At 46.9% G+C, this 71,678-nt stretch overlaps 2 protein-coding genes, 1 long non-coding RNA gene and 1 pseudogene across 13 annotated transcripts in view; 2 read left to right on the top strand and 2 right to left on the bottom strand.

The window, feature by feature from the left end:
* Positions 1-22,775: 22,775 nt before the first annotated feature.
* Positions 22,776-28,658, bottom strand: LOC109736482 (uncharacterized). Of its 8 annotated transcripts, none has more exons than XR_012205832.1 (10): positions 28,170-28,633; positions 27,661-27,753; positions 27,463-27,566; positions 26,815-27,245; positions 25,897-25,968; positions 25,505-25,806; positions 25,232-25,326; positions 24,235-24,316; positions 23,858-23,942; positions 22,776-23,208 (listed from the first exon to the last, which is right to left on the bottom strand). XR_012205832.1 is itself a non-coding variant. In XM_073511660.1 (10 exons), exons 6-10 carry the CDS (start codon positions 25,532-25,534, stop codon positions 23,204-23,206), a joined length of 342 nt encoding a protein of 113 aa, XP_073367761.1. In that variant the 5' UTR covers positions 25,535-25,806; positions 25,897-25,968; positions 26,815-27,245; positions 27,463-27,566; positions 27,661-27,753; positions 28,170-28,658; the 3' UTR covers positions 22,776-23,203. The 8 variants fall into 8 exon arrangements, 4 of the variants coding, with proteins under 4 accessions (XP_073367761.1, XP_073367769.1, XP_073367764.1 ...); XR_012205830.1 differs by having other exon boundaries at positions 24,247-24,361; positions 25,901-25,968; positions 28,170-28,632; XM_073511660.1 differs by having other exon boundaries at positions 24,235-24,361; positions 28,170-28,658.
* A 203-nt stretch (positions 28,659-28,861) lies between these two features.
* On the top strand, positions 28,862-30,640 carry LOC120975793 (uncharacterized). The gene is made up of 2 exons (XR_005771289.3): positions 28,862-29,699; positions 30,315-30,640. It is a non-coding gene; the product is annotated as an uncharacterized lncRNA (long non-coding RNA).
* A 5,533-nt stretch (positions 30,641-36,173) lies between these two features.
* Positions 36,174-40,163, bottom strand: LOC109736492 (uncharacterized; annotated as a pseudogene).
* A 28,722-nt stretch (positions 40,164-68,885) lies between these two features.
* LOC120975795 (uncharacterized) overlaps positions 68,886-71,678 on the top strand; it is an 8,293-nt gene continuing 5,500 nt past the window's right edge. The window contains exons 1-5 of one of the 4 annotated variants that reach the window (XR_012205826.1): positions 69,003-69,553; positions 69,680-69,811; positions 70,323-70,431; positions 70,848-70,916; positions 70,997-71,255. The gene's annotated coding sequence lies outside the window, so the exon portion shown is untranslated. Of the gene's footprint in view, positions 69,554-69,679; positions 69,812-70,322; positions 70,432-70,847; positions 70,917-70,996; positions 71,256-71,678 lie in introns of those variants that run through there. The other 3 variants (XR_012205828.1, XR_012205827.1, XR_012205829.1) reach the window with 3 other exon arrangements.

Raw genomic sequence — 71,678 nt, 5'->3', positions numbered from 1 at the left:
GGCGGAGATCTCCGCCTATACGGAGCACTGTGGCCACGCCCGGCCCTGGATACGGTGGGATGGGCTATACTGCAGCCTCACCCTGTCTTGTCTTCTTAATGGGGGCGCAGACTTTGAGGGCGCCATGGGCCGACTGCTCGGAGCCGGCCTCTCTGGAGGCCTCCTGCTAGGAGTCGGCCCGTCTTGGAGCCGCCTTCCTGAGCATGGCCGTCTTCTGGCAGTCGGTCGTTCGGCCAGCCGGCCACCAGAAGGCGGCGCTCCAACTTGACGTCTTGAGGGGCGCAGCTGGCCCCGATGTTTTGAAAGGTTCTGGGACTCAGGTTAGGCTACCCGTGGCCCATTACTCCGACAGTAGTACCCGAAGCTGGTGAGGCGCCGCGGCTGAGGAGCCGAGAAGCCTCAACAGTTTCCCCCTCCAGGTGCTATGGGTGGAAGCTTCATCCGACTCTTGGCAAGCTGCCTGAGAGGAGTCGGCCACGTCCAGTCGGATCTATCTGGAACTTTGAATGTAATGGTGGGAACTAGGTGGCGTGCTAGCTAAGCTTCTAGGCCCGCCGCCTGTCGTGGGCGTGCCACGTGGCGCCAGCCAGCCGGGCCAGCCTGCCAGCCCACGCGCGTGATGGGACGCGACTATGGGCTGGGCCGCCACCACCGGGCCTCGGCGCGCGAGCGGATCCGCTTTGGCCGAGGCGGGCGGTTGAGTTTCCCCGCGGAGTTACCACGCGCAGTAACTCACGCGGTAAAGGTGGGAGCGTGGGGTCGTGGGCACAGTTAATCCCACGATCCCACGCCCGCCCCCTCGGCTTCATAGCCCGCAGGCTATAACTAGGGGCAGGAGAGGGAGCGGCGGAGCACGCGCGCCCCTCCACCCCATTCTTGCCTCTTTCTTCTTCCTCTCGCCGCAGCGCCCCCAAGCCATGCCAGAGCGCTGCCTCAGCTTGTCTCCATCGAGTTCATCCGCCCCGAGCCCTCTTTGCCCCGCACCATTCTCATCTCCCCCGCCACGCCATTTCCTCCGTCGAGCTCTTCATGGCGCGCGAGCGGGGAGGAGACTGGGACGGATTGAACGTCAACGAAGACCATACCACCTTCCTCCGCGAGATGCGGCGTCTTCCCGGCGCGGGCTACGTGAAGGCGCGCGTGCCGCCGGAGGGGGAGATCTCGCCGGCGCCGGGGGAGGGCGAGCGGGTCGTCTTCCGCTCGCACTTCATCCGCGGCTTCGGCCTGACGGCGAGCGGCTTCCTCCGTTCGTTTCTCGAATTCTATCACCTCCAGCCTCATCACCTCACGCCCAACACCGTGATGCTCCTAGCCGCCTTCGTCACATTGTGCGAAGGCTATCTCGGCATCCTCCCCACCATCGAGCTGTGGGGAGCATTCTTCTACACCAAGCTGGGCACCTCCGTCCGGGAGGTGGCTGCCTAGTGTGGTGCCTTCATCGCGGTTCGCCGGCCGTCACCGAAGAACACCTTCCCCACCATCAAGCTGCCACAATCGGTCAAGATGTGGCAGCAATCTTACTTCTACGTGGAGAACATGGACCCGGCCATCGACTTCATCAACCTGCCGGCTTATGTAGCCAGTCCGCCGGCTGAGCCTCGGGCCAGCTAGGGCTACAAGCCGAAGCCAGTATCGGCAGACGGCGCCGCCGCCATCCAACGACTCCGGGAGCTGACCAACACCGAGGGCCTCAAGGCGTCCGATTTGTTGGTCGCCTTCGTCGCGCGCCGGGTTCTCCCGCTCCAAGGCCGGCCGCACCTGATCAGCCGGATGAGCGGGCATCGCGACCCGTGCCGGCTGAGCACCAAGGAGATGCCGGCTGCCGAGGTCGCGAACTTGGTAAACGAGATCTCCGGCCTCAAGCTGGAGGGGTCTTGGAGCTTCGGCAAGCGGCCATATTCCCCGCTAACCCGCCGCCTGCGGTAAGTTTTCCAATTCTTTCTTTCTTTGATACTCGTCTTAGTCTTGATCTTGGTCTTGATCAGCCGGCCTCTCATCATTTGAAATAGATCTACATGTCGGAAGCGACGGCCGCCATCGTAGGGGCGGGTGGCGATTACCAGCCGGACCGGGCGGTGAGCAACGTGGACGACCCCGACTTGGGGGCGGCTGCCTTGGAGGACACCGCGACAGGCGACGTCTATGAAGAAGGCAGCTCCAAAGAAGGCGGCATCGAGACCTGGCCCGATGATGATGAGGAGGAAGAAGAGCCGCGCCCTGCGCGGGGCGTCGGCAGGGCGGACGCGGGCCTCTCCATCGAGACGTCTGCTCGAGGTGGCACGCGCAAGCGTAAACAAGGAATCGTCTTGTTCGGCAGCGCGCCAAAGAAGACCAAGAATCCGACCGCCACGACCAGGCGGAAGGAGGCCGCAGCGAAGGCGGCCAAGTACCAGAAGCTCCCAAAGGCGCCTCCTATGGTGTCGGCGTAAGTATCTTTTCCTTGTGCTCTTCTTTCTCGTTGATTCTTTCTGAACTTCCTTTGTTTTATTTTCTTGATTCAGGGCTCCGCTCTCTCTCGAGAAGTCGGCCGTCGCCTCCATCGTTGGGTCGGCGGAGACCTACAGCACCACCCGGCGAATCGATCCGGACGCCGACCTCCGGGAGGCGACGGAGCGAAACGCGCGGGAGGCGCGCGAGGAGCAGGAAGCCGCCCGCCTGGAGAAGGCGGAGGCGGACAAGGTGGAGGCCGCCGCCTTGAAGAAGCTGGCGGAGGCCGAGGCCGCTACCGCGACGAAGGAGCAGGCCGAAGAGGCCGCGCGCCGCCAGTCGGCGATATTCGTCACCCCCCTGAACTCCGCGCCGCCACCACCAGAGTTCGTGGCGCCGACTGGGGAAGCTGGTGATGAGCACCCGATCATGGAGAGGGACGGCGGCGATGTTGTCATGCCGGATGTAATCGTGCCCCCGCCACCACCTTCTGAGGAGGCGCGACACAAGCAGCCAGCTGATCCGCCGGCGCCACCAGCCGGAGACCAGATGGTGACGGGCCCGACTCCCGAGGTCTGCACACCATCGCGTCACCGGTTTGCAAAGGCGGCCTCGGTGCCACGCCCGTTGGAGACCGGTGCCGCGAGCTCTTCGATCCTGGACACCGAGGCGACCAGCGCCGCGCCCACTGGGTGGGTGCGGGGAGGCGGGACGGGCCCTTTGAACAAGGCGATCCTGGACGTCCAGGCCAAGCTCCGCGCTGAAGCCGATGCACTCAAGCGCTGCAACAATGTGTTCCTGGAGTCGCGAGCAGCCGTCCAGGTATGCTTCTTGCTTCTTTGTTTTTAATTCTTGTATTGCTCCGTGGGGGCGCGCCAGCGCACCCACTGGGTGTAGTCCCCGAGTTTCGGGCCGGCTGCTGAGCAGGTGGCTCGGAACTTTAATTGGCAAGCTCCGAGTACTAATATTGTCTGATATCTTTTCTGCAGGATTATCACAACCTCCGTGCAGCCGCCTTCAACTCCAAAGTCCAGGAGTTGGATCAACGGACCGTCGACTTGTCAGAGAGCTGGAGTAAGTCTTTTTCTTTCACTGCGAGGGCGCGCTGGCGCACCCACAGGCTGTAGTCCCTGAGATTCGGGCCAACTGCTGAGCAGTCGGGCAGGATCTTCCTGGCAACTGTTCTTCTTCTCTGTTCATATTTGATAACTTCTTTCTCCGCGAGGGCACGCCGGCGCACCCGCGGGCGGTAGTCCCCGAGATTCGGGCCGACTACTGAGCAGTCGGGCCAGATCTTCCCAGCAACTATATCTCTCTTTGTTGATTGTTGATGTCCTTTTCTTCTTCTACTTTTGCAGAGGCCAACGCCGCCCTGCAGCAGCAACTGGGCGAAGCCAACACCGCGCTGCGTGCCAAGGAGGCGGACTGCGGCAAGTTGGCCGAAGAGCGTGACCGGCTGGTTACGCAACTGGCGAAGCAGGCGGAGCTTCTCAAGAAGGCCCAGAAGGAGGCGGAGGACAAGGAGGCCGGCCGGCCGGCCTCCTTGCTGAGTTCGAGACCGAACGCTCCGCCTGGACCGACAAGGAGGCAATGCTGACTGCCGGCTTCGGCGAGATTGAAGATATGGTTGACGGTGAGCTTCCTTTTTCACTCTTTCATCGAGCCGCCGGCTTCTGATCAGGCCGGCTTCTTGTTTCTAATTTGGCTCTTTTGTTGTTTTGTCCGAGCAGACTTCTTCCCAGGTCACTCTGGTGATGCCAACCAGGCTATCGAGGCCGATCGTGAAGGACAGAGAGCAGAAGGCGAGCAGATTGCTGCCGACGCCCCCGCACTCTTAGCGAGCAGCTTCTTAGCATTCAGGCTCGTCTTCGGCCGGCTCATCGGATGCTGCACCGCCTTCAGCGTGTCGGCGCCCAGGCGATCACTGCCCTGTGGCCGGACATGCCGGCTCCACGCACGCCCAGCTGGACCGCCGACTGGCTTGAGGTGGCGGCCGGCCGCCTTGAGGCCTGGAAGGGTTCCTCGGCCCGGGCCGGGGCACGCCGGGCCTTGGAGTTCATCAAGGCGTGGTACCCTAGGCTAAATCTAGCCCAGTTGACCATGTTTCGACAGGAAGCCCAGGAGGAGCTGGTGGCGGTGGAGGGTGATCTTGTCAAGCGGGCGGTGGCAATCGCCGAGTACACCAACACCAGCATCTTCATCCCGGAGCTGGCCGAGAACGGTGCCGAGGCGCCACCAGGGTGGTTCGGGATGAACCCGGAGGATGGCGAGGACTCGGCCGAGGTGATTGACTCCAGTTACGAGGGAGAAGACGAGGAGGAGGAAGGTGAAGAGGAGGCGCCAGAGGTCGGAGCGGACGGCCAGCCTCAGCTCGACCGCGCCTCCAGCAATGAGCCACGCCCGAGCGAGCCGGCTGCTGCTGAAGGCGACCAAGCGGAGACCTACCAACCGGCTTCTCCACCAGCCGGCACCACCGACTCCACCATTCCGCCGAACCCGTCCACTGCTTCCTAGGCTGCCATTTTACCTTTGTTTCTTCCTGCTTATCAGTCTCGACAAACTTCGTTAACTTCGCACAATTCCACCCGCGGGGTGTATTTCAAACTCTTGTTGAATGTCGGCCAAGGGCCTTTTGATATGTAAATATTTTTGCCGAGTTCTATCTTTCCTTGCTTTCTGCTCTTTGGCCTTTTTCCTTTGCCGCCTTCCCTTGGTTGGTGTCTTGCCAGCCGAACAGCCGCTCTGCGGACTGTGGCTGGGTCAAGTACTTAGCCACTTCCGGGAAGGCAAGTACTTAGCCGATTAGAGTTTTTTAGCAAGTTAAGTAGAAACCGGCCGGCCGGCTGCTCAGCAGCCGGTCGGCGAAACAGGAAGCCGGCTTGAGCTATGTGTATGCCTTGGGTCCTTAGCCATTTTTCATGCGAACACCCTTTCTACCTTGACTCCTGCCCGCCGGACAGTCGCTCTGCGAGCTGCGGCTTCTGGCAGGAGAAGGCTTAAGTGCCAACTCATTACTTGTCCGGCTGCAGGAGGCATTACATAGCACAAGGCGGCGAGTCCCTGGGTCGACTTAGTCGAACCCGGTGCCAGGCGGACTAAATGAAATAACACGCTGATAGGCATAATACTTATCATATAGATAAAAGAGGGCAGTCCCCGAGCTCTTCTCGGGGGACCCGGAGTCTTCGTACTTAATACAAAAGTTGGTGTGGTACATACTGCATCAACTGTAAAACCTTCGAAGGAGGCTTGCATTCCATGGTCGCTCCGTCTCCTTGCCGGAGTCGTCTCTTTTGCGTGCTCGAGGCTTCTGAGCATCGATCAGGTAGTAGGAGTCGTTGCCCAACACCTTGCTGATGATGAAAGGGCCTTCCCATGGTGCCGAGAGCTTGTGCTGGCCGGCTATTCGCTGGATCAGCCGGAGCACAAGGTCTCCCTCTTGGAAGGATCTTGGCTTGACCTTGCGGTTGTAGTATTGACACAGGCTCTGCTGGTAGATGGTGGACCGGCTGAGTGCCAACAGCCGGCCCTCTTCCAGCAGATCGACGCCGTCTTCTCGTGCTTCTTTTGCCTCCTCTTCGGTGTACATGGTGACTCGAGGGGAGTCGAATTCTATGTCCGTCGGGATGACGGCTTCGGCACCGTAGACGAGGAAGAAAGGCGTGAAGCCGGTTGACTTGTTCGGAGTTGTGCGCAGGCTCCAAAGGATGGCCGGCAACTCATCGAGCCAACAGCCGGCCGAACGCTCCAGAGGCTCGACCAGTCGGGGCTTGATGCCGGACAAAATGAGGCCGTTTTCTCGCTCCACCTGGCCGTTTGACTGCGGATGGGCAACGGACGCTAGGTCCAGTTGGATGCCCTGCGTCGCGCAGAAACGGGCCAAGGCGCCTTTGGCAAAGTTTGTGCCATTGTAAATGATGATGTTGTGTGGTATGCCATACCGGATGGTGATGTCAGAGATGAAAGTCACAGCAGTCGGACCATTCAATTTTTTAATTGGCTTTGCTTCTATCCACTTGGCGAACTTGTCCACCGCAACAAGCAGATGAGTCATGCCGCCGCGTGTTGTCTTGAATGGTCCCACCATATCCAGCCCCCAGACAATGAAGGGCCAGGCAATGGGGATGGTCTTGAGTGCAGAAGCTGGGTGATGCGGCTTGGAACGGAACTTCTGGCACCCTTTGCATTTCTGGAACAAGTCTTTGGCGTCTTCTAGAGCAGTCGGCCAGAAAAAACCATGGCGGAAAGCTTTGGCCACGAGTGCTCTTGAAGCTGCGTGGTGACCACACTCGCCTTGATGGATATCTTTGAGGAATGCTTGGCCTTGCTCCGGCTCTACGCAGCGCTGGTAGACACCAGTGACATTGCGCCTCACAAGCTCTCTGTTGACTATGGTGTACATTGCTGCCCGGCGTTGCACTTGCCGGGCCGAGATCTCATCAGTCAGCAGCTCTTTGTTCACCAGGAAGTTGAGGATGGGCTGGGCCCATGAAGGTGCTGCAATTTCTTCGATTGCTAGGACTGCTACTTGCACGAGGGCGGTTGGGCCAGGAGGCGGCGGGTTGGAGTCGGCTGCCGCTTGCTGAGTCGATGAAGTCCCCGGGCCGACTGCTGCAGTCCCCAGGCCGGGTTCTGAAGTCCCCGGGCCGGGTGCGGCTGCTGCAGTCCCCGGGTTTCCTGCCGAATTCCCCGTGCCGGCTGCTGGGGTCCTCAAGTCGGATCCGACTGCTTCAGGAGGATCTGGCACAAAGATGGAGTCTGATTCAGGTGACGGCTTGACAGGCGGCTTGAGGAGGCGTTGCAGGGCTACGCCGGCTGGTATTGCTTGCCGGGTGGAGCCGATTCGTGCCAAGGTGTCAGCTTGCTCATTGTCATTTCTTGGCACATGGAGGAACTCGCAACCTTCAAAGTATTCGCTGAGTTGCTGGACGAGGAAGCGATAGCTGGCCATATTTGCATCCTTGCCGTCCCAGTCACCCGACGACTGCTGGACCACCAAGTCGGAATCTCCATAGCACAGGATCCTGCGAATGCCGAGTACCTTGGCAAGCCGGAGCCCGTGAATGAGTGCTTCGTATTCAGCAACGTTGTTAGAGGCGGCAAAATGGACTTGCAGCACATATCTGAGCTTGTCGCCTTTGGGAGAGGTGAGGACGATGCCGGCTCCCAAACCGGTGCGCATCTTGGAACCATCAAAGTGCATTCGCCAATGAGTGGAATCTGGCGCTGGCGGCAGGTACTGGGTCTCGGCCCAGTCGACGAGGAAGTCGGCCAGTGCTTGTGACTTGATGGCGGTGCGAGGCTGGTAGTAGATGGTGTAGGGGGCCAAATCTATGGCCCATTTGGCCACTCGGCCTGAGGCATCTCGGCTTCCAATGATCTCGGCAAGTGGAGCTGTGCAGACCACAGTGATTGGGTGCTCTTGGAAGTATGGCTTCAGTTTCTTGGCGGCAAAGTGCACGCCGTAGCACATCTTCTGGTAGTGGGGTAGTTTTGCTTGGAGGCGGACAACACTTCACTTAAGTAATACACCGGCCTCTGTACTGGTAGTGCTTTGCCTTCTTCCTTGCGTTCCACCACTATGACTGTGCTGACCACCCGGCTGGTGGTGGCTGTCGGTGTCAAAACCGGCGGATCTCGGGTAGGGGGTCCCGAACTGTGCATCTAAGGCGGATGGTAACAGGAGGCGGGGGACACAATATTTACCCAGGTTCGGGCCCTCTCGATGGAGGTAATACCCTACTTCATGCTTGATTGATCTTGATGATATGAGTATTACAAGAGTTGATCTACCACGAGATCGTAGAGGCTAAACCCTAGAAGCTAGCCAATGGTACGATTGTTGTTGTCCTATGGACTAAACCCTCTGGTTTATATAGACACCGGAGGGGGCTAGGGTTACACGGAGTCGGTTACAAGGGAGGAGATCTACATATCCGTATTGCCAAGCTTGCCTTCCACGCCAAGGAGAGTCCCATCCGGACATGGGACGAAGTCTTCAATCTTGTATCTTCATAGTCCAACAGTCCGACCAAAGGATATAGTCCGGATGTCTGAGGACCCCCTAAATCAGGACTCCCTCAGTAGCCCCTGAACCAGGCTTCAATGATGATGAGTCCGGCACGTAGATTGTCTTCGGCATTGCAAGGCGGGTTCCTCCTCCGAATACTCCATAGAAGATTTTGAACACAAGGATAGTGTCCGGCTCTGCAAAAAAAATTCCACATACCACCGTAGAGAGAATAACATTTCCACAAATCTAATCTGCTGACGCATTTTGCAGCATGACATCACACCACGGCCCGGTCATTATTCGAACCGTTTTTCACAACCAGCCACTGCACATATTGCGAGGCGGTTTCCTTGGCATGTCTTGTCGAAGAAGAGATCGTGTCCCCTTATCATGGGATTCTCATCAATACGGGTGTGGGTAACCCAACCGCGCCATCAATTACGGCGCTTCGGGAATAAGCGATTTTACCAAGTAGGTGGGGAGGCACATAGCTTCTTCCGCCCTTATAAAGGGACAAGGATTCACCCTTTTCACCCACGCCTTCTTCCTCCTTGCTCATCCATTCTTGCGCACTCGAGCTCCAGCGCCCAAGTTCGTGTTTTTCTCCTCAAACCACTCCAAGCATGTCCGGAGCGGGAGGCAAGTGGATGGTCTCCTCCGTTACGGAGGAGAACATCACAAAGCTGCGGGGAGCCGGATACTTGGCCGTGGATATCGCACACCGGCTGCCAGATGCGGGGCAGATCATCCCTACTCCAGAACCCCATGAGAGGGTGGTTTTCCTTACCCACTTCGTCCGCGGACTGGGATTTCCCCTCCACCCGTTTGTCCGCGGGCTCATGTTCTACTACGGGCTGGACTTTCACGACCTAGCCCCAAATTTCATCCTCAACATCTCGGCCTTTATCGTCGTGTGCGAGGCCTTCCTCCGCATCAAGCCACACTTCGGCCTGTGGCTGAATACCTTCAATGTTAAACCGAAGGTGGTGGTCGGCCAACAAGCGGAGTGCGGAGGCGCCATGGTGGGAAAAATGCCCAACGTCACCTGGCTCGAAGGCTCCTATGTGGAGACCATAAAGGGGTGGCAATCGGGGTGGTTCTACATCACCGAGCCGCGCGACACCAACTGGGTGGCGGCCCCCAAATTTTGATCCGGAATCCCCATGCGGCTCACCTCCTGGAAAGAGAAGGGCCTGTCCTAGGGGTTCCCTGGTAGAGCTGACCGGACTCCAGACATGCATCAAAAACATGATGAGCAAGAAAATCAAGCTCGTCAACATGGTCCAAGTCATGCTCTTCCGCCGGATCCTCCCGTGTCAAAGACGGGCATTCACCTTGTGGGAGTTTGACCCGGCCGAGCACCAGACGCTGCGAGAGCTCTTCGACACGACGCACTAGGACGTCTGGAAGGTGCTGTTCAAGGGCGCCGAGGTACCTCCTCCCCTTACCGAGGATCGCGGACTCAGCGCAAAGCGCCCTGCGAATCCGGTAAGTCTTTTATCTCTTATAAGATGTTCATTTCCCCAGTATAACTACACGCGGGATCTAAGCCTCCACGCCGTTTAACAGGACTGGGTAGCGACATCGGAGCGGATCGATTGTCCGGCTCCCCTGCCCAAAGATCCAGCAGATGCTCTCCTAACGGAGATGCTGGTTCCGGCACCTTATGAGGTGCCGGAGAAGAAGGCCAAGAAGAAGGCCACGGGGACCAGGAAGGGTCTCCGGCACAAGGTTATATCGGACTCATCGTCCGAAAGCACCGAGGTGCACTCCTCCCGCGAAAACGAGGAGGAGGAAGAGGAAAGTTCTCCCCCCCCCCCAGCCGGGGGAAACAAGAAAAGGAAGGCCGCCCCGTCCAGGGCGGCCGAAGGGTCCAAGAAGGGAAGAACCCTCCTTCCGGACAACTCCACCGCCGCCGCCTTCAGCGAAGAGGAGTGGTTGCCTAGGGACAAGCCCCTGGCGAAGTCGTAAGTATCCGGATACCATAATAGTTTTGGTATGTTTCATTTTATTGCTCCTTATCATGCCGAACATGATCATGCAGTCCCTCCAAGGCCCATATTGACGTATCCTCTTCGGATGGGTCTTTGTATCCGTTGGCGATGAACAGCGATTCACTCCCGACCGCCACCTCCCCCCGCCCTATGGACGACGCCGAGGTGTTGTCTCGAAGGGTAGTAGCTCAAGGGGAGATAGTCTTGGAGGCGCCCCAAGGCGACATCCCGGACACTGGGCGCATGGCGAACAAGACTCCCAAGGGCTCTAATGGCGGGGGCAACAAATTTGGCCCCCAGCCGAATACTGTGCCGGAACCTCCAGTGGTTCCGGACTCCGTCGGGCGACCCCTCGCTAAGGGGGGCGAGCCATCTGTGCCGATGACCTCTGTCCATCCAGAGGCATCGGACAACTTGCTGGAAGCGCTTCGCGGCGCTTCCATTGATGAAGAGCACCGTACTATCATGAGTGCGGTGGTCAAGAAGGTTCAATCCGCCAAAAGCGGACTGACTGAAGCCTGTGCCAGCCTCCTAACAGGCTTTGAGGTAAGTAACCAAATTATAAGAAAATATTATGTCATAGACAGTAGCCCCTGATGCTCTGTTTGACGTTCGCGAAGAAAAGCCGAATAGAGGATCAAATAATAATCGCAGGAGTCTAATCAAAATATGCCTATGTGCATATGCAGGCTTCACTGCTGGCCGCTGCCGCACGTACTGCAGAGGTCGCCGCACTGAAGAGGGACCTTGAGCGGTCCAAGGAAGAGCTCAGCCTTACCAAGAGGCAGCTCGAAGAGAACAAAGGTAAGTGATACCCCGTCTGTATAATGATAAGAAAAAACAAGGGTGGTTGCTTAGATCATAGGATCGTCATGAATTTTGCTAGGGGCCGCGACCGAAGTGGCGACCCTGAAGAAGGCGCTGTCCGAGGCCGAGGACAAGGCGGCCAAGGAGCGCATCGAGCGAGAGAAACAAGAGGCCCGAGTAGGTGAGGTGCAGCAAGAGCTCTAGGCCCTCGTCCAAAAGCATGAGTCCTTGGAGCGTGACTCTAAGACGCAAGGGTCCGAGCTTGCGAAGGCCCTCGAAAGTGCACAGCATGCCAAGGCCAAAGCCCAAAAGGCCCTCCAGGAAATTGAGGCGGTTAAGAAGATAGCGGCGGGTAAGGCATTCATTATGCAAAGCAAGCATGTGAAAGAAAATTTCCTTTTACTTACCCGAGTTCGGAGCTCTCCAGGAGCGTTCGCAGATCAACCCCGCAGTGTGTCAGATGCCGCGGAGTTCCACCGGGCCGAGGAGGGGAGCTCGACGGAGAAGTTGTTCTGGTCTCAGTATACTGGGCCCGAACACCCCATGCCCTTGAGCGACCAGCTAAAGCAACTGGTCGAGCTCCACAAGGCGTCCGAACAGGCCATGAAGGGTCTTATAGTCCGGATGTGGCCTGGCGATCCCTTGCCTGATAGCTACTTCGTCGTAGTGAGACGGCTTGTGAATGCCTGCCCACGGCTTGAAGTCATAAAGCGGTCCGTCTGCATCGAGGGTGCGCGCAGGGCTTTTACCTAGGCAAAGGTGCACTGGGCGAAGCTGGACGCCGAGAAGCTGGTGAAGGAGGGGCTGCCGGAAGGCGAGGAGCATCGCCACCCCGAAATGTATTATAACAGTGTCCTGAAGGGTTCTCGCCTTGTGGCGGAGGAATGTGCTAAGGATGTAATATTCGAATGAATATACTTATGTGATCCTGTAATATGAAACGAGTTCATTTGCGCTATGCAACGCTTGTGAATTTAAAATATTACCTTTTGTGCGGCCGTTTATAAAATCTGAGAGTTGGCCAGTTGTCGGCTTCTGCCCCCATGTAACTAGTACTGGGGTGTTCGGGATAAACCTGAGCACTCTTTATCCCAATTTTGGGTCCTTCGAGGGAGGTGTTCAGCACAACGAACCAGGCAATCGGACTATAAGGCTTTATCACTCTCACTTAGCCATAGAAGTCTACAATTTTAAATTTTGGCGAAGCCCCTAGTATTCGGAAGGCCGAATTTGGGGCGCTATATACGCCTAAGTCGGGCAAGGTCGACTCCTCGCCCGAAGCGGAAAAAGTCTTTAAGGACTTGAGACCTCTCGAACAGCGACCAGCTCTCGCCTTATCATGACAGTCAGTTTTCGGCTTTCTCTACTGAGGTACTCGTCCGGAAGAACCGGGACACAATCGCAGTAGTTCTCCCAGCGCTACCTTAGCCGATATTGCGGAACGTAAGGTACTAAAACATGGGAGCCGGGCAAACCCAACTATTGACCCAAGACATGATTCGGAGCTGATGCATATAATGATATAAGTTCAGGGTGCCGCACTATCGAAAGTGTTCGGACTTCTCACGCCGTATTATGGGGTATACTGAAGCCCCTGGCGTACTCGTCGTACCAGAATGTACGGGTGCAATTTGTTGTAAATAAACAGACAAGGAAAAAAAAGGAAGGGTAATGCAATAATAGACTAATGCTATGCATTGTTATTTAAATAATACGTCGAAGCGTACTGATACAAGTAGTGCAATAAGCAAAAAATAGGACTATTTGACATGTCCTATCCAAGGGCAAGCTGAGTATGGGTATTTAAAACGGGTACTTCAATTGTTATCAGAGACCACCTGGGGATTCCCTTGTACGTCTTAGCTTCTTGCCTCCTTGGTTGTTCCTTCCTGTAATGTGTCCAGCAATCAGACTGCCGAAAAGGGCTTCTAGAGAGTAATGTCCTGAAAGAGAGAAAATGATAAAGGTATACAGCCCCTGGGGCGGTTGAGCCGCATTGTGGGACGTGCCCTGGTCGTGCCCCCGCCTATGCCCATGGTATTTTTAGTGCGTAATTATGTACGCGCGGCACAGATTTCGTCGCTTGACTGGGACTAGGATGGGGGCTGAATAGCTAGGCGAGCTCTGAATGTGCCAGGCGATCCTGCTGCAGGTTACTCCGGACTCGCTTGAAGGTATTTGGGGGCTTTATCGCCGAATTGGCGGTTTGCCTTAAAAAGCTACTTTGTGCCTCTGCTGCGAGGGCCGCAGTGTGCTCCTCCGTGCGGAGCGAGCGTTCTGTGTTCCATTGACTGTTATAACCCCATGAGGTCCTGGCATTTTGAGCTTGAGGTATGCATAGTGCGGTACCGCATTGAATCTGGCAAATGCAGTTCGCCCGAGCAGTGCGTGATAGCCACTGCGGAACGGGACGATATCGAAGATTAACTCCTCGCTTCGGAAGTTGTCTGGAGATCCGAAGACCACTTCTAGTGTGATTGAGCCCGTGCAATGGGCCTCTACACCTGGGATGACACCTTTAAAGGTGGTTTTAGTGGGTTTGATCCTCGAGGGGTCTATACCCATTTTGCGCACTGTATCCTGATAGAGCAGGTTCAGGCTGCTGCCGCCGTCCATAAGGACTCTAGTGAGGTGAAATCCGTCGATGATGGGGTCAAGGACCAATGCAGCAGATCTGCCATGACGGATAGTAGTGGGGTGGTCCCTGCGATCGAAGGTGATCGGACAAGAGGACCATGGGTTGAACTTTGGGGCGACTGGCTCCATCACATAGACGTCCCTTAGTGCACGCTTCCGTTCCCTCTTGGGAATGTGGGTTGCGTATATCATGTTCACCGTTTCCTGTGCCTGGAAGTGGGATGAGGCGTAGACACAAACGCTGGCGCACTTTACCCAGGTTCGGGGCTCTCCTAGGAGATAACACCCCTAGTCCTGCTCTGCGGGGTCTCCGCATGATCACTAAGGCACTAGTGAGTACAATGGTGCTCCTCGAGCTGTATGCTAGAGGTAGAAGAAGGCAAGGCTTGCTCTCCTCTCCCCCTAGGTGTGAGTCTAATTCTAACAGGTTGGAACCATTTGCATGGGTGCCCTGGGGGTTTATATAAGCCTACCCCCTAGGGGTACAATGGTAATCTGGCCGGGTGCGGGACCTGGCTATTAGTCTCTCTGGTCGGCGGCTTCTCCGCCGACTGCCGGGGCCCGCCGCCTGGTGCGCCACGCCGACTGGTCTGGTACGGAGCCGACAGGCCGCCCCCGCCGCGCGGGGGTCTTGCCGACTGCTGATTACTGTAGCCGTGATGCTAATGACGCAGGCTTGGTCAGGGGGGCGTGACTACAGTTTCGCCGCCTGGTGGGAGATCACTGTAGCCACTCCGCGTCTTATCTGGTTGATGGCGCGTGGGGCCCCGAGGAAGGAACGGGCCGTCTGCTGGGAGCCGGCCTCCCTCGAGTCCGACTGGTGAGGCTCCCGCCGTCTTCCGGGCTCTCGCTAACCGGTAGGGCCCGCCGTCTTCGGGCCGTACCGACAGGCGGTCGTGGGAACAGGGCTTCGCCTGACAGGACTGATGTCAGGGGCGGAGTGGCAATAGTGCCGCGCCAGGCAGAGATCTCCGCTTGTAGGAGCACTATGGCCACGCCCGGCCCTGGATACGAGGGAACGAGCTATACTGCAGCCTCACCCTGTCTTGTCTTCTTAATGGGGGCGCAGACTTTGAGGGCGCCATGGGCCGACTGCTCGGAGCCGGCCACTCTTGAGGCCGCCTGCTAGGAGTCAGCCCGTCTTAGAGCCGCCTTCCTGAGCATGGTCGTCTTCTGGCAGTCGGCCGTTCGGCCAGCCGGCGACCTGAAGGCGGCGCTCCAACTTCACGTCTTGAGGGGCGCAGCCGGCCCCGATGTTTTGAAAGGTTCTGGGACTCGGGTTAGGCTACCCATGGCCCATTACTCCGACAAGCATGCTATTTTTAAAAACAACATATTCAAAACAACATGAAAATCAGCATGCTATTTTTGAAATCAGCATGCTATTTTAAAAGTAGCATATTGAAAAGAGCATTATATTTTTAAAAGTAGCATGCTATTTTTAAAATCAGCATCATTATTTTGAAATTAGCATGCTATTTTTGAAGCATTATATTTTTAAAATTAGCATGCTATTTTAAAAGTAGCATATTGAAAAGAGCATTATATTTTCAAAAGTAGCATGCTATTTTTTAAATCAGCATGCTTGTTTTAAAAAACAGCATATTGAAAACAGCATAATATTTTTAAAATCAACATGCTATTTGTAAAATCAGCATTATATTTTTAAAATCAGCATGCTATTTTAAAAACAACATATTGAAAACAACATTATATTTTAAAAATCAGGATGTTATTTTGAAATCAGCATGCTATTTTTAAAAACAACATATTCAAAACAACATGAAAATCAGCATGCTATTTTTGAAATCAGCATGCTATTTTAAAAGTAGCATATTGAAAAGAGCATTATATTTTTAAAAGTAGCATGCTGTTTTTAAAATCAGCATCATTATTTTGAAATTAGCATGCTATTTTTGAAGCATTATATTTTTAAAATTAGCATGCTATTTTAAAAGTAGCATATTGAAAAGAGCATTATATTTTCAAAAGTAGCATGCTATTTTTGAAATCAGCATGCTTGTTTTAAAAAACAGCATAATATTTTTAAAATCAACATGCCATTTTTAAAATCAGCATTATATTTTTAAAATTAGCATGCTATTTTTAAAATAGCATGGTATTTTAAAAACAGCATATTCAAAGCAGCATGCTACTTTTAAATCTGCATATTCATTCTATCTTCAAATGAACATGCTTTTTTTCAAATGAGAATGCTATTTTTTTAAATATCAGTATCCTTATTTACTATTTCAAAATATACGATTTTCAAGGTTATTTGAAAACGAGGTTTCTATTTTGATTTCAAGTAGGTTTCTAAGGAATCGGTTTGTATTTTATATTTCAAGTATGAAATTTACCTACACTTTTAACAAATTTCAGCAATATATTATAGGGACAATTGCATTTTTACCCCTAGTTGGTTCCGACCCACGGGTTTTGCCCTTACTTTTCGAGCTTGCTCAGTTTTGCCCTTACTTTTTCCGTCGAGGTCCCTCGAATGCCCTTTGACCGTTTGACCAAAACTTTGAAAATTCATAACTAATTCATATGAACACAGAAAAATGCAAATAAGATATCAAAATGTTCAGATAAACATTACCTTTATGTGCATATCATTTTCATTCAGGACAAAAGCATCGTTTAAACTACCTGAGGTAGTTAATGTTATTAACATTATTAAAAATAAAAAGGTATAAACAATATTTTTTTCATGAATAAAAATTACATGCAAATGTAGGTGATGTTTTCTGAACATCCTGATATCTTATTTGCATTTTTCTGAGTTCGTATCAACTTGTTATGAAGTTTCCAAATAATGGTCAAAGTCGTTAGAACATTCATAACAAGATGATATGAACTCAAAAAAATGAAAATAAGATATCTGGATGTTCAGAAAACATCACTTACATTTGCATGTAATTTTTATTCATGAAAAAATATTGTTTATACCTTTTTATTTTTAATAATGTTAATAACATTAATTACCTTAGGTAGTTTAAAGGGTGCTTTTGTCCTGAATGCAAATGATATGCACATAAAGGTAATGTTTATCTGAACATTTTGATATCTTATTTGCATTTTTCTGAGTTCATATGAATTAGTTATGAATTTTCAAAGTTCTGGTCAAACGGTCAAAGGGCATTCGAGGGACCACGACGGAAAAAGTAAGGGCAAAACTGAGCAAGCTCGAAAAGTAAGGGCAAAACCCGTGGGTAGGAACCAACTAGGGGCAAAAATGCAATTGTCCCTATATTATATAGAAAATGAAAAAAATACAGAAAACCAACTTCACTAAAAATGCATTGTTTGATAGATGTTGATAAATCATAACTAGCCGACCATGTCAACCTGTCCATAATAAAATGAGGGTGTACCAATCAAACGAGGTATTCAGAAAAATAGTGGCAGTCCATCAAATAGGTCTAATACATCATAAACAAGGTGGATCATGGCACGGAAACAATTCAGTTTGTTCTAATTTTTTTGACCCCAGAAATCCTTTTGTTTCATCTGCCTGACCCTATGCATCTAAACATCCTCTCTCGACTTCACTTTAGCTTTCCTGCATGAAACAACGTTTGTTAATAGGATAGCAAAGAAGATTTGAGCATGTACAGTACACTTGAACACAAAAAACACTAACTTCACTGATTTTCTCTTCATAGCTGCAGAAGCTTACTTGACAGCTCTTATTCACTCAGCCTTTGGTACATTCCTAGCAGGCCTTTTTGTCTTCATCACCCCTTTCACCTGTTCTTTACCGCCCTTCCTAGAGTATTTCCTGGAAAAGTGAAGAAACGTCAACACAGTACTAGCAAAGACCTGAGTTGTAGAGCGGACATGTAAGTACAGACATTAACTTCACTGGTTTTCCTCGCGCACCCTTGTCATTGTTATTTTTATTCCTCCCAGCTTTGACATTTGGAGCGCCCTTGCGTTTCCTAAAAAATGAAATAGATGAATCTGCAGCCAGCATCCGAAAACATGTTGAAGTACGCACAATTGTGGTAATGCCCACTTGTTTGGTTTTGCATAATCGTCTTCTGCAACCTCCAATGGTCTCTTCCTAGCCCTCCTCAGCCCACCATCTTCTGCATCTGAATCTTCCTCTTCTTCTGCATCTGAATCTTCCTCTTCTTGTGCAGCTGAATCTTCCTCTTCTTCTGCAGCTGAATCTCCCTCTTCTTCTACATCTGAATCTTCCTCTTCTTCTGTACCTGAATCTTCCTCTTCTTTTGTATTTGCGTCTGTCTCTTCTTCTGTATCTGACTCTGTCGCTTCTTTTTGCTTCCTCCTCCTTGTGACCATTGATTTCCCCGCTTTTTTCCTGCGTAAATGGAAGAAAAACATGTGAACACTCTTCGGGAGAACATATTAGCACTGTAAGCATGTATGGAAATGAACAATGAGATTAACATGTGCACTAACTTCGTTGCTTTTTTTCGAGCTTCCTCTTCTTCTGTATCTGACTCTGTGTCTTCTTCTGTCTCCGAGTCTTTCTCTTTTCGCTTCTTCCTCCTTGTGACCTTTGATTTCCCTGATTTTTTCCTGCGTAAATTGAAGGAAAACATGTGAACACTCTCCCGGAGAACACATTAACACTTTAAGCATGTATGGAAATGAACAATGAGATTAACATGTGCGCTAACTTTGTTGCTTTTTTAGAAGCTTCCTCTTCTTCTGTATCTGACTCTGTGTCTTCTTCTGTCTTTGAGTCTTTCTCTTTTCGCTTCTTCCTCCTTGTGACCTTTGATTTCCCCGATTTTTTCCTGCTTAAATTGAAGGAAAATATGTGAACACTCTCCCGGAGAACATATTAACTCTGTAAGCATGTATGGAAATGAACAATGAGATTAACATGTGCACTAACTTCGTTGCTATTTTTCCCTCTCATCCGCTCGCGCCTGGATTTAATCCTCTTGTTCGATTCTTCGGTAGTTGATCTCCCTTTTGGAATTATTTTGATTGGATTTTCCACGTCATCAGTGCAGCATTCGCGAGCAGTAGAGAAGTATGTTGGCAAAGGAACAAACGATTTCTGGCCTTCATCCAAATCAGTTTTTTCTCCATCAACCAATATACTCCGGAGGAGCTCCATCACCTGTTCTGACTGTGAATCGCTAGCTGCGGCTGTGAATAAAGCGTCACTAGACATGTTGCGTAGTTGATGATACTTATTCATGTGATCAGACCATACATGAGTATTCGCAGTCCTCGAGGAAGGGAATGCTGGCTTGGCATGCATTGTCCATCTTTTCTTCACATTTTTTTTTGGAAATGTGCGTACACCAAGATGATCCAGAACACAGAATATATGTGCACATGGGTAATCCTGACTTTCCAACTTTTTACATTTACAAGCTGCAGCGTCCAGTCTTGCTCCTATAAATAGACAAGTCACGTGATATATAAAATCCACAGGCTTAGCATCCACGCCTTGTGCATCCAACTTTTTTGCATCCAACTCCTCACTGTCCTTACCTTCCAAGTCATTGGGATCCTTAGCATCCAGGTTTTTTGCATGCAAGTCCACACCATCCTTACCTTCCAAGTCATTGGGATCCTCAACATCCAAGTTTTTTGCATGCAAGTCCTCGGCATCCTTACCTTCCAATTCTGTAGGAACCTTAGCATCCGAGTCATTACCGTCCTTACCTTGCAATTCTCTAGCATCCCTCCCATATGGGACTTTGCGCAAAACTCCAAACACGACCAAACCATCACACGCTACCCGGTCTGTGACCTGCTAATTTGTTCCTTCGACAATCTGACGCTTTGCCCGTGGAAACATCACAGTTGTATAAATATAAGAGGAAGCAATCTCTAGAGGGTGTGCATTCAGCTTAGTGAAGGGTATCGTATGTGTCGCCACTGCGTCTAATGCTGCTTCATTCTTACGCATTATGGATACACAGTGCTCAACATGCTACAACAAATCAACAAGCTGCATCTTCCTGTTCATGTGCACATGACGCCTTGAGTTGAGAGACTCACTCCTCTGATTACTCATCATGCCTAGGAAATATCTACCCTTTGTGTATGCAGCAGCCCATTTGTGTCGCAGCTCGTACATCCTGTTAACCCATGATGACATCTTGCCTGTTGGTTTTATTTTGAACCTAACCTTATAAGCCTCCCATCTTTTCTCAAACTCATCAACATCCCAACGACGGTAAATGAATTCCCTAAATTCCTCAAGCTTTTTCTTGCGGAGGTGGATCACCATATTCTCCTCGATATGCCACGTGCACAAACGATGATCTGTTTCGGTCCAGACAGTAGTTATTGCTTTAGCCATTGAACCATCCCCATCGGTGATTGCTGAAATGGGTGTCGTCTGGGACATTGCCTCCAAAAATACATGAAGAAGCCACTGGTATGATGCAACTGTCTCGCCTGACACTAGACCGACCCCAAACAAAACCATGCTGCGGTGATGGTTCAGACCAACAAATGGAACAAACGGAAGCATGTACTTGTTAGACCGATATGTACCGTCGAACACCACGACACCACCAAAGGCAACATAGTCAATCCTGGATTGTGAATCAGCCCAGAATATGTTCCTCAAATAGCCTTCGCTGTCTTTTGTGTATTTGAAAAAGAATTCCGGGTCTGCTTTTTTCTGTGCAATCATATAGGTGAGCAAATATCTAGTGTCACTGCCTTCTATCTTGCGCTTCTTCTTGATTGAAACATGGTTGTATAGATCTCGATCTATAAATCCAAGCTTGTCGGGACCTCCGGCATTCTTCTCCATTACATTCATAATCTGATGTGTTCGAAGTCCACCGACAGCATACTCGATGACATCAGCCTTTTGTGCGTCAGTCTTTCTACGATGAGCCGATAAGTACGGAGTCAGGTCAGCAGGGACAAACAGATGGTTAAGCTTGTCCATAAAATTCTTGACGAACCAGAGGCCACTGCTATCTTGTGGCTCAACCTGAAAAAGAGCGGGACACCCACACCGAGAAAGACCCCTCGGTGTTCTTTTTCTTTCAGCTCTGTTAAAGTGCTTAAGGGCCCGCCATCCTTGTTTGAAGCACTTGTATGTCCTTCTGTATGCATTTTGTTTCGGACCCGGACCCCTGTACTTCAGATCATCCTTTCTAACACCAAACCCTTTTTTCTCGCATAGCCTACGTAGAACATGTAGGCTTCTTCCTCAGTCCTGAAAATCTTCTTCACAATCTCTAAGTATTCCACACACTCATTCAGGTCTGAACCAGCCATGCCTTTATTATCAATTCCTTTACCTTGCATGTGTACATCATCCATGTCTATGCCATCCTTGCTTGCATCCTCATTGTCCTTATCATCCATGCACATACCATCCATTCCTTTGGGGTCCATGGCTACGAAATCATTGTCCTTATCATCCATGCCTTTGCCTTCGTTGCCTCTATGACAAATGTCCTTGTCATCCTTGCCTGTATCACCCAAGTTTTTGCCATCGTTGCCTTTATCATCCATGTCGTTATGCTGCCAGCGAAAACAGATAGTCAATGTTACGGATGGATAGCATACGTTACCGAAATTATGCACTACTCTGCTTAAATAATTGATTTAATTTTTCATATCGGATTCATGTACCTAACTCAGCCCTTCAAAAGCTGTAAGTAAATATGCCCTGACTAAATCTAGAAATTTGTAATTGATTGTACTAGCTCTAAGTGATGATCTCCTAACTAAATCCAAAGTCCACGAGTCCTTCAAATGCCTTGATAGATCCACCCTGATAGATCAATTATCTCCAAACTCCATTCAAAATTGTCTCCTAACTAAATCCAAATTATCTCGTAACAAAATCCAAAAGTATCTCCTAACTAAATCCAAATTATCTCCTAACTAAATCCAAAATAAGTCCAAACTCCATAGAAAATAATTATCTCCTAACTAAATCCAAAATATCTCAAAACTCAATTCAAAAGTATCTCCTAACTAAATCCAAAATAACTTTCTTTGAATCCAAATCTGCTGACAACTTTCTCATGCCACATAACCCTAACTAAGTCCTTCAATATGTCCTAGCTACATCCAACTTACACTTCCTTTCAATCGTAATCTCGTCACAACTTTCTGAAAACATAAGCCCTAATCCTCACATGACATATCCTAAACCCTAACCAAATCCGATCGAAATCTCGTCACAACTTTCTGAAACGATAAACCCTAAACCTCACATGACATATCCTAAACCAGAATCAAATCCGACCCCTATTGGTGCTATATGCAGAAGGGACCAGAAAAGATTTGAGATGGCTAGGCACTTACAGCAAAGATCCGGCATGAAAAAGTTGATGCACGTCGATGAGGATGATGTGGCCTCTCGGGTCGGGGAAGGTGGCGTCCGCTCGGCAAAGGAGTGGATTAGCGGCTCGTCGGAAGATCTGGCGCAGCGACCTGAGTGGGGTGACTTGCGATGGAGGGGGGAGGGGGAGTAGGAGCAGGAGGGGTAGACACGGCGGGTGCGATAGGCGGCGATCGAGGGCGCCAGAGGCGATTGGCGGCGATCGAGGGCGCCGGAGGCGATCGGCGGCGATCGAGGGGGCCGAGGTTAGGGCTCGAGAGGAGGAGAGAGGACGAACCGCTTGAACCAAAATTCAAAAGAGTACGCACGATGATGGGACCTCTATAATGAAGTGCTTTATTAATGCAATTAATTTAATCGAAAAATTTAGGACGAGAATACCCCTGGACCTAATTTGGCCGATTAAAGGTACAAAAAAATTTAGGTCGAAAATACCTTTGGACTCAAAAAGGCCCAGTTATTGTTATCCGTTAGATCACCCATATTAATACACGTGCTCTGGTGTATTATAATGCACCGTAAAATTTCCCAACTTTTAGTATAAACTAAATGACTCGTTGCGCCAATGGCGCAAAGGGCGAGAGGGAGACAACTATTGTGAGAATATTCAGACACCCAAGTCTTTACTACTGGTACATAGATGATTAGTTACAATGTGGTACACAAAGGAAGTAGATAGGAAGGGATAGATTATTAGCTTATGAAAACCAAACGTGGCCAACACTGCCGCATCCTCTGCTTGGAAGCCGCCTTTTCTCACCGGATCTAACAAAGATACATGATCACAAAAGGAAGCAAGACCATCATATATGATGGTCTACTTACTCATTCAGGTTAGTGATCAGGTGGCTGGAACCGCAAAGTATAATGGGGCTTGACGGACAATAAAAATAGGTGTTGCTCCTCGTCTCCTCCTCCTCCTGAGTCTGGATCGAGGCCTCGCTCCTCTCTTCTCCTGAATGACAGCTTGAAGGAAAGGACACACAAAAGCGCAGTCCTATACATTGACTAACCTGACAGAAAATAGAGACAAATGTAGATATGGTTATCTATTATGCCGCTGATAAAAAAGTAAAACACTAAACAGAGACAAATAGAAGAATAGTGAGGACTGGAGTAACCTCTACATAATAATTCAGATTGCATCACTGAACATATGAATGACAGAGAGCCCTAAAGAAATTGGCTTTATCAGGTATATGAATGACATTATAGAGAGAATTACCAAATTATCAGGTAAGTGACATGATAGAAAGAGGAAGGTGCTCCATGCTTGTTGCTTGAAACTCCATCAACTACCAGTGCATACACTACATAGGTTAATAATAAACTAATCCTTGAATTCCTCTCATACTTTTTTGTGTGGCTAGTGGATGCTGGAATTTTGCTACTGCGACGCTGCAAATCTTGTTTTGTTTTTACCGAAGGACCTTATTATGGTTTGAAATGTAGTAGTATAGTACTTCGCTAGTTAGCATCCTCTCCTCTCCTCTCAAGAGAAAAAAGAGAGAAGAAATGGGTAGGTGTCTCAACTGGACATCTGAAGAGGATCTGACCACCACGCTTAAATCAAACAGAGTGGAAGCAAAAACAAAACAAAAAAACCTTAATTGGCCTAGAACCGGACGGAGTTAACACAGAGGTTAGAGAGGTGAAAGGGACCTTGATGAGCACAAGAGCGGTTTCGGCTGTCAGCGGTGGGGAAGGAGCTTTCTTTGGCTGTCAGCATCGTCCTGGTGGATGGCCGCTGTAAATTTATAAAAGAATGTAGTATAAACACAACTGAAAATTCTGTAACATAGTTTAGAAGATACCATATTAACAGCAAATACAATATAAAAAAGAGCCACTGTAACTGTAAGGCATAATGGTGATTCAGTGCTGGTTTTCAAATAAACGCAAACAATGCTACTACCATCGCAAATTAAGGCTCGCAATATAAAACAGAGCAATTGCCCAAGTATTTATTTGTGAGTGGCGAAGCATGATAAATGTGAGCGAAAATCCTGTCTTATTAATGAGCAGTTCGATTTTCTCACATGATATAGTACCTGGTGCACCAGTGATTGGATTACTGCTTGTTGGTGGGAAAGCAAGCATAGCGAAGCTTCAGAAATACCACTATAGGGATCGCCATATTTTACAAATAAAATTTTCACTGTTAGCCTGTCCACAAAGTCGACAGAAAAAAATCACTGTTGCTTCCAAAATCATACCAGCAACTTTACCATGTTATACAGAGAACCTAAAAAACATCCGAAAATAAGTACCCAAATATTATAAAAAACAAATAAACCTACTCGAGAAATTGTTTCCCATGCTACCTATATGCCCTACCTAAGAAAAAGAAAACCTACCTAAGAAATTGTTTCACACGGCTCCTAAAATCTAAATCCAATGGGCTGTGACCAAACTTATCTGCACCACCAAACCATTTTAAAAGGTCAAACAAGCAGTCACATTGTTCCAACGGGCCATTTAGCTCACTGGCAAGTACAACCTCTCAATAACACCTAAGAGACTCAAGACAAAAGCTAGCCCAATGTTCCTCGCAGCTAATAGAAACACCATGAGAGAACCGTTCTGCAATAAAAATGAAAATAGCAACCATAGTGATAGTAGCAGGGTTCAGAAAACTGCTTTGTTTTTCTACAACCAAACAAACATTGTTTTCAACAAGTTTCAGAGTCTGACATGTAATATTTTATGAAGTGTAAATTAGATTTGAATTATTTGATAAGAAGAAACTCCAGGAGAAACAAATAGCATGCAGCTCTTCTTTTGTGTTTTTTACATAGATAAAACCTGTCCAAATCTATGTTTTTGGGCCTTCAATGCCATTATTAAGAACAACACAACTACAAAAGCTTATGCCTTTCCACAACACTTTCCTCCCAACTTCACTAAAGCATAGAAGAATATAATTTTTATAATCGGCAATAGCAACCATAGTGACAGTAGCAGGGGCGAGTCCTCTCAACTATATATTGCAAAAGAAATTAGGATTGTAGCAATCTCCGGCTTGGCTGGTTTTACCTGGAACAAAATTCAGTCTCATGAAGCCGGAGCCCAAAACTTGGATCCCGGAAATCACGATCTATAACAAGAAGCTGAGACAATGTCACATCAAGCTGCGGTAAGGTAAGTTTGACGTCAGAAACCGTTAACCTCAACAACAACAACAACAACAACAACAACAACAACAACAACAACAACAACAACAACAACAACAACAACAACAACAACAACAACAACAACAACAACAACAACAACAACAACAAAAGAAAGAACAACAGTTAGCAAACCCACTTGGCTAAACAATGTATTGTAGATAGCCATGAGGCCACTCTGGACGACGGCAGCGCAGGCCTTCCCATCCAGGTCCAACTGTGGGTTCTGCAGATCGGCAATACTTCAAGCAAGGAGAATTATCAGCACACAAGCAGTGACGATAACCAGAGGCAATGACCGTCAGTAAACTGCTGTGAGAAAAAACTCTCTGCAACATGGTTGTTGATGAACTTTCGGTACTTGAGCCTCTGCCTCCCGATGCCAACGGCGCCGGAGGCGAACAGAATCACCTCATACCCCTGGAAATTAAGCTTCTTCACCTGAAACAGTTCCACATATTTACCGGTCAGCAACTGTCAGAATGATTTTTTACAGGTTTAGAAAGCTCCTTGGTCAGAAAATTCAGTTACCTACTCGCAGAGGGCTCCGAGCCTGCCCATGGTCAGTCGGCCATTCTGCCCGGTGACAACAGCAGTGCCGACCTGGATGCACGAGAAAGTGATTAGATGGACCCAACGAATAGAATACCAATTTACTTAGCGAATAAGCAAATTATTTACTTGATTTTTTTACTTTGCAAGACAACCAAAATTGACTAACAAGTTGTAAACTAACTTTAGAAATTTCATGCTGCGTAAACATACGAAGTAATTCCTCCTCTCCTCTTCTCCATTTTTTCACTCAGGAGTAATTCACATGTTTGTCAAAAAACCAAAAGGAATCTAACCCAAGGCAGAAAATAGCTTGCAGCCACACAAGCATTTTATCGAGCAGGTCAAGAGCATGGGAAAAAGAGAGAGGCTCACCTAGGAACAAACACAGTGAGCAAACGCATAGCAGAAGACGAGGCAGCAAATCGCACAAATAAGATGCAAGGGGCCCGCAAGAAGGCACTTATCTCACGAGAACACCAAACCGCATGATCACCACTCAATAATCTCACAAGAACAGAGGTTCCCATCTACTATGTATGTCTTGGATCCTCAAGAACCACTAAAATCACTGAACCTAAACACCGAATTACCCAAGCATCCAAGAAGCAAGAGCAAAATCACAATTTTGCAATAATGGACAACAGGGGTAAGGTAAGACCCAATTTCCCAAAGCATCCAAGAAACGACAGAAATCACAATCAACATTCATGGACACCGGGGGTAGGGCCAAGAACGGTGGAGGATCCCGGCACAATTGCACGCATCAAGCAACGAATTACAGAAAGGGGGCGCCACGATTCCGCATGGACTCGGCGGCAATGCAAGATCATGACGCACACAACCATGTCATACCAAGAAATAGGGAGGGGGACGAGGGCGGGGGATGGGGCGCACCAATATGCATGCGCTTGCACCCGGAGCACTTCTTGGTGCCGGTGGCACTGCACTCGGCGCAGGGCCCCAGCTTGGCCCCGACCTGCTGGCTGGGCCCCTACAGTGAGGGGGGCTGCTGCTGATCCCCCTGGGGCGGCATCGCGTAGGCGGTGGCGAAGCCCGCAGTGTCGACGACGAAGTAGCGCGAGGCGGCGCTCCGCAGCACCAACGCCATGGCTGGGCCAAGCCGCCTCCCTTGTTCCCCACGGTGCCCCATCTGGAACCACGGAGCCGCAGCCAACCGCCCCGTCCCGCCCAACCTTGCCAGCACATGCCGACGCCGGTCGACGCACCTCCAGCTACTCTTTCCTCTCTCTTTCTCCCTCCTCTCCTTCCTTCTCTCTCTCCCTCTCATCTTCTCTCTCTCCTACAGCAGGGACTAATCCATGGCGCTGCATCATCCACATCATGAGTTAATGACAAAGCATGGAAGACCCAAACAAAAATTGCAGTTTAAAAGAAAATGAAGCAGTTTGCTAAATTTTAAGAAGAACAACAAAAAGGACTACAGGATAAACACTTGGTGCTGCTATTTTCATGGTATTATCTAATCTAGAATGAAAAGTGTTTATCCTAAAAAATTGTGATATACAAAGATGATAACTTTACCTCATCACCACATGAGAGAACATCAAGAACAGCGTGTGTAGTGCATTGCTTAGCCCCATTGGTCGCTAGCACATGATCTGGGCTATAGGTTAGACCATTATCCTCTGCATATCGATAACCGAGCAACAAGGAAGCCAATTAGACTACTTATTCAATATGGATATTCTGAAAATAAGAAATGCATCCGTGTGCACGTACCCTGAAGCTTGTTGCAGATAGCCTTCCTGAGCTCCATACACCCGGCATTAGCGGTGTAGCTTGTCCAATTTGCTACACCTACAGCACACGTGCCTACAGAAAGTAAAAAAATTACTATAAGTCTGAATGATACAAAGGAATGCCTGAAGCTAAACTGACAGATTGCCAGGGAAATCCGAAGAATTTTCTTGCTACAACTACAGCACACGTGCATGGGATACAAAGAGAAGCCTGCACATTTTTCTTTGTCGCTCAGTACAGCTAAACTAACTGGCAATTTGACTGTTTAGAAGAAAAAAATGAGATTGAGTCGAGAGAAAGAGTGAGGGGCGGCGATGCGCATCACAAATCCTCTCCTCGTCCCTACAGAAACCCCAAAGCACCCCCTGCAGGCGGAAGGATTGGATTCACAGAACACGCAAAATCTGGTGGTTGAGGAGCTCACCAAGATCCGGGAAAATCCATGGGAGGGACAGGGAAAAAGAAAGATCAGACGAATTCAATCTCACCTTCTCTTCTCGCTTGCTGTCGGCGGGGACCAAGGAAACGGCGAGCTGCTGCTTCCTACCGGCGTCCTCTAGGCGACGGCGACGGCGTCACGGATGGCTCGAAGGCAAGGACGACGGTGACGACACTGCGGACTGTTCTACAACGGGAGAAGAGTTTAACCTGCCGCGGCATCCTCCTCTAGGCACCTCATACACCGCGACGTGGAGCCGCCCCTCCGGCCACCGCGGCCACGGAACGCCACGCCGCCCTCGTCTTGCCTCCCCAGCTTCTTCAGCAACACCCGCTCTCTCCCTCGCCTCCACCCCCATGTCCCGTCCTGGCAATAGGCACGACGCCTCTCTCCATTGGAGGAGGGGTGGGGGAGTTGGAGGAGGGGAGTGGGTGCAGCAGCTCACCCCCGCACCCGGGGCGGACGAGATGCTGGGGAGGGAGGAGGGGGTGGGGGAGGGGCGGAGGAGGAGGGGCAGCGATGGGAGGAGAAGGAGGGGCGCGACGAGGAGGGGGAGGCGAGCGGGACGGGCGGGGCGAGCGGGACGGGCGGAGCGGCGGGGTGAGTGGGTCGGGCGGGGCAGCAGATGGGGAGGCGGCTAGGGTTCTACATTGCACGGGAGCTGCTGGGATTTATACCCAAAGGTGAAATGACTAAAATGCCCTTGGCGGGACAAGGAATTTACAGGCGGTGGCACGAGTATTTAAAGGCGACGTGGCTGGCTTCATCCTGCCTAGCGGTTCTTCAAGGTTTATAAGTTAAATCAGGAATTCTAGGTAGCAAATATGGAAACCTGCAGAGACCGGGGGTAATCCTCCTTTATATGGAAGCTATCAAGATGACAAATTTTTGATACACGGTTTATGATCTCGTGGCGAAATACTTATCAATTGTGTATGTAATTTGGAAGCCAATAAATGCAATAATCTTGTTATAGAATGCTAATTAATTTTGTATTTAATTTGCGGGAAACAGTAAATGACGTAATCTTGTTATGGAATACCAACTAATTTCGTATGTAATTTGTGGGAGACAGTAAATGGCACGATCTTGTTGCGGAATGTCAAACAAATTTGTAGTATGTCATTTTTGGGAACCAATAAATGCCATAATGTTGTCATGGAAAACTAATAAATTTGGTATGGTAATTTTCAGGAGCCAATAACTGACATAATCCTGTTATGGAATACTAATTAGTTGTGTATGGTATATTTTGTAGCGAATAAATTCATACCCACAGGATATTCCATGATGCGCGTATTATTGGAGGATCTTGATTAATTACCGCGAACCATAAAAAGGAAACACTAATGCAGGAAGTAATTAAACTGCAAAAATTGGCACTCGAAGGCGCCTCTATATAAACAGCAGCAGAATGAAAGCACAACACCCAGTACAAAAAAGGACAATAGGAGAAGGAATCAAAGAAACAGTAAGAACTTTGCCATGGCTCCAATCAACTTAAGGTTTCTGTGCTTTATGGCTCTTTTGATGATCTCATCCACTTGCATGTCGAGTCAAGTATCAGAGAGCAACATAGGTAGTGCATCTATTTCTAGGAGAGCTTATGAGTTATAGAGAGATTTTTGGTTTCTGGGATATATTTATCCCTTTTGCATGATTCTACTGCTTCCAATGATATGCGTGGGAAATAATATTTCAATTTGAAACTTTTTCACTATTTTGAAATAAGAAAAAGATCCAAATCTAAAATGCGAATTACAGAGAAATCTTAATCTATTGCATGGCCTGGATATTTTTGTCACTGTCCATGTTTTTGTTTAAAGGTTCATTTGGCTGCTTTAGGTGTCTTCAAAGTTGATATTCTTCGTGCAGCAAACATATACAGTCTAAATTTTAACAATGGCCGTTGTTTTGCCCGTGTTTTTATGATTAGCACCCCTTTACTGCCGTGGTACATATCTTAATAAATGGTTTTGCTAGTAGTATTGATCTATCGAGTGCTAGCCATGGTGGTTGTTGACTCCATCCTGATATATTGATTCCATCATAACTTCAATGATGACCTGTGCCTGTTTTTGTATAAGCATGCCACTTCTATCCTGATATTTGCACACTACATTGTTTTCATAGTATCTGAGTTTAATTACGAACTGCTCTCGATTCTGATGCACCTTTTTTTTTTATGGCATAGGTCTGGAAGCCAAAGCATGTGTTGGCCGTGAAGCCTACCAGTACAATTGTACGCCTGAAGGCTGTGTTGTTGCCTGCAAAAAACTGGGCTGCGGAACTGCGGTTTGCCACAAAGATGGTAGCTGCATTTGCAGCTAGATGAGGCTGCTCAGTCCTCAGTGGTTGCTCTAATTTGTCGCAAGAAAAAGACCCAGATTAATAAGCTTAGGACATAATGTTGAGCTGTCTTCAATTCCTTTGATAAGTTAAATGGAGATTCTTTATTTTCCTGTGGTTTCCCGTATCATGTTTTTTTTTTAAAGAAAGAAATGGTGGTCTTTTGGCTTAGTCTACCACTTGTGTTAAAAAACTTGGATGTTGTGGAAAAGCATCTTTTGTAAAGCAGGAACACCACATGAGGCAGTGCCAAATCACTTAGAAAATTACCTTCTGTAGAACTTGATTTAAGAACATAACATTGGACCAAATCGTTTCACTGTTCCCAAACACACAAAAATCACCACCGGCACAACCAACATAAGTTCCAACACAGCGCCGGCTCGACCTGAGCTGTTTACGTTCCAGCAATTTATTTAGCTTTAGAGCCCATTCGGCAGTCATCCGGCTCTGCAGAATACGGGAGCGCACGGAGCGCCTGTTTGTCAACTCCCAAAAATTAGGCTGCGGACCGCTCCGCTCCGGCCGCTCCAGGAGCGGAGCGGAGAACTGTCGAACAGGGCCTTAATGGAGTACTCATAGCTGCTCTTTTCTTCCCTTGCACATGTGAGCTTCAGTTGGGATTGCTTTTCAAGGACTAGGGATTCAGCGTAGCTTTCCAGCAATCTGCACCAGGCTCGAATCGTGTTTCTAATGTACCAAAAAATCTTGAAAAATACTGTTTTTGAATGCCAATCAGCTGTTGCAGCAGGCAAAGTATCCAATCCCCCTCTTCCACACACACACAGAGGTATCAGATTTCTCCACATGCCGGTGTTTCTTGAGGCTATTTTTGTGCATTGCCAGGTAAGTCCCAATCTAACCGGGCAAGCCATCTGTAACAAGGTGCCAAATATAACGTTACGTTTCTTTTCTGAGGATCAATAGAGCGTTACTTTTTTTTAGCAAAAAATAGAGCATTACCGGTAAAGGAGGCCCACTCCTGTGACTAACGGGCGGGCCCATGTAGACTATTAGGTGGGCTTTCTGGTTTTGAGAACATTCTAAAAAGTTTCCCTAGGTTTTCCGGCCGATTTTATTTGTTTTTTCGAAGGTCATTTTACCATTTTATTTTGTTAAATAAGTATATTTGTATTTTCTTCAAATTAGTGATTTTATAGAATGCATGAACTTTTCTTTAGATTGAAAATGTTTTCCAAAATTCATGAACATTTTAAAATTCACGCACATTTTCTAATTCATGAATATTATTTCAAATTCTCATGTTTTTAAAAAATATGTAATATTTTCTAAATTTACAAACATTTTATTATATTCGCAAAAAAACAATTCATGATTTCTTTTTCAATTCGTGAAGATTTTTGGAATCTGTGAACGTTTTTAAATTCAAGAATATTCTTCAAATTAGTGAAAGTAAATAAATTTGTGATTATTTTAAAAAATCTATGAACATTTTTTAATTTCACCATTTCTTTAGAAGTTACCGGAAAAAATGACTGTTTTTTTTCCTTAAGACAGCAAACCACCCTCAGCACAAGATGGGCGAAAAATAAAAAAGCAAACCAGAATGAGGGGAGTCTGGCCGAGCGAGTACAACGTGTGCGAGCAAGTTATTTGGGTATGTCCATTTTGCTCGACATGCGAGCCATAGCAACATTAAGGCGCAATAGGCGCTGAATAAGAGCTCCTGTCAATCGTCGCCGAAGGGTTTTCTTTCGCAATAGGCATCATGATCATTGCATAAACATATAATTTAAAATGTGAAATTAAGGATAACTCAAAACCTCCTTAAATGCTTTAGAATGCATCGCGAAAATCGATACACTAATGTATGTCCTTCAGAAATCCTGGAATATTCATCATAGCTTCACCTATACGTGAGAAGTCTACCTGTAAATTTTCATGAACTGTGGATGGACAAAACTCCAGAAATAAATTTTCAACCCTTAGTAACTTTAAAATGGTAGATTAAATGTATATTAAATTGGGGGACTTCCGCTTTGTGAAATATCTTGAAAATTTATGAATAGTCTTCCAATAATATTAGGAAGCTGCAATAGATTTTCATAACTTTTGGAATAAAAAAATCACAATCTTGTAGTTTAGACCCCAATTTAAATAAAGTAGCTTGCCTTCTCTCAAACTATTTGTATCAAGAATGTGGCATCCCAGTCCACACCAAGAAACAAGGGATGAACTGAATTGCTTGCCTTGTGGCAGGGGTCAGTAGCTTGCCTTCTCTCGAACTATTTGTATCAAGAATGTGGCATCCCAGTCCATGCCCAGAAACAAGGGATGAACAGAATTGCTTGCCTTGTAACAGGGGTCAGTAGCTTGCCTTCTCTCAAACTATTTGTATAATTTGCTCAGATTCTGTTCTATTTAATTGTTAGTGTCACTAACTTGCTCTAAAAGAGCCCCGCTTCGGCACACCCTCCTCACAAAACGTATAAAGGGCAATATAGACTTTTCATGAATTATACGGTCGTCTGTTGTATACATATCAATTAATGTATGTAATATATTTTTTAGGTGAATGTACGTAATAGTTCAGTTTTCGGTAAAAGTGGCGACCAAATGGGCCGGGCCAATGCAAGTGCTGAGCAAATGCAGGAATTTCGTGAAAAATATAAAATCACATGTAGCAAGAGTCGAAACCCAACATAGCCATGCATGCTAACGATACTAGCCAGACGAGCTAGCCACTGACGACGGCTTAAAAGCAGCCCTAAAGTTTAAAGTACCAATTAAAGTGGCAGGTCTTTTTTTTAATTTTCATTATTTCTTGGAAAAAATGTGAACAAAATTTCTTGGAAATACGAACATGTTTTGAAATCATAAAAAAAATCGAATATTCTTTTCTTAAATGCGAACATTTTCTTAGTGTACGGTGAACTTTATTCAAATACACACTGAACATTTCTTAAAATATATGCTGAACTTTTTTGAAATGCATGCTGAACAAAATTTCTATACATGAAGAACATTTTTTTATGAACAGTGAACATTTTCCAATATATGTTGAACATTTTTCTTCAATACGGTGAACTATTTTAAGATGATGTTTTCTGAAAAATGAACAAAATTGGAATTTTGAACTTTTATTGGAATTTGGAATTCCATTTTTTTAAACGTGAATAATTTTGAAAAATATGATTTTTTTTAAGACATGAACAAAATTAGGAATTTCAAACATGTTAGAAAATTCTAAACATTTTTTGAAAATTTTGAATTTAGGAAAAACAAAAAGCAAACAGAAAAAAGAAACAAAATAAGGTAAGAAACAAGGTGTGAGGTGACGACCGGGGTTCAAAAATATCTAGACGACGACGAGGAATGGAACAAATGGACAAGAGAAGTCTGGACATGATCGTCAATGATGCCCTCAGATCTTTACACATTTTTGTACGAATCATTGACGCCACATGCCGATCCTATCTAGCATAAACAAGCAAATTAAAAAACTGGGGTAGAACCATGTTAAAAGTCTCCAAAATCTTATATTTCAATATAAGGTCTACTAAATGGGGTAATATGTGTCACAAATGTACAGCTATAGGGTAAAAGGTGGAATTCACTCCAAAATAAATTATATAGGCAAAGTGTTTTACATGGAACCATATGACTATATGATTCATCAACTGGGAACATCCGTGATGCACAAAAACCAAGCGAGAGATAACATGGTTTAGTTGAACCAAACATCCATGTAGCGAGACAAGCTATCCGACATAGTTGCGTCATCCATGCATATAGAAGTACTTCCAATGGGCCTGGGAAGGAACAATACAACCCCTCAGGTCACTCCCGTGGGCGGCCAAGGGGTGAACCCTAGTCGCCGCCAGTCAAAGCCCTTCCTCTTCTCATCCCCTCGCTGCTGTCGGCGGATGCTGCCTGGGCAAAGCCTACGCGGCTCAGCGGCGGCGGGCCATTTCCTCCTCGTGTTGGTGCTATGCCAGCACGGGCTGCTAGCCACGGCAGGATCTCGGGCGCTGGCCTCGCACCAGTGCGCACACTGGTTGGGAGTGGTCGCGGTTTAGCACTGGGAGGCGTGCGTAGGGGCGGTGCAGCGTGGCTGCATCAGGGTGGCCGTGTCCCGGCGATTCGAGGAGCGCGGCGATCTGGAGCACCGGCAAGGGGAGGCGCGACATGGGGAGGCGTGTGCGAGGGATGTAAGGGGAGCACGGATTCTAGCGGCCTGCGCGGATCTGGTGCTCCGACGTGGGGAGGCGCGTTGAGGGATCCAGCGGACGCGGATCTGCGCGTGGTGGGCCCAGACGGGCGTCCTGGGCGTGCGGGAGGTGTAGGCAGCGCGGATCTGCTGTGTGGGCATCGTGGCAAGGGCGCTGGGCGTGCAAGGGGCTCGAAGGTGATGGTGGTGCTGTGGCAGCAAGGTGTGCAAGGGGCCTGCGGCGACGAGGTAGTGCAGTTGCGTGCCGTGGGCATTTCAGATCTGGTCTCTGGTGGGTCCTTTGTGGCGTGCATGGTGCATGTTGACGCGCTTGATGCATGACTGCGGCCCGAATCCATGATGGCTCCTGGCCTCGGGCAGCGTGCCTATACCCCTTGCCGGCATGGTGCTTGGTATGGCATGGCGGCTTGCGATGCGTCCAACGGTCCTTCTCCCGGGCGACAGTTGATGGATTTGGCGCCTCGTGCCGGAGTTTGACCGCCGGTAATCTCCGGGTGGTGTGGTCGACTATGGTGGTTTTTGGTGCTTCTTCGTCCACGAGCAGGTTCGTTGGTGGTGGTGGTGATGGGTGGGCTTGTCGGCGTCGGTGCAGATTGATGTGCGGTCGAGGGTGTGTTGGGAGCTGGGGTGAAAACCCTGTCTCGGCCTTGTGTCGTGACTAGTGATGGCGGTGGTTGCGGCTGTCGTTGACCTTTTGGAGGCATTGCTGCTCTGCTGTTGCAGACCTCTCACACGGATCTAGCAGACGGTGCAACTCTGGGGGAAACCCTTGATCCTGAGTGATCGGACGATGGCGGCGCCTTGGTGTCGTTTTCCCTCTACGGGACTTCGTCTTCGGAGCCAGACATCGACATGTAGGACAAGTGGATGGCGTCGGTGTTCGCGTCGAGGCTTCTGTGGCAACAATAATGGGGGTGAGCGAGGTCGGAGATGTGGCGTCGGTTGAGGTTGTCGGCTCTTCTCCGACGTGTCCGTGGGATTGCCTCGGCTGTTTGTCGCGGTGAAGTCTAAGCTGCCGTGGCGGGACCAGGTGGTATACGATGACGAGCGATGGGTGGTCCGTTCGGTAATCCTCCACGGCGCCAACCTTGCCTACTTCTCCTTCGTAGTTCTCCGTCAGAGTTGGAGCTGTGCTGTCTTGCCGCAGGTGGCTGAGTTATGGAATGGGCCTGCATGTGGCTCCACATAGCCTCTTCCATGTGGGTTGGGTCGATGATCATCTGCGGCAAAGTCGGAGTCGTTTGCTTAGTGTTAGTGTTTTAGGGTTGGCGATGAGGCCTACTAGAGGAGAAGTGATGACGATGACGTCTACATGCGGTCTTGATGATGCCCTCGTTGGAGAGTGTGTGTGTGGTATCCTGTGTGCCGCTCAGCGGTTTGTGATGTTTTTTCACCCGGTTTTTCAATAATTAACTAGTCTCTTCTGCTTAATGAATGGATGAGGCAAGGCAAATCCTTTGCCTCCCTTTCGAAAAGAAAAAAAAGTACTTCCCATGACATCTGCTCGATACATATATCCACAAATATATGCGTGAAATCATCTCACGTCTCAAATCCAGCTCATTACTACTAAATCATCCCACAAGTTTTTAGTAGTGCTACCACAACATTATCTCAAATAGAATTCTAGTTATAAGTAGGATGTAAGGGCATTATCTCTCCATCAGGCCATGAGGTAAACATTTAACAATCATTGGATGAACCAACGATAGTGAGATCCGCCTTCACAACGCAGCTCGATCCTACTACATAGCCTCCCGATGGGTCCTTGAGTTTCTTGAGTCCAAGGAAATTAGCTCATCCCCAGCTGCGTCCACCCGTAAACACCAAGAGACCTGCGATCACCATAAAAGTAAGAAGATCAACTGTAATCATCATGAGGTTACGGACACTAGCTTCTTGAATCACACATATCAGTAGGACTGATACTTGCTAAGGAGAGCTGAACCTGAAGTTCCAGTCAAGCGTTTCCCGTTCTTTTGGTCCAGGATGGACAGAGTCATTACAACCACCTTCTTGGACTTGAGATGGAGCTCATCCGAGACATCCAGGTATAAGTACAAGCTGAGGCAACCAGTGCTGTACTTGTCACCGCGGATACATGCGGACGTACCTGTTGAAGAAAATGGGAAGTGTCACTTCAAATATAATTGGGTACCCGGGAAAATATATTTGAAGGGCTGGTTACTGAAATCAGAAAGTTGTGGCTGAGCTTGGCTGTAGTCAAGAGAACTTTGGACACAACATGGTAGCATTACAATTGTACAAAAATTCTGAACAATATATCACTACAGTAGAAGATAGAGTACAATGTTACACAAAAACAATCTGAGAAAATAATCGATGGTATGTGGCACATCCAAGAACAGGTGGTACCAAATATATACATAATGAAATTCTAGCTTTTATTCAACATAGAATTTAGTACTAGTTTCCGAATCTTTGGTGCAGCATGATTACAAAAACCTGTTTCTATTGAAACTGGAATGCCTACGCATATCTGTAAATAAAATAGAAGTACAGTTCGTTGGTTGTATAATGCTAAACTGTCCAGTTAAAATATTTGAAGGACCTTGCCTTGCACAAAGAACTAGCCATCACTAAGTTCCTAAAGTGAGTAGGTACCATGAGCTAAAGGATACGTATAAGCTAAAGTGTTGGATAACGCATGCATGCCATTTATATAAATCATTTGGATGTAACTGCCTAACTGGTAACAGGTGCATACCATTTATGCCCACCAACTTCAAATGTAGGAGAACGGACAAAGTGATCCAAGTCCAGTTCAAGGAAATTGTTCATGTTCCAAGTGTATGTCCCTTTGACGAACCCCTTCTTCTGAACAAAGAGGTTCTGAACTGTCGTAGGCTTCTTCTGAACCACAACAGCGTTCTTTTCAGGAGAAGAGACATCAATTTTTAATATCTCCACACCGAAGACACAGCTATCATCAACTAGAAAAGCAGATGATTTCAGTAGCTCCTGAAGAGGAATCAAGCAATGCTCCTTCGAGAAGATATTCTTGAAATCAAAGTTGTAGCTAGCTGCATTTAGGTAAAGGTCAGAACTTGGAAGATTAGACAGCGAAGAACTTGTATGCAAGAAGCAAATATTACCAAATAATATCTAACCAACCTTCACCCTAGCTAAGAAAGCAAGGTAGTGAATTACATCAAGATGATGATAATCAAATTTAAAGAGAAACATGTGTATGCTATCTGAACCATAATAGTCTCAAGTGTGAAACTTGTAATGTCTACAGAGAAACTTGTAATGTCTCGAGTGAGATACATGTGTATGCCATTAGAACCATCCAAATTCCTGAAGGTCTACAGAGAACCTTGACAGCAAAGCAACTACAATGCGACTTGTTAATGACAAAACGTTGTATTTGATCATATTTGATATTTACAGATATTGACTTGTAATGATAGAATCATGGTATTTTTATCTCAAACTTATGACACACAGAGGAGTATGGATTCATAGCTGTAATATGATGGACGTGCTTGAAAAAACACATCCATGAGACTACCTTTGCAACCACAGTACATTCCTCTTGAATGGTTGTATATTGACAACTCAAACACCGCATGCACCATGTGACCTGGCACCAAGCTTGGTCGGAATGCCACAAGACGAAGAGCAACATATGGCATTGCCGAACCAGCTTTTTTATGCATTGATTTCACTTCCAGGTGCCTGGTAAATGAAATCATAGGAAAAAGCCAAAGTCACTCTAAAATTCATAACTGAAGTAGGAGTGCAGTCTAATTTCTTCACTTCATGCACTGTATCAACTTTAGCGACAGACTGTTTGTTTATGAGATTGTGATTGCTAATTTGATTACATCGATGATCGATCGAAACATCATTGTGAGTGAATGGCATCGTAAATCAATGTGTATATGGATAACATATAATTACCTTTTCTACTAAAACAAACCAGATGGTATTTACAGCCAATACATGAATTTTGCAGAGTTTCTTTTGCAATTATGGTGCATACCAGTTATACCCAGAGCAGTGAAAAGTGTCAGATGTTGCTGACTTAGCTCCTGTCTCAACCAGCGATGAGAAGTCATTAATCCTCCATTCTAAATCTGGAACATGGGTCTTTCCAAAGTCCTGCATCCTCCATTCTGAGTCCGGATCAACATGGACCTTTCCTAGGAGTGCACGAGCTGATATTTGCACAAATGTAATAACTCAAAATTACAAAACAAAGAAGGAGAGAACATGCTATGAGAAAATTCATGTGCATGTTGCAGTTCCAAATGAACAGAGTACAATATCAACAACCGCAAGAATGAACAACATCATATAAGTTTTGTATGTTCTGATTAAGATAAATGAATCAAAATCTTGAACGCATACTAGGTTATTCATGTCACCAATCAGGGGTAGAACAAAGCAGAAATACTTGTACTTTCTTATAGTATGTCATTAGCCCGTACTACCGCTTCTAATCAAAAAGACATCAAGACCAGCACTCAAACGACTTCGTGTTTCCAGATAAGGAGAGTGACAACCCAACATACTAGCTAGCCATCTTCAATTTAGAGCTAGGATTCATATTCCGCCTTGACTTTTGCCAAGGATTTAATGCTGTAAATTACACCTAACTTTTATAGTTTATAAAAGACACAGTACAAACATCGAACTTCTATTTGGTTTATAAAAGACAGTCGAAACATCACGATTGACTAGACATACATACATGAATTCTTGCAGTTGCCCATAGATCTGCCCCTTCCTCTTCTCTCCTCGTCTGCAAGTGAGATTAAATCATATCACATCTCAGGTAAAGGTAGCACATCATCATATAGACTAGTAGTACTAAAGAACCACGGTAGGCACACAAAAATTGTAACTATCATGCCATAATGCAGGGTTAAGAACATACAGAATCTTGAGGGGTAGAGTCAACCTTGATGAAAAATAATTACCACGGCATGTAAAAATCATTACCCGCCAAAATAAAAGAAAGAACAAGAAGTAGAAGTCCCTGTACACGAACAGATCGATTAAAAACCTACGCGCTGTACGCCTCGATCGATTGGGAAAGAAAGCCAACAATTTGCAGCCCAAAATCCTGAATCCCTGTTTCGTGAAAAGAAAAAAAACTGGAAGTCTGAAAAACCCTCAACTCCAGAAGAACAAGTGAAGAACGGTAGGATGCGATCCGCGGTAAAGAGACGGGATTTGCGGCTTCCATGAAGAACCCTGAATCCTGTTTCGTGAAAAGAAAAAGGGAAAGCTGGAAACCCCCAACTCCAGAAGAAGAAAGTGAGGGACAGCAGGATGCGATAATCCGCGGTAAAGAGACGGGATTTGGGACTGCCATGAAGAAGCGGAGGAAGAGAGGGACCGGGATTTGGGGGCGGACCGGGAGTACCTCACAATGGCTTCCTCGGTGTTCGTCGGGGTCCCGAAGCCGGAGGTGCGAGGCAGGGGAGTGGGGTTTTAATGGTGGCCTAGTCACAAAGAGGAAGAGCGCTTGCCCCCCACTTTCCTCTCTGGCAAAATTTCGTGTTTTGACCCTTTTCACGTCTAAAATCAGGATCTGACCCCGGTTTGAAATTATTTCGACATTTGACCCTTTTAGCTACCGCCGTCCTCCCTGACGGTAGATATGTACAGGCTACCGCCGTCCACCCTGGCGGTAGGGTGCTCTGATGGCCGTCTGGCCGTTAACGGGGTCTGACGTGGCAAAGGGACCTACCGTCGCACCCCTCGGCGGTAGGCTCCAACACCCTACCGCCGAGGTCTCTAGCGGTAGGGTCCTGGAGATAAGGTTCGGTGGGGTCCACTCACCACCCACCCACTCCACTCATCTTCTTCCTCCCCGAGCTCACACTCTCTCCCCCTTTTCTCCCCCACCCAAACACCCACTAGATCCACCTCCATTGCTTGAGATTTGTCCCGTGGATCGAGGCCATTTGCATCACCCAAGGTACCTCCCCCATCCCTCCTTCATTTGATTGGTTCAAATCATCTAGTTTTGTTGGAATCAACTAGTTTTGCAACCCCCCTAGTTCTTCCTCTAGTTTAGCATTTATTGTGCATTTATGGGGCATTTATGGTGTATTTATGGTTGATCTAAGTAATATGTGTCACTCTTTGTTGTGGCAAGCTAGCTTAAGAGTTAGGGTTAGGGGTTTAGTTAGGTTAGGGTTAGGGTTAGGGTTAGTGCTATGATTAAGGTATACTAGTTGTTAGATTCAAAATCTTATATTTTAGATAGTTCATCCATATGAAATGACCGGTCCATGGATGACTCAATTTTGTTCCATTGATTTTAGATGGATAAATGAATGTGCATTATTTGGACAAGGCGGCTTTCATGGATGGAAATGCCGACGAAGGGGAGGAGGCCATGGTTTTTTACACAAGCCCGAGCTATGATGATATTGTCGTGAAAGTGAGAAACGTCATCAATTGGATTAAGCCAAGTGATGGTGTGAAGCTTATTGGACGGTATGATATGGGAGTGGGAGTAAGATCCCGATTAAAGAGTATGCCCATCACCTCTCAATTGCATTGGGATGTGTATAAGGAGAAAGTTGAGGGATCACAAGACAAGTCACTTGAGTTATTTGCCACAAGACAAGTAAAGGTTGAAGTTCCTCGGCCACTACTTGACTTGAACCGGAATGTGTCCTCCCCAATACATGATGCTGTCGTGGTGTATGACCACAATGCGGCTAGCCGACCACTAAGTAGCCAACCACCAAGTAGCCAACCAAATGAAGAGGACATCAATGCTAGAGCAATAGTTCTTGTAGGTGATGATCATGTTGAAGATGAGCCCGTTGCTCATGTTGATGAACATGCAAATGTTCATGTTGATGAAGATGCTATTGCTCATGTTGATGGAGATGCTATTGCTCAAGATGATGTGTATGCGGAAGAAGAAGAGATTCATTACAATCCCATTGGTGACTTGGATGTCATTGTGCATCAACAAGACATGGACTGGAACCTACCTTATAGCCGTATGTGTAGGTATGAGTCGGATGATGAGGGTCCACCGGAAGAATTGGATGAGGATGGATTCACGCCGCAAGAAAATCAAATTTACAAGAAGGTCAATGGCAAGGAAAGAGGACCCTCTTTGTTTCGTGATCATAGCCTTGCCGACAAGGCCGTTGTTGATGGTGGCATGAGGTTGGGCTTGATCGAACCATCGCCTTGCCCGAGGATGGGTGATCCAAGGCCACCGGGTGAGGACGAGAATGCTCATTTGAAGAAAGGGATCAAGTTGGTTGTTTGCAAGAGTTCAAGATATGGTTGAGTGACTATGCCATTCGGAACCATAGGCCGTTCGTTGTTGGTCATTCCAACAAAAAATTGCGCTACACAATCAAATGTGACAAAGAAGGTTGCCCATGGAAGGTCCGTGGAAGAAAGATCAAGGAAACCGGGAAATGGGAGTTGAAGAGTTGTGTGGCCACCCACAAGTGCATACCGCCGGAGAAAGCGGACCGAAGCAAGGGACACTGCCAACTCATGTCCGAGTATCTAGGCTATAAATTGTTGAATGAGATATCCCATGATCCAACCGTGAAGGTGAAGTTCCTCATGAGTTCGGTCTTCGAAAGATTCGGGTACCTGGTCAAGTATGGAAAGGCGTGGATGGCGAAGGCAAACGCTATAAGGATGTTGCATGGTGATTATGTCGCCGCGTACAACATTCTTCCGAGAATGTTGGGAGCCATTGCTCATCGGAACCCGGGCATGCGCCATAGGGTCGAGTCAATCGAGGGAGTGTTTCATCGAGCTTTTTGGAGCTTTGGGCAATGCATCGATGCATTTAGGCATTGCTGCCCCGTGTTGTCAATTGATGGCACGTTCTTGACCGGAAAGTACAAGGGCACGTTGATGGTAGCAATGGCCCACTCGTCCAATGACAATGTGTTGCCGGTGGCATTTGCGTTGGTGCCTTCCGAGCATGATGATAATTGGCAGTGGTTTATGGATCATGTGAGGACGAAGGTGATTGGCCCCAAAAGAGAGGTGTGCATCATATCGGATCGCCATCATGGGATTCTCAAAGCAATAGAAGTTGACATTCCAGGCTATCCAAAGCTCCAACACCATTGGTGCATGAGGCATTTCGTGGCAAACTTTTACCGTGCAGGCAAGAGCTCTGTTGGAAAAGGCAGTGCCTAGGAGGCTCTTAGGCATGCCTAGGCGCTAGGCAATGGCCAAACGCCTCGCCTAGGGCATAAATGGAGGTCTAGGCAGGGCAAGCAAGGAATTGCCTACCCAAGCAAGAAATCATTCCCCATACTACACTGATATGCCAAACGGGTTATATTCCAATGGCAGTAGACAGTAATTAACTTATTTATATGCCCTAAACAAATATCAACACCCATATAATAAATTAATAATCACAAATGCACTATGAATAAAAACTATATCACCGTCTAGGCCGCGCTTAGGCACTGCCTAGGCACTAGGCGAAGGCCAACTGCCTCGCTTATGCCTACCGCCTTTTCCAACCTTGGGCAAGAGTAAGGAGTTTTGCAAAGATCTTACCCATGTTTGTGTGGCATTCAACACCGACACTTTCCAAAGCCGCTATGATAAGCTATTCACGGCGTTGGAGAAGAACAAAGGAGGGAGAGAATTCTTGACAAGGAATTTTCTGGAGAAGCATAAGTGGTCACGTGCTTACGACGAAGGAGGTTTCCGATACGGAGACATGACAAGTAACATGGTGGAATGCTTCAACAATGTGCTCAAGGGTGTCCGTTCTTTGTCGGTCACTGCAATAGTGAAATATACCTTCTTCAAGCTCAACGAGTATTTTCTGAGGCATTCCGAAGAGACGGCCAAATGGATAGGTGAGAAAATGGAATTTCCCTTCAAAGTTGAGGATTGGTTGAAGCATCAAGCGCGCAAGTCTTGGCGTCAACAAATCATTAGTTTCAATGAAAAAGAACAAATCTACCAAGTCAATGAGCCGAGTGGCACAACAAGGGACGGCATGACATACGGTGCAGTAGCATATGAGGTGCGCCTCAAGACCCGGTGGTGTCAGCGCGAGAGACCTCACAAGTATCATTGGCCTTGCTCGCATGTGATGACCGCCGCAAGGTTCAGAAACTTGAAAGTATCCGATGGTACCACCTTGCGGTTGCATGAGTTCACATTGGAACGAACAAGGTTGACATGGGCTCCTAGGTTTCATCCCTTCCTAGATTAGTCACAGTGGCCTGAGTATCATGGGCCACACATCGTCCCCGACCCCGAACTCATGGTGCCTACAAAGGGAAGAAGAAGAAAGAAGAGGTTTAGGGGTGACATGGATGACCTAGCTGGATACACCGGAATGAAACAATTTGGTAGCGGCCATTTCATGGAGGCACCGGACATCAACAGTTCTGGTAAATGTGACGAGCCGGGACACAATGTTAGGAAATGCACCAAAAAGCCACAGACCGATGCCAACACTCCGGATCCTAGTCAAAGTGGTGCCCAAAGAGGAGGTACCGGTGGCACACGAGGAGGTAGGAGTGGTAGTGGACGAGGAGGCAGGAGTGGTGCACGTGGAGGACGGACGAATCTTGGCGGTAGTGGACGAGGAGACAGTATTAGAGGGTGTGGGGGACGGTCGGGTACCGGTGGCCGTGGTCGTAGGACGAGAAGGGTTGATAGAGGAAGGCCTATTGACATCTTGCTTAACCCAGATGGTTGAAATAAGGTGAATGGTACTTGTTATTTGGTCTTGTTTATTTGTTTTTTTGCATACATACATGTTATTTTACTTTACTAACTACCAAATTTGTCTTTATGGGCATGGCTTCTTCCGGTTCCGTGACGAGGCCACCGTGTGCTAACCGCGAGGATATGCCGGACAAGTGGATAGACGCCGAGTTGGATAAGGTGAAGGACAAAGGTATGAGAACTCCATCATGTTGGTGTGGAGATGTTTGCAAAGTTAAGGTATCCACCGACCGCAAGAAATCATGGACGGAAGGAAGAAGATATTTTGTTTGTCCCAACTATGCCTACGATTGTCCTCGTCCAGCTCACGCATATGATGTATCGCTGGTAAGTTGTTCAAGTTCAAACATGTCGTCAACCATTGAATCTATCTTACTAATGACCACATTTGTTCTTTATTCGTACCTAGTCGCCGCCTCCACTTTGTAAGTACTTCACATGGATAGATCAAGATGTGCCAGAAGATGTTAAGAAAGATCAACATCGAGATTGTCTAAGGAGGCAGCGGTTGTTTGAAGAAGCATTTCAGAGAGGCTTGGATGAAGAGCGTCGTGAAAAGGAGAGGATGGAGCGCAAGAAGCGTGAAGAGGAGAGGGCACGCAAGGAGAAGATTGCTCGTCAAGAGGAGAGAGCAAGAAAGCTTGCAAGGGCTCGTGAAGCCCAAGAGGAGGATGAGGCACACGACAAAAAAGGAAAATGGCCTCGTGTGACCCAATAAGGCCTTTGTTTCAAAAAACTAGTCATGAACTATGCCTTCGATCTCGAGAAACATGTGATGAACTATGTCTTTGATTTGTGATACCTATCATGAACTATGTACTTTATTGTGAAACCTTTCATGAACTACGTCTTCGATTTGTGAAACTTGTGATGAACTACGTCTTTGATTTGATGAAACTATGTCATGAATTATGTTTGTTTTGCTGTTGCTGTGACTTGATTTGTCTTGAAGTGATGAAGAAGAAAAACAGAGCAAACTCTGCTCTGCTTTGCACCCTACCGCCAGACCTCATGGCGGTAGGATATGAAACCTTACCGCCGGGGGGTATGGCGGTAGGTTGGCGAAATGTTCTGTGACCGAAACGGTCCCCTGTTCCGCGGTAGGGTTGGCCACCCTACCGCCAGCACGCTCGGCGGTAAGCCCCTACCGCCGGGGATCATGGCGGTAGGGTTGGCCATCCTAACAGCCATTTTTCTGTGACCAAGTCGGCCACTGATTTTACAGTAGGGTTGGGCACCCTACCGCCGGAGATTATGGCGGTAGGGTTGGCCATTTTTTTGTGACCAAGTCTGCCATTATTTTGCCGGTAGGGTTGGCCACCCTACCGCCGGGGCCTATGGCGGTAGGTGCTGCCTTTATTTTTTAGCCCTTTGCCTTTCCATTTCTTACAAATTTTTATGAACTAAGCATCCACAAATGATCGAGTAGCAAAGACATCAATAACTGAGCATAGTTCATTACATCCACAAATGACACTTTTCTAACGATTCGAATGACATAAGTTCAAACTACAAATGATCAAGTAGCAAAGACATACATAACTGATCCATGTCCATGTCCCCCTTCTAGCGATTCGAATGACATAACTTCAAACTACGAAGCTCAAGCTCGGAGCATACATTTTCTACTTCGGAAAGAAAGATCTAAAACGCATAAGACATTCAATTTGTGCGTCACGATCACGATTAGGCGTCAGTTGATAATCCAACGATCCCGCCCAATTCTCCAACCCACCTTTCATTTTGCCGAACCAGGCCCATCGAGCACGGCGTTCCGGAATCTCTGACTTGCCTTATGTGATTGCCCATCCAATGACCTGTCCGGGTTTTCTCAAGTCCAGCTCGCGGAATTCTTCTATGTTCACAGAGAAAAATATCTCTGTTGCCACAGAACGTCTGCAAGCATATGCCTTCTCATGCAGCTCATCAAGTATCTTCTGTTTTTCTTTCACAAGCCTACGAAAAACTTTTCTCTCCTTAAGATCAGAAGGTTCCTCCATGAATGGATACTTGTTGAAATCCATCATGGCAGCAAACTCCTCATCATTGCTCTTGAACCATGCTTCAAGCTCCCTCTTGATAGCAAGTTGTCGCTCTGGTACAATCTTCTTAGACGCTGCCGCCAAACTCTTAGATGCAATGGCACAACACTTCTCATATACTTTCTTCAACTGCTCCGGGGTCATGTTTTCCATGCTACATGAAATGGAACAAACCATAACTCAAATCAAATGATACAATACAAACACAAAGCATAACTTATTTATAATGACCTAGGTTACATAATGTTCTCACTGGTTCAAAATGACATAGGTTGCATAAATGATAAGGGTACATGCCATTACAGTCCAAATGACACTACAACATCATTTGTTTCAACCCCCTCTACTACTCCATCAATAAGACATCTTTGTCGTATGGCCCGGGGTTGCAACAAATGACATCATTTCTTTCACGGATCCAAGCCCAACGAGCTGCCCGACTAAGTATCGCCGACGATGCTTGCCTAACTAGCCAATCAATGATCTGGCCAGGGTTGTTAAAGTCCATCTCATTCACTTCATCCCTTGTTCCACATAATGCAATTTGCCTTGCAAGAGCGCGTCTATGATTTTTCTCTTCATTCTTGAGGTTGCTTATGTTTTTCTCTTTAGCTTGGTATAACTTAACTCTGGCATCGTCGCACTTCGACACATAATACTTTGAAAAATCTCTACAAGCCGCATTCAATGCATCAATGGCTTTGACCCACAAGTCCATCTTTTCCTCAATGACTGCACGTTCACGCTTCGCCGTCGCCTCCGCGGATGTCTCAACAAAGATGATCGATCCCATCCTACAAGTCAAGGGATTACTATAACGGTCATCCAAGGCAAAAATCCTAACCGTGTCTCGACAAAAACTAGAACCCTAGGAGTAGATCGAGCTATAATTCAAGAGGTACCTACTCTAACAAAACCCTAATTAAACTATAACCATAACGTTCGTCATATAGGCATTTACTTAAGCATAACCATAAACACAACCTTAACCCTAACCATGTCATTAACCCTAACAAAATCCTAAATGATATTTCTTACTACCCAAACAATGCTAGTGACACAATACATTGTCAAAGCACAAACTTTACCCTAAATGCATCATATACATTGATTTCACCACAACAAAACCATGAACTAGTGATTCTAACAAAATGAGAAAAATGCATGATTTGAACCAACCAAATGAAGGGGGGATGGGGGAGGTACCTTGGGTGATGCAAATGGGCTCGATCCATCGGCCAAATCTCAAGCAATGGAGGGGGATCTAGTGGGTGATTTAGTGGGGGAGAAGAGGGGGAGAGAGTGAGAGCTTGAAAGAAGAGTGGGGTGAATGAGTGGGTGGGGGAGCAGCACAGCCCCCTCCTTCAAAACCTTATCCAGAAACCTATCGCTAGAGAGCCCGGCGGTAGGTTGCAACAACCTACCGCCATAGACCGCGGCGGTAGGTCCTTTGCCACGTGTACACGGCCGTTAACGGCCAGACGGCGTCAGGGAACCTACCGCCACGAGGGGCGGCGGTAGCCTGCACAAATCTACCGCCGGGGTCTCCGGCGGTAGCAAAAGGGTTAAATCTCGAAAATTTTCCATAACGGGGTCAGATCCTGATTTTAGACGTGAAAAGGGTCAAAACACAAAATTTTGCCTCCTCTTGTCTCCGTGGCTCCATTTTCCTCCCCGTCTCTTTTCTCGTTCATCAAAGCACTCAGCTGCCATTTTGCCATTTTGGTTCAAGGTTTCTTTTCCTTGCATTAAAGTTGACTGACGCGTTCACCATTTTTACTTCTGGGCGACGGTCACAGGTCACACAGAGCAAGAGCATTTGGCCGCCACTTTTCTATCCTCTGTCTCTCCTGCGTACGTCTCCCTGTTTCCCTCTCCCTCTCCCTCTCTTTTCTCATTTTTTAAGCTTTTTCTCCCTTATTAAAAGCACTCAAATACTACCATTCTCTTGCAAGGTTTTTTTCTTTCGGTATATTAAAGCAGACTGACGCGTTCACAATTTGCGTCTCTCTCTCATTTACCACGTTGCTCGTGTATCTTGCTGGTGGTTGGTAGATGCTTCCTTTTTCAGGGAAAAAAATTGAGAGTACGCAAATTGCGTACCATATTTTTATAGAAGATAGAAACAACGAACAATCCGAGACCAAAACTCACTCACACCAACTAGGATACACAAGCCTACTCTCTCACAAAACGATGTAATCCTCCGGCCACCCTTAGAGCATCTCCAGCCATTGCCCCCCCAGGACGCATAAAAATCACCCCCTGGGGGCGAGCCGGCGATACAATCGGCGCTGGGGGCGGTTTTGCGCCCAGTCGTCGCCCCCAGCTCGCCCACAGACGCTGATATTGGCCCATTTTTCAGCCCCCTTTCGGCGAATAAAGGGCCCATATGGGCGAGAATAGGCCCATATTCGGCGTGGTTCGCCGTGGCTCGGCGTTCAATTATAAAAATAAATATTTTTATCACATATTTCATCACAAAATCAAATACTTCAAAAAAAATAGTACAACAACAAATAGTTCAATACAAATTATATAGTTCAACAAATAAAAACTCATATTTCATCACACGTCGCGCCCGGCGTCGCCCTTGAGCCTCCATAGGTGCTCTATCAGATCCTGCTGCAGTTGATGATGCACCTGTGGGTCTCGGATCTCCTGACGCATACTGAGGTAGGCAGTCCAGGTTGCCGGTAGCTGGTGATCAACTTCGGCTAGAGGACCCTGCCTGTAGTATGGTTCAGTGTCAAACACTATGTCTTCTTGCTCGCTCTCGATGATCATGTTGTGCAAGATGACACAGCAAGTCATAATCTCCCACATTTGATCTTTCGACCGGGTCTGAGCGGGGTACCGGACAACAGCAAATCGAGATTGGAGCACACCAAATGCCCGCTCGACATCCTTCCTGGAAGCCTCCTGAATCTTCACAAACCAGGCGTTCTTGCCTCCTGGCACAGGGTTTGAGATCGTCTTCACAAATGTCGACCATCTCGGATAGATGCCATCAGCTAGATAGTACCCCTTGTTGTAGTGCCGCCCATTGATCTTGAAGTTCACCGGAGGAGAATGACCTTCAACAAGCTTGGCAAAGACAGGAGAGCACTGCAGCACGTTGATGTCATTGTGAGTTCCTGGCATGCCAAAGAAGGAGTGCCAAATCCAGAGGTCCTGTGTGGCCACCGCCTCAAGTACCACACTGCAACCGCCTTTGGTGCCTTTGTACATCCCCTGCCAAGCAAATGGGCAATTCTTCCATTTCCAATGCATGCAGTCGATGCTTTCAAGCATCCCAGGAAATCCTCTTGCTGCATTATGTGCTAGGATCCGAGCAGTGTCTTCCGCATTGGGTGTTCTCAAGTATTGCGGTCCAAACACTGCCACCACTGCCCGACAGAACTTGTAGAAACACTATGCTGGTGGACTCGGCCATTGCTACCTCTTGAGCACTGCGTTGGTTTTTCCTTGAAGAGGAAAGGGTGATGCAGAAAAGTAGCGTAAGTATTTCCCTCAGTTTTTGAGAACCAAGGTATCAATCCAGTAGGAGGCTACGCGCGAGTCCCTCGTACCTACACAAAACAAATAACTCCTCGCAACCAACGTGATAAGGGGTTGTCAATCCCTTCACGGTCACTTACGAGAGTGAGATCTGATATATATGATAGGATAATATTTTTGGTATTTTTGTGATAAAGATGCAAAGTAAAATAAAAAGCAAAGTAAAAAAGCAAAGGAAATAACTAAGTGTTGGGAGATTAATATGATGAAGATAGACCCGGGGGCCATAGGTTTCACTAGTGGCTTCTCTCAAGAGCATAAATATTTTACGGTGGGTGTCGTGGAATGTCACGGCAGATGTCCTTAGTGTCAGGACTTAGTCGCGAGGCCAGCACATCTATGTGGTAGCTTGAGAGGGGTTGGGCGGAATCGAGAGACGTAACACAAGACAAGGATTTAGACAGCTTCGGGCCCCGGGAAACATCATCCGGTAATAGCCCTACATGCTGTTTGTGGCTAGGTCTCATTATGCTCATGAGAGAGTCGCCGGTAAGCCGGCTCTTTGTGTCTAGCCCTAGAGATTGTTTCTTGTTGCTTGTCCCTCTTTGGGGTGCCCTGCCCCTCCTTATATAAGTTAGAGGGGCGGGTTACATGCGGAGTCCTAGTAGGACTAGGACTAGTCTATCTTTTCTTACAAGTTAAATACAAGTCCGGGTCTTGCTTCCTCGTAAAGGAAATATTCGTCATCCCTTTCTCCTTAAGCCGGCCCACCAGAGTATAAGCCAGCCTGCTGGGCCTTGGGCCTTGTCGTCCGTCTGATCCGCCCGCCGGGTCTCCAGTGAGTCACAATGTCCAGGCGGGTTACCTGTGAATCGCCATGTTCGGGCGGATCACCAGTGAGTTGCCAAGCTCTAGCCAGGTCTCTGGTGAGTCGCCAAGTCTGGCCAGATCTCTGGTGAGTCGCCAAGTCTGGCCAGGTCTTTGGTGAGTCACCAAGTCTGGTCGGGTCATACCGCGGGGTATATCCCCGACATTAGCCCCCAGTTTAATTTGGATTTATCCATGTTAAACTGATCCTGCAAAATAAACACAAGAACAAACTTGATAGGTTGTGTTCCGGGTTAAATATTTTCCTGAACCGGCACCTGATCATCTTTAAGTCCTTGTCATTTCCTTGTTGATATGTATATGTCCATGATCTCATAGTAAATCTTCTTTAGCAAATATGTTTCAACTTTGTCAATGCAAAAAATCCAGATACTTCTTTTGAAAAGTCCGGGTCAATAGGCCAGCTTCAGAGTCAATTTGCTGACATTGGTCTCTTGTAGAGAAATATTGTGAAGAATAATTCACTTGAGTCGGCTTTCAAAGCGCCAGCTTAAGGAATATTGTTCTTGAAATACTCATCTGATATTCAGCCGGCTTAAAGATGTAGAACTTGCCGGTTTAATATTACCAAAATTGCCGGTTTGTAAATATTGATGGCACCGAGTCATAATTGTTGCCGACGCCGGGTCATAATTGTTGATGACGCCGGGCTATGATTGTTGCAGACACCAGGTCATAATGATTGGTGACGCCGGGTCAATATGATTTGCTCAAAACTGAGAATTCGAAAGTATTTCTCCTTATATCTGTGTTACCTGTAGCCCCCAAGTGATGGGTTGTCATGCTTGCATCAACCTGGGACTTGTAATTGTCTTATGCTCACAAAACTTCAACCGGTGTAGCCTCCAAGGGCCGGGTCATTATGCAATAATGAGCAAGGACTTTGTAGATGTAGACTTGAGCAGCAACATGTAGCCCCCAAGGGTCGGCAGTAAGATAATATTGAGCTGGGACTTTATATATATTTCCTTGAAAAGAATACCATATGTTGTAATCCTCTCCATGGGGCCCGAACCCACGTCCATATGGTTATGAGCTTTGTACTCTTCCAACTGAGTAGTGGACCTTTCAATATAATGGATTTAAACTTGTGTACCTTGAATTGTTGACAGGAGCAATTGGTAGCCCCCAAGGGCCGGCTCATTACAATGTGATGAGTCGGGTCTTCAATAAGGCCAGTAAAAATGACTTTGCATTAGCCCCCAAGTGCCATGGTGCATGCTAGCAGTGACATGGGACTTGCATATTTGATGTAATCTCAACTTTGAATAATGTAGCCCCCAAGTGTCGGGTCGTAAGCCTGCAGCGACTCGGGACTATTCCTTCCATTGTAGAATAAATTATATCCATTGATAAAATAATAGCCATTGCGCCAAAGCGACTTTGAATACCTCATCTGTTGATAAGTAAACCCGGAGTTTAAATACCCGGCGGCTCTTGGCCGAGACGATTTAATACGCCTCCATTGTAAACCGGAATTTTTATAACCCGGCGGCTTATAGCCTTTGAGAAAATCAAGAATTGATAACCCTTTTGAGACACCAATTTCAATTTTTGATGATGGGCTGGAACTTAATCATTTATGTAAATTATAGCTCTGTAAATCCTGCACAGAGTTTAAACAACATACGCCCTGACGATTTAACGTCAAAGCCAGGGCGGGTAACCATCCAAATGTAGTCTTATCCCGCACACAAGTAAATCACAAGATCCCTTGGCGGTTTACCGTAGGGCGGGTCATAATATCTCACATATAACCACTGTGATATTGAATTTGTACTGCCGGTTTACATGACCTGTGCAGTAAGGGTGATAACTCAATCCTTTAGAAGCCAATACTTCCAAATATATGATGATTGTCACATGCTGGCGACTTATCGTCCAAAGCCAAGCCGGGTTAAATTTAAACCACACTTATACTTAGATCTGAACAAAAAAGTCTCAAGACAAAAGCAAAGATTGCTTGCAAAAACTTAAACCAAATAAAAATCGAGTTTCTGATTCGAATACGATCAGTAAACCGTTCCAAAGGGGTTAGGCTAAGATTCGAATATGATCATATAGCCCCCAGTGGCTTTGGCGTTGCCGATCAAGAGGGTACCGACATCTATGTTCTCTTTGGTTCGAATACGACCTATGTTTGAACAGGAAGCCCCCAAATGACCTTGAGAGTTGTTTAACGACGCTGATTCGAATACAATCCATGTCGGACCCAAAAGGGGTTGAGCTATGATTCGGATACGATCAAGAAGCCCCCTAGTGGGTTTGGCAGTGTGCCAATCAAAAGGGTACCGACAGCTATGTTCTCTTTGGTTCGAATACGACCTATGTTTGAACAGGAAGCCCCCAAGTGACCATATAAGTTTGGGCATTGCGTCGATCAAGAGGGTACCAACAGCTATGCTCGATGAGCAGGAAGCCCCCAAATGATCAATAATATGATAAGCCAATAAGGCAGGATGCCCACGTTTGAACCGCACATCATGGCAGCAAGTTCTCTTTGGCAACCTCTAATTTTTCTGAGAACTCGAACTTTGCGAGAGATTATTCTTTTTGAACCGGAAATTCTTAAACCGGATATTGAGAGCTTTAAAGCTTTGTAAGAGACAAATTTAGCTTGAGCCGGATGTTTTGGACCAGATTTGAGAGCTTCAAAGCTTTGCGGGAGAGAGATGTCTCTTAAGCCGGATTTTAAACTGGAATCTTTATTTTGAATCGGCAATTTTCTGACGGCCTTTAAATTTTCATCAATATGGCGTTGGCCTCCAGAACCGGGTTATCATTCCCTCCAATGACCCGGAGTTCCCGAGTCATGTCATTGTAGCCCCCGAGTCTTAATACTACTCGAGGAGTTGGCTTGAGACTCTCCATATTTGACCGTGATATAAACCGGCATGAGTTATCCAATAGCTCAGTGATATAATAGTCCCTTTTTACAGTAGACAACTTGTCCTTCATTGGAGAACTTGCAAGCCAGAGTAATTGCTCTGTTAAAGAAAGCAATATGTAATATAAAAATATACTGGATGGATTTCACCTGATATGTTAGGCCAGAAATTATCCACCGCGGAATTGATGATCACCATGGTGAAGCTGAAATCAACCACGGACGAGTCGGCCGCGGGATCAGACAGATGAGTCGGTCGCGGTGTTGTAAGCCGGTGCGGACGGGCGAGTTAACCGCAGCATTGTAAGCCGGCACGAACGGGCGAGTCAGCTGTATGTTGATGTAGATCGAACTGCGGGGGACGGCGGCCTGTGCGTGCTTTATTGGGCAATTCGCACGGTCCTGACGAGTTGATGCGGACTGGACCGCGGGAACGGCGGCTCACACGCATGTCTGTCGAGCAGCGTGGCATGGACGGATGCTAGTGCATGCACTCCGTATCCGTGGTATAATAGCATAAAAATTGTCCTGTGTAAAAATATTACAGGGCAGAGTAATTGTTCTTTGACAAAAAACAATAAGTGTTAATAAGATAAATTTAGATGGATATCACCTGATGTTTGTGAATGACAGATGATCTATGCGTAAAGTCCGTTAGTCAACCCAGCACTTTGCATATGCCGGACCGCAGGGCGGACAGTAAAACGACTGCAGCATCAGAGGCGGCTCGGACAGATGAGTCGACTGTGGCGTGTAAGCCGGTGCAGACGGGGAGAGTCGGCACCGGCGTTGTAAGCCGATGCAGACGGCGAATCAATCGCAGGCACGGTAAACCATGCGAACGGCCGAGTCAGCCGCGTCATGTTGATGTAGTAGGGGCGGCGACTTGCGCATGTATCCATCCAGCAGCACGGCACGAACGCGCTAGTGCAAAAATAATATTGGCGCACACCCCTTTGCAACACCGTTATAATGAATAATGGTCCTGCGAAAAAACACCACAGACCAGAATAATCGTTCTTCGATAAAAATAACATGTGCTAATAAAATATATAAGAAGGATAGCACCTCGTAGTATCGTGGAGTGCCGTAGCAGTTCACAGCAATTAGTACCAGATTAGTCAACTAGTACTAGTACTGCTCGTGAGCACCAAGTAGTACTTGTGGTTGATGAAATCATCCTCAACTTTTACCCAAAATGTCGTAGCACCAGCAGCTTGTGAGTTGACGCCTGGGGGTTTGAAATCAGCAAAACAGTGTATCGCAGTCAAAATTAACTGTCTCGGCGGCTTGGTAATCTCGACAGCGACTTGCACGCTGCGGGCGACTCGGCAACCAAGCATAGTCCGGGTCATGACCGAATCCTGAAACTGAGTCAAGGCTGTTCCCTTCTTTTTTTTCCTTGACTTGTATGCTTGAGCCTCGTGATAAGGCATGATTTCCATAGGATGTTTTTTAGGACTTTCTCTAATGATGACCTTTGACTCTTCCAAACGGATGTAGCAGCGATCCTTCCAATTAGGAGATGTATCATCAGTAGCACCAAGGAAAAAAGAAAAGGCCCTGGCGACTGGATTCTTGTACGGGTCGGTCCAGAGGACCAGTATCTTCCGTGTGACCCTCGGTCCAGAGGAGAACAAGGTAAATCTAGTTTAATAAAATCAGACTAGACCGATCCCTGTGTTGCTCGGACAGCAGTTCGCCTCAGATCTAATTTAATAATATTAGCCAACCCAGTACTTGAGGCTGCTGAGAGCTGTCCACGGTGCAGCAAAAAACGAGGCCGAGACGAAGTCCAGGTCGCTGTCGGTTTTGTCTTCCATGTTTTCTCATCTCGAGCGTGGCTTGCATCTGTTGACGTCTCTTTTGTCTGATCTCATCTATTTTGGTCTTGGTCTTTGCTCCTGGCGCCTTGCAGCAGAACCTCAAGATCGACTTGGCTTAGATATCTTAATTGTACAGGGAACAAAACGCCTGTCGGTCTCGGCGGATAGTAGGACGGCGGCAGCGAACACACATAAGCCCAGCGATCCTAATTCTTCTTGAACTTTAACCTTGTGCTACCCACTCAAAAATTTAATCCCGACTCAACGATGAACTTTACCGGCTCTGCCCAAAGTTATGTTATGCCGGGTTATCCTGCGAGCCTTTTCTTCTTCTTCATCTAGTCAACCGCGAGCTTCTCGATCCATATGAGAGATCCCTCCAAGAACTCAACACCACCGTGCGCGAGCCCCACGGTGGGCGCCAACTGTCGTGGAATTGTCACGGCAGATGTCCTTAGTGTCAGAACTTAGTCGCGAGACCAACGCATCTATGTGGTAGCTTGAGAGGGGTTGGGAGGAATCGAGAGACGTAACACAAGACAAGGATTTAGACAGCTTCGGGCCCCGGGAAACATCATCCGGTAATAGCCCTACATGTTGTTTGTGGCTAGGTGTCATTATGCTCATGAGAGAGTCGCCGGTAAGCCGGCTCTTTGTGTCTAGCCCTAGAGATTGTTTCTTGTTGCTTGTCCCTTTTTGGGGTACCCTGCCCCTCCTTATATAAGTTAGAGGGGCGGGTTACATGCGGAGTCCTAGTAGGACTAGGACTAGTCAATCTTTTCTTACAAGTTGAATACAAGTCCGGGTCTTGCTTCCTCGTAAAGGAAATATTCGTCATCCCTTTCTCCTTAAGCCAGCCCACCAGAGTATAAGCCAGCCTGCTGGGCCTTGGGCCTTGTCGTCCGTCTGATCCGCCCGCCGGGTCTCCAGTGAGTCACAATGTCCAGGCGGGTTACCTGTGAATCGCCATGTTCGGGCGGATCACCAGTGAGTCGCCAAGCTCTAGCCAGGTCTCTGGTGAGTCGCCAAGTCTGGCCAGGTCTCTGGTGAGTCGCCAAGTCTGGCCAGGTCTCTGGTGAGTCACCAAGTCTGGCCAGGTCATACCGCGGGGTATATCCCCGAGAGTGGGTGAACGAATTACTGTTGAGCAATTGACAGAATTGAGCATAGTTATGAGAATATCTAGGTATGATCATGTATATAGGCATCACGTCCGAGACAAGTAGACCGACTCCTGCCTGCATCTACTACTATTACTCCACTCATCGACCGCTATCCAGCATGCATCTAGAGTATTAAGTTCATGAAAACAGAGTAACGCCTTAAGCAAGATGACATGATGTAGAGGGATAAATTCATGCAATATGATAAAAACCCCATCTTGTTAGCCTCGATGGCAACAATACAATACGTGCCTTGCTGCCCCTACTGTCACTGGGAAAGGACACCGCAAGATTGAACCCAAAGCTCAGCACTTCTCCCATTGCAAGAAAGATCAATCTAGTAGGCCAAACCAAACTGATAATTCGAAGAGACTTGCAAAGATAACCAATCATACATAAAAGAATTCAAAGAAGATTAAAATATTGTTCATAGATAATCTTGATCATAAACCCACAATTCATCGGTCTCAACAAACACACCGCAAAAAGAAGATTACATCGAATAGATCTCCACGAGAGAGGGGAAGAACATTGTATTGAGATCCAAAAAGAGAGAAGAAGTCATCTAGCTACTAACTATGGACCCGAAGGTCTGAGGTAAACTACTCACACTTCATCGGAGAGGCTATGGTGTTGATGTAGAAGCCCTCCGTGATGGATGCCCCCTCCGGCGGAGCTTCGGAACAGGCCCCAAGATGGGATCTCGTGGGTACAGAAGGTTGCGGCGGTGGAATTAGGTTTTTGGCTCCGTATCTGATCGTTTGGGGGTACGTAGGTATATATAGGAGGAAGGAGTACGTCGGTGGAGCAACAGGGGGGCCCACGAGGGTGGAGGGCGCGCCCTGGGGGGGTGGGCGCGCCCTCCTACTTCGTGGCCTCCTTTTTTGTTTCTTGACGTAGGGTCCAAGTCTCCTGGATCATATTCTTCCTAAAAATCACGTTCCCGAAGGTTTCATTCCGTTTGGACTCCGTTTGATATTCCTTTTATGCGAAACCCTGAAATAGGCAAAAAACAACAATTCTGGGCTGGGCCTCCGGTTAATAGGTTAGTCCCAAAAATAATATAAAAGTGGATAATAAAGCCCAATAATGTCCAAAACAGTAGATAACATAGCATGGAGCAATCAAAAATTATAGATACGTTGGAGACGTATCAGGCATCCCCAAGCTTAATTCCTGCTCGTCCTTGAGTAGGTAAATGATAAAAACAGAATTTTTGATGCGGAGTGCTACTTGGCATAATTTAATGTAATTCTTCTTAATTGTGGTATGAATATTCAGATCTGAGAGATTCAAGACAAAAGTTTAATATTGACATAAAAATAATAATACTTCAAGCATACTAACAAAGCAATCATGTCTTCTCAAAATAACATGGCCAAAGAAAGTTATCCCTACAAAATCATATAGTCTGACTATGCTCTATCTTCACCACACAAAGTATTTAAATCATGCACAACCCCGATGACAAGCCAAGCAATTGTTTCATACTTTTGACATTCTCAAACTTTCTCAGTCTTCATGCAATACATGAGCGTGAGCCATGGATATAGCACTATATGTGGAATAGAATGGTGGTTGTGGAGAAGACAAAAAAGGGAGAAGATAGTCTCACATCAACTAGGCGTATCAACGGGCTATGGAGATGCCCATCAATAGATATCAATGTGAGTGAGTAGGGATTGCCATGGAACGGATGCACTAGAGCTATAAGTATATGAAATCTCAACAAAAGAAACTAAGTGGGTGTGCATCCAACTCGCTTGCTCACAAAGACCTAGGGCATTTTGAGGAAGCCCATCATTGGAATATACAAGCCAAGTTCTATAATGAAAAATTCCCACTAGTATATGAAAGTGACAAAATGAGAGACTCTCTATCATGAAGATCATGGTGCTACTTTGAAGCACAAGTGTGGTAAAAGGATAGTAACATTGTCCCTTCTCTCTTTTTCTCTCATTTTTTATTTTTTATTTTTTTATTTGGGCCTTTTCTCTTTTTTTATGGCCTCTTTTTTTTCGTCCGGAGTCTCATCCCGACTTGTGGGGGAATCATAGTCTCCATCATCCTTTTCCTCACTTGGGACAATGCTCTAAAAATGAAGATCATCACACTTCTATTTTCTTACAACTCAACAATTACAACTTGATACTTAGAACAAAATATGACTCTATATGAATGCCTCCGGCGGTGTATCGGGATATGCAATGAATCAAGAGTGACATGTATGAAAGAATTATGAATGGTGGCTTTGCCACAAATACGATGTCAACTACATGATCATGCTAAGCAATATGACAATGATGGAGCGTGTCATAATAAACGGAACGGTGGAAAGTTGCATGGCAATATATCTCGGAATGGTTATGGAAATGCCATGATAGGTAGGTATGGTGGCTGTTTTGAGGAAGGTTTATGGTGGGTGTATGATACCGGCGAAAAGTGCGCGGTATTAGAGAGGCTAGCAATGGTGGAAGGAAGAAAAGTGCGTATAATCCATGGACTCAACATTAGTCTTAAAGAACTCATATACTTATTGCAAAAATATACAAATTATCAAAGCAAAGTATTACGCGCATGCTCCTAAGGGGGTAGATTGGTAGGAAAAGACCATCGCTCGTCCCCGACCGCCACTCATAAGGAAGACAATCAATAAATAAATCATGCTCCGACTTCATCACATAACGGTTCACCATACGTGCATGCTACGGGAATCACAAACTTTAACACAAGTATTTCTCAATTTCACAACTACTCAACTAGCATGACTCTAATATCACCATCTTCATACTCAAAACAATTATCAAGCATCAAACTTCTCATAGTATTCAACACACTCATAAGAAAGTTTTTACTATTCTTGAATACCAAGCATATTAGGATTATTTAAGCAAATTACCATGCTATTTAAGACTCCCAAAATAATCTAAGTGAAGCATGAGAGATCAATAGTTTCTATAAAACAAATCCACCACCGTGCTCTAAAAGATATAAGTGAAGTACTAGAGCAAAACTATATAACTCAAAAGATATAAGCGAAGCACATAGAGTATTCTAACAAATTCTGAATCATGTATGGCTCTCTCAAAAGGTGTGTACAGCAAGTATGATTGTGGTAAACTAAAAGGCAAAGACTCAAATCATACAAGATGCTCCAAGCAAAACACATATCATGTGGTGAATAAAAATATAGCTCCAAGTAAAGTTACTGATGGAAGTAGACGAAAGAGGGGATGCCTTCCGGGGCATCCCCAAGCTTTGGCTTTATGGTGTGCTTAGATTATCTTGGGGGTGCCATGGGCATCCCCAAGCTTAGGCTCTTGCCACTCCTTGTTCCATAATCCATCAAAAATATTCAACCAAAACTTGAAAACTTCACAACACAAAACTCAACAGAAATCTCGTGAGCTCCGTTAGCGAAAGAAAACAAAAGACCACTTCAAGGTACTGTAATGAACTCATTCTTTATTTATATTTGTGTTAAACCTACTGTATTCCAACTTCTCTATGGTTTATAAACTATTTTACTAGCCATATATTCATTAAAATAAGCAAACAACACACGAAAAACGGAATCTGTCAAAAACAGAACAGTCTGTAGTAATCTGTAACTAACGCAAACTTCTGGAACTCCAAAAATCAGCCAAAATAGGACGACCTAGGCAATTTGTTTATTGGTCAGAAGCAATTGGAATCAGTATTTTATCACGTTCTGGTGATTTTTAACAATTGTTTTCATGAACAGAAAGTTTCTGAAAATTACAGCAAGATCAAATAACTATCATCAAAGAAGATCCTATAGGTTTAACTTGGCACAAACACCAATTAAAACATAAAAACACATCTAACCAGAGGCTAGAACAATGATTTATTCCTAAACAGAAGCAAAAGTAAAAAAAAACTAAAAATAAAATTGGGTTGCCTCCCAACAAGCGCTATCATTTAACGCCCTAGCTAGGCATAAAAGCAAGGATAGATCTAGGTATTGCCATCTTTCGTAGGCAATCCATAAGTGGCTCTCATGATAGATTCATATGGTAATTTTATTTTCTTCCTAGGAAAGTGTTCCATGCCCTTCTTTAATGGAAATTGGAATCTAATATTCCCTTCCTTCATATCAATAATTGCACCAACCGTTCTAAGGAAAGGTCTACCAAGAATAATAGGACATGAAGGATTGCAATCTATATCAAGAACGATAAAATCTACGGGCACATAGTTCCTATTTGCAACAATAAGAACATCATTAATTCTTCCCATAGGTTTCTTAATAGTGGCATCCGCAAGGTGCAAGTTTAGAGAGCAATCATCAAAATCACGGAAATCTAGCAAATCGCACAAAGTTTTGGGAGTAGTGGAAACACTAGCACCCAAATCACATAAGGCATAGAATTCATGATCCTTAATCTTAATTTTAATAGTTGGTTCCCACTCATCATAAAGTTTTCTAGGGATAGAAACTTCCAACTCAAGCTTTTCTTCATAAGATTGCATCAAGGCATCAACAATATGTTTAGTAAACGCTTTATTTTGACTATAAGCATGAGGAGAATTTAGCTCGGATTGCAACAAGGAAATACAATCAATCAAAGAGCAATTTTCATAATTAAATTCCTTGAAATCCAAAATAGTGGGTTTATTAACATCTAGGGTTTTGATTTCTTCAATCCCACTTTTATCAATTTTACCATCAAGATCTAAAAACTCCGAATTTTTGGAACGCCTTCTAGGTAAAGGTGGATCATATTCAGTCCCATCATTATCAAGATTCATATTGCAAAACAAAGATTTAATAGGGGACACATAAATAACTTTTAGATCTTCATCTTTATTTTCATAGTAATCCGGTTTAGCGGCCATCTTATTAACGAAGGTAGCCTGCTTATCCGATATTTCAGCTATCAAATTTTCAAGACGAGCAATTTGGGATCTCAAACCATCAAATTATTTAGACATATCATCGAGCTCTTTATTCATATAACTCATAAAGCTTTTTTGTTCCTTAAGCTCGTTTCTGAAGAAATTATTTTGCTCAAATTGCAGAACCATAAAACTCCTGACGTTGCTTTCGATCTCTTCTAACCTTTTAAGGTGAAGATCACCAAATCTAGGTAGAGCCATCGTGACAAACAAGCAATCCAACACACGAGCAAACAAAAAGCAAGCGAAAAAGAGGCAAACGGAAAAGAGAGGCGAATAAAATGGCAAGGGTGAAGTGGAGGAGAGGAAAACGAGAGGCAAATGGCAAATAATGTAATACGGGAGATAAGGGATTTGTGATGGGTACTTGGTATGTTGACTTTTGCGTAGACTCCCCTGCAACAGCGCCAGAAATCTTCTTGCTACCTCTTGAGCACTGCGTTGGTTTTTCCTTGAAGAGGAAAGGGTGATGCAGCAAAGTAGCTTAAGTATTTCCCTCAGTTTTTGAGAACCAAGATATCAATCCAGTAGGAGGCTACGCGCGAGTCCCTCGTACCTACACAAAACAAATAACTCCTCGCAACCAACGCCATAAGGGGTTGTCAATCCCTTCACGGTCACTTACGAGAGTGAGATCTGATAGATATGATAGGATAATATTTTTGGTATTTTTGTGATAAAGATGCAAAGTAAAATAAAAACAAAGTAAAAAAGCAAAGGAAATAACTAAGTGTTGGGAGATTAATATGATGAAGATAGACCCGGGGGCCATAGGTTTCACTAGTGGCTTCTCTCAAGAGCATAAATATTTTACGGTGGGTGAACGAATTACTGTTGAGCAATTGACAGAATTGAGCATAGTTATGAGAATATCTAGGTATGATCATGTATATAGGCATCACGTCCGAGACAAGTAGACCGACTCCTGCCTGCATCTACTACTATTACTCCACTCATCGACTGCTATCCAGCATGCATCTAGAGTATTAAGTTCATGAAAACAGAGTAACGCCTTAAGCAAGATGACATGATGTAGAGGGATAAATTCATGCAATATGATAAAAACCCCATCTTGTTATCCTCGATGGCAACAATACAATACGTGCCTTGCTGCCCCTACTGTCACTGGGAAAGGACACCGCAAGATTGAACCCAAAACTAAGCACTTCTCCCATTGCAAGAAAGATCAATCTAGTAGGCCAAACCAAACTGATAATTCGAAGAGACTTGCAAAGATAACCAATCATACATAAAAGAATTCAAAGAAGATTCAAATATTGTTCATAGATAATCTTGGTCATAAACCCACAATTCATTGGTCTCAACAAACACACCGCAAAAAGAAGATTACATCGAATAGATCTCCACGAGAGAGGGGAAGAACATTGTATTGAGATCCAAAAAGAGAGAAGAAGCCATCTAGCTACTAACTATGGACCCGAAGGTCTGAGGTAAACTACTCACACTTCATCGCAGAGGTTATGGTGTTGATGTAGAAGCCCTCCATGATGGATGCCCCCTCCGGCGGAGCTCCGGAACAGGCCCCAAGATGGGATCTCATGGGTACAGAAGGTTGCGGCGGTGGAATTAGGTTTTTGGCTCCGTATCTGATCGTTTGGGGGTACGTAGGTATATATAGGAGGAAGGAGTACGTCGGTGGAGCAACAGGGGGCCCACGAGGGTGGAGGGCGCGCCCTGGGGGGTTGGGCGCGCCCCCTTCCTCGTGGCCTCCTCTTTTGTTTCTTGACGTAGGGTCCAAGTCTCCTGGATCACATTCTTCCTAAAAATCACGTTCCCGAAGGTTTCATTCCGTTTGGACTCCGTTTGATATTCCTTTTCTGCAAAACTCTAAAATAGGCAAAAAACAACAATTCTGGGCTGGGCCTCCGGTTAATAGGTTAGTCTCAAAAATATTATAAAAGTGGATAATAAAGCCCAATAATGTCCAAAACAGTAGATAATATAGCATGGAGCAATAAAAAATTATAGATACGTTGGAGACGTATCAGCCATGCGCCCATAGTCGTCGAGTGAATCACCGGGAGCTCCGTATGCAAGCATCGTCATCGTTGTCGTGCACTTCTGGATCGAGGTGAATCCAAGTTTGCCAGTGCAATCCATCTTGCACTTCAAGTAGTTGTCGAACTCCCGGATGGAATTCACAATCCTGAGGAAGAGCTTTCGGCTCATCCGATAACGGTGCCGAAATGTTTTTTCGCTGTGAAGTGGAGCATCGGCGAACTAGTCGGAGTAGAGCATGCAGTAGCCTTCGAGACGATGCCGGTTCTTTGCTTTCACCTGCCCCGACGCTGAGCCACCTCGCCGCGGCTTTTCATTGCTCGCCAGCAGCTGGGCGAGGGCGGCGAGCACCATCAGATGCTCTTCTTCCTGGACGTCGGCCTCGGCTTCCTCCTCCAGCAGCGCGGCGAGCGCTGTAACACCCCGGATGTAACTTTCCATATTTGTAACTCCAACTTTTGCCATTTTCGGCTATGTGTTATGATATTCCCTCCGTGGTTTGGTTTTTGTCTTTCGTTTTGCATTTTGTTCATGTCATGCATCTCATATCATGTCATCATGTGCATCTCATTTGCATACGTGTTCGTCTCATGCATCCGAGCATTTTTCCCGTTGTCTGTTTTGCAATCCGACACTCCCACACGCACCGGCGCACCCCTCTTGTCTCTTTTCATGAGCGGGTGTTAAACGTTCTCGGAATGGACCGAGATTTGCCAAGTGGCCTTGGTATACCACCGGTGGACCACCTGTCAAGTTTCGTTCCATTTGGAGGTCGTTTGATGCTCCAACGGTTAACCGGGTAACCGCAAAGGCCTTTTGTGTGTTGCAGCCAAACCCCCCTCCAAACAGCTCAATAACCCACCTAAGTCACCTCCATGCTCTCGGTCGTTCGATCGCGATCGTGTGGGCGAAAACCGCACTCCATTTGGAGTCTCCTAGCTCCCTCTAGCTATAAATAAGTGATCCTCTCGGATTTTTCGCGCAGACCAACCCTAACCCTTTCCCCTCTCCGCCGCCGGACGCGTCCGTCCCGCGCCGGACGAAACCGCCGCCGCGCCCGAACCAATTGCCCGTCGCCACGTGGCAAGGTGCCGCTGCTCACCGCCGCAGCCCGGCGAGCCCGAGGAGGGCCCGCCCAAGCCCATCGCCACCCGCCGCCCGAGCGCGCTGCCCCGCACGGGACCCCGCCCGCGCCGCCGCCGACCGCCGCCGTTCCCGCTCCCTGCCGCCTCGTCGCCTCCGCCGACCGCCGCTGACCACCGCGTCCTCGCCGTCCGCGCCTCCACGCAGCGCCGCCCTCGACGCCGCGGTTTCCCCGTCGCCCGCGCCCCGGGTCGCCCGGCCCCGCCGCCCATCGCCTCCGTCCGCGCCGTCGCCGGCCACCGCCGCCTCCGCCGCCTAGTCCCGGGCCGGATCCACCCCGATCTCCGGCGAGCCGCCGCTGCCTCGGCATCCGTGCCCGCGAAACCCTTGATCGAGGTTGTCCCCGTATTTTCCTCTTTAGTCCCGAAGATATCACATTATATTGCTCTGTTCATCATGGCATATCTCATTGCATACTGCTCCGTTTTGTGTGGATGATATATCGAAATGTTCACCATGAGATGCTCTTCATTTTGTTCCATTGTGCCATGCTCGTTTGAGTTCATCTTGATGCCCAAATCTCTGGTGCAAGAGTGCTATATGATGTTTACTGCTGTTCCTTTCAGAACTTGGATGTTTTGTTATTTTTGTTGCATTTGATGTGTGCATCTTATGAGCATGAGCTCTACATGTGTTTTGATCTATGCCATGCCATATTTATAGAGGGGTATGCCATGTATTTTTGTGATCTATGTGGTGACTAGCACAAGCATGCAAACTAGGCTTCGTGATGTTTCTATTTTCAGGGACTTAGGATTTTGTTAAGTCCTTTATCTGCTGTTATTTTGTTGCCATGTATCCATGTGGCTACAGTGAGATCCATGCTTCTTTTGGGTATGTTCAGTAAGGATGTTTTGTAGATATAGTTGTGCTCTATCCATCCATGCCCCTGTTTGAAATTATGGTGTGCCATAGCATGTCTCAATCTTGCTCTATTTTTGCTATAAAATGTTCCTGTTAGAATGTTAACATGGTATCCAATTTTGTCAAGGTTGTTGTAGTTGATCCATACAGGCTATGAACTTGCTCTTGCCATGGTTAGCTTCATGAACATGTCTTCTTGCTGTAGGTATGCTTGTTTTGTCATGCATTGCCTTGTGATGAGTGCATCGAGCTCACAAAGATGCCTTCATAATTCTGTTAATGCTATGCTCTGTTTTCTGCCAAGTCTGAAACCTGTTAATGAAACTTGCTATGTTTACATGGGTGCCATCATATCTTCTGATCCTTTTTGGCTCATGGTCAGTAAGGGACTTTCGTTCTATGCATTTAGTAGATTCATTCCATGCCTTGTTTTGCTATGATAAGTTCCCATAGTATGTGTTTTGCTTGCTCTGAACATTGCTACCTGATGCTGTTTCAGCCATGTTCAGTATTTTCACCAAGTCTGTGAAGCTGATATCTTTTGCACTTTTGCCATGCTTGTTTGAATCTGTTATATTGTGATCTAGCCGTAGCTCAGTGTTCATCTTTTGTCAAGCATCTCCTGTATATCACTTCCATATGCTTTGTTGCTATGTTGGGGTGCTGTAGCATAGTTACTTGATGTATTCTAAGTGCTATCATGCTGTTAATCGCAGAATCGTGTCATTCTTGTTTTGCTCGCCATTTGCAAACCGTGCATCCGTTTCCGGTGATCTTTATATCGATTTCGACCGAAATCATCTCATCATTCCAGTGGCATACTTGGTTTGCCAAGTTGATGCCTTGTTCATCCTTTTTCTTCCGGAGCACGCATATGCATCGCATATCACATCTCGCATATCATGCATGTATTGCATCATGTTGCTTGTGCATTGCACCGTGATTGATTGTGGTTCCATTGATTGTGTTCTTGCTGTGGGTAGAGCCGGGAGACGAGTTCGTGAACGAGGAACCTGTTGAGTACGCTTACGAGGATCAAGCTTTCGACAACTCTGAGAACCTTGCAGGCAAGATGACCATACCCTCGAAATCACTTCTATCTTTGCTTTGCTAGTTGTTCGCTCTATTGCTATGCTGCACTACCTACCACTTGCTATATCATGCCTCCCATATTGCCATGTCAAGCCTCTAACCATCCTTTCCTAGCAAACCGTTGTTTGGCTAAGTTACCGCTTTTGCTCAGCCCTTCTTATAGCGTTGCTAGTTGCAGGTGAAGTTGAAGTTGGTTCCATGTTGGCACATGGATATTTTGAAATATCACAATATCTCTTATTTAATTAATGCATCTTTATATTTGGTAAAGGGTGGAAGGCTCGGCCTTATGCCTTGTGTTTTGTTCCACTCTTGCCGCCCTAGTTTCCGTCATACCGGTATTATGTTCCTTGAGATTTGCGTTCCTTACGCGGTTGGGTGATTTATGGGACCCCCTTGACAGTTTGCCTTGAATAAAACTCCTCCAGCAAGGCCCAACCTTGGTTTTACCATTTGCCACCTAAGCCTTCTTCCCTCGGGTTTTCGCGAGCCCGAGGGTCATCTTTATTTTAAACCACCGGGCCAGTGCTCCTCTGAGTGCTGGTCCAACCCGTCAGCCGCCGGTGGCCACCAGGGGCAACTCTGGGCTCGCCTATCGGAAGCTTGGACAATCTGGTGTGCCCTGAGAACGAGATATGTGCAGCTCCTATCGGGATTTGTCGGCACATTCGGGCGGCTTTGCTGGTCTTGTTTTACCATTGTCGAAATGTCTTGTAAACCGGGATTCCGAGACTGGTCGGGTCTTCCCGGGAGAAGGTTTATCCTTCGTTGACAGTGAGAGCTTATAATGGGCTAAGTTGGGACACCCCTGCAGGGTATTATCTTTCAAAAGCCGTGCCCGCGGTTATGAGGCAGATGGGAATTTGTTAATGTCCGGTTGTAGAGAACTTGACACTTGACTCAATTAAAATACATCAACCGTGTGTGTAGCCGTGATGATCTCTTTTCGGCGGAGTCCGGGAAGTGAACACGGTTGGAGTTATGAATGAACGTAAGTAGTTTCAGGATCACTTCTTGATCATTTCTAGCTTCGCGACCGTTGCGTTGCTTCTCTTCTCGCTCTCATTTGCGTATGTTAGCCACCATATATGCTTAGTGCTTGCTGCAGCTCTACCTCATTACCCCATCCTTCCTACAAGCTTAAATAGTCTTGATCTCGCGGGTGTGAGATTGCTGAGTCCTCGTGACTCACAGATTCTACCAAAACAGTTGCAGGTGCCAACGATACCAGTGCAGATGACGCAACCGAGCTCAAGTGGGAGTTCGACGAGGAACGTGGTCGTTACTATGTTTCATTTCCTGATGATCAGTAGTGGAGCCCAGTTGGGACGATCGGGGATCTAGCATTTGGGGTTATCTTATTTTCATTTGGATTTGACCGTAGTCGGTCTATGTGTGGATTTTGGATGATGTATGAATTAATTTATGTATTGTGTGAAGTGGCGATTGTAAGCCAACTCTCGTTATCCCATTCTTGTTCATTACATGGGATTGTGTGAAGATGACCCTTCTTGCGACAATACCACAATGCGATTATGCCTTTAAGTCGTGCCTCGACACGTGGGAGATATAGCTGCATCGTGGGCGTTACAAGCGCTTCCTCGTCATCCGAGTCCATCGCCGAGGCAGGCAAATTGCCGAACACCTTGCGCCCGGTGGGCATGCACGCGCCGCTAAACTGCCCCTCCGCGGCCGGAAACGCCCAGCTGCTGTTGGAGGGGCTGCCGCGGCGAACCTCTGCTATTTTTCCGGCAGGGAATGGCTATCTAGCGGTGAAGGGCGCGGGCGGTGCCGGGATATAGCTAGTGGCGGCCGAGGGCGCGGGGGGTGGAAGGCGAGTCGGGGAAGGAAATCTTGACTTTTCACCTGACGGTGTGGGCCAGCCGCGCTTTTCCCTTGCGCCGGAGCCCCCGATCGCCCCCAGTGCACCGGGTTCGGCCTGCGGCCGCTGGGCGGAAAAAAGGGCCGAACCGGCGCTTTTCGTCGTCTTGAGGGCGCGACTGGGGCGTTTTTTTGGTGCCGGCGCCGAAAAAGTGGCCTGGGGGGCCTGTTGGGGGCGCGGCTGGAGATGCTCTTAGTTCGAGTTTCCAGTCCTTAATCTCGTCTAGGATTTCAGAAACAAGCATTTGCGCTTCCATTTGCTGCTCCGCTCGATCGAAGACGCGAGCATTTCTTTGCTTTCACAATGACCACACCGTGCATATGATAAAGGATTTTGTCCATTGAGATATAAGTTTTGGAGCCTTCTCTAGTTCATCTAGTGCTAGTTGATCCTAGTTGATCTAATTAGAGCTAGACCTAGTTCCTATAATCCTCATAATTAGAAGTCCAATGTGGTTCTAATCTCCTCCTTCTAATTCTTCGCCGACGATTAGCTCTGGACGACGAAGCACTCCGAGATCTAGAAGACCGTACACTTGCAACCGAGAGGTCGTGCTTTCGTTTTTTCATTCGAGAGATTGTTCGAGGGCAGTTCGCGCTGCTGCTCCCCCTCGCGCCGCCTCTCTCATCCTCTCCCGTCGCTGCTGCTGTCCCTCGCGCCGCCCCTAGCCTCCCCACCTAGACACGGCGACCATGAGCGCCAGCGAGAGGAGGAGGAAGGCTGGTGACTGCGCGCTGCCGTACCAGGGGCCCGGCGGCCACCTCTGTGCGTGGATCCTCACCTCCTCCGCCCCTCCAACCTCCACTGAGCCGCTGCCATGGCGACCGAGCTGCCGTTCGTCCCTCCCTCCCTCGCGCCTGGAACGCCAGCTCGTGGACATGGCGACCGTACGCGCCGCAGGCAGGGCAGGAGCTGCAGCACTCCGAGGTATGAATCTGATCCGGATCCCTTTCTCGTGTTGGTTTTCTACATCTCGATCTGCTGCTGGGAGAGGAGGGAGGGAGATCCGCGGCGGGTTTCATGATTGAGTGCCTGATCTATCGGTTCTTGCAGGTTAGCGAAGATCGGGTGGGGATGGATGAGCTAGACATGGATGGCGTCAACATGGTCAGGCCCGAGTTCGCGTGCCCCGTTTCCCTCTCCCCGCACCTCTAAGTGGAGCACACCTTCGAGCCCCATGCCTGGGTTAGTATCCTAACTAACCTGCTGCTTCTTGGATTATTAATTAGAGAGACAGGGTCAATGGAGTTTGTTTTACTGCTTGAGAAAGAACTAGAGCTCTTTCTTATAGGGGTGTGAATCTTAGGTGTGTGTGAATCTGCTCCGGTTCAGAAATCGCTGAGGAGCCGGGAGGTTCCCTGTCATATAGGCCTGCTCCGGTTCATCTTAGGTGTGTGTGAATCTGCAGAATCCTTCACAATGATCAAGTGTGATTTCGATGAACCGGAGCATATAGTGGGTCACTGAACATGTGACCATGGATTAGTCCACCCTTACCATATTTTGCCGCTTCTCCCTGTATCCTTTTGCCTTTAGGAGTCATGAATTTGTGTGCCATTTTGAAATCTGTTATTTGGTATATCAATTTGTCTGATCCGATAGAAGAGAACTGGGCCCTTGTATGATGTTTCTAAGGTTACCCTCCACTAATTGAACTTCCATACTATAAGAGCCTTATAGTTTTCATTGTACACAGGAGTTCTTCACCTGTTCCCTACAACCATGATCTGGTCTCGAGTACAGCATCATACAGTGATGAGTGGCATGCAGATTTACTTGGTTGTTGTTCAGAGCCAGCTCTATATGTATGTCTACTTGTTTCTGAGTGTATAGCAGAGATTTAATCATTATGCTCACTGTTGCACTGATCTTTGTAGTTCTGTTCATGCTATTTCAAGCATAGATATTCATTTTTGTCATATCACTCTCTAACGTACTGATAACCACACAGATTATGCTTGATGGCATGGTTCGACACTCTATGTTGGGGCATTTTAATCTGAGCGCAATATTGAAATCCATGCAGTGGAAACTGGAATGCATATTAAACTGATTTTTTTAAACATAAATGGCTCTAGGATGTTACTATTCTTAATACTTCTTCAGATAATGCCCTGAATTTGTGAAAAGCAAGATGGGAGGAGGTATACTTAATACTTATGAGTGATCGCAATGATTCTTACATATTTTTCTTGTTGTTTGTCTGCTTGTGGTAACACAGGTCTGAAGACCTTTTTTCCATGTGGAACATTCTCAAGGAGTGCTTCAATCGCCAAGAACAAGCCCATGTGTAAGAATATTCTCTAAAAGTCATTACATCAGCTGTGCAGAGTTATGACAAGCAAATTCCCACACAACTTTTTTTTACAGTTAACCATTTGCCATGGCAGTAAAGATCTTATAATGTACTGGGCATCTTATAAATCAAAATTTCCATGGCAGTAAAGATCTTATACATCAGGTTTACTTCTAAAAATAATGCAGTCACACCTTATGTCAACCTAACTACCCTGAAAACTAAGACTGATTTGCATAGGTGTATCACCCCGGATGTAACTTTCCATATTTGTAACTCCAACTCTTGCCATTTTCGGCTATGTGTTATGATATTCCCTCCGTGGTTGGGTTTCGTCTTCGTCTTTGCATTTTGTTCATGTCATGCATTTCATATCATGTCATCATGTGCATCGCATTTGCATACGTGTTCGTCTCATGCATCCGAGCATTTTCCCCGTTGTCTGTTTTGCAATCCGGCACTCCCACCTCCTCCGGCGCACCCCTCTTGTTTCGTTTCGTGAGCGGGTGTTGAACATTCTCGGAACGGACCGAGGCTTGCCACGTGGCCTTGGTATACCACCGGTAGACCACCTGTCAAGTTTCGTGCCATTTGGAGGTCGTTTGGTACTCCAACGGTTAACCAGGTATCCGCAAAGTCCTTTTGTGTGTCGCAGCAAAACCCCCCTCTAAACAGCCCAAAACCCCTCTAAGTCTCTTCCATGCTCTAGGTCGTTCGATCACGATCGTGTGGGCGAAAACCGCACTCTGTTTGGAG

This window comes from Aegilops tauschii, chromosome 1, assembly GCF_002575655.3.
Source record: "Aegilops tauschii subsp. strangulata cultivar AL8/78 chromosome 1, Aet v6.0, whole genome shotgun sequence".
NCBI lineage: Eukaryota > Viridiplantae > Streptophyta > Magnoliopsida > Poales > Poaceae > Aegilops > Aegilops tauschii.
This window is presented reverse-complemented; position numbering and strand designations above follow the sequence as displayed.

Bases quoted from the DNA above. Each gene is read 5' to 3' on its own strand.
- LOC109736482 (XM_073511660.1), bottom strand. From the start codon at position 25,534: ATGGCTATCTACAATACATTGTTTAGCCAA. The intron at 25,327-25,504 runs GTGGGTTTGCTA...ACCTTACCGCAG, and splicing joins ACAATACATTGTTTAGCCAA to CTTGATGTGACATTGTCTCA. The intron at 23,943-24,234 runs GTGAGAAAATCG...ATAAATTTACAG, and splicing joins TGCACCAGGTACTATATCAT to CGGCCATCCACCAGGACGAT.